At 34.7% G+C, this 72089-nt stretch overlaps 4 protein-coding genes across 6 annotated transcripts; 1 reads left to right on the top strand and 3 right to left on the bottom strand.

Moving 5' to 3' along the window:
• Positions 1–1594: 1594 nt before the first annotated feature.
• Positions 1595–12759, top strand: LOC114314345 (uncharacterized). Its single transcript, XM_028260825.2, has 8 exons — positions 1595–2175; positions 2998–3366; positions 3462–3721; positions 7558–7699; positions 7917–8288; positions 8425–8556; positions 9978–10106; positions 10219–12759. The coding sequence occupies exons 1-8, from the start codon at positions 2029–2031 to the stop codon at positions 12496–12498; spliced, it is 3831 nt and encodes a 1276-aa protein (XP_028116626.2). The 5' UTR covers positions 1595–2028; the 3' UTR covers positions 12499–12759.
• Positions 12760–18412: 5653 nt separating this feature from the next.
• LOC114314344 (Cation efflux family protein) lies at positions 18413–22845 on the bottom strand. 2 transcript variants are annotated; one of them, XM_028260822.2, is made up of 7 exons: positions 22416–22845; positions 21170–21342; positions 20548–20746; positions 20111–20289; positions 19819–19969; positions 19557–19690; positions 18413–18882 (listed from the first exon to the last, which is right to left on the bottom strand). In XM_028260822.2, exons 1-7 carry the CDS (start codon positions 22615–22617, stop codon positions 18703–18705), a joined length of 1218 nt encoding a protein of 405 aa, XP_028116623.1. In that variant the 5' UTR covers positions 22618–22845; the 3' UTR covers positions 18413–18702. The 2 variants fall into 2 exon arrangements, with proteins under 2 accessions (XP_028116623.1, XP_028116624.1); XM_028260823.2 differs by having other exon boundaries at positions 20111–20184; positions 22416–22771.
• A 13321-nt stretch (positions 22846–36166) lies between these two features.
• Positions 36167–45274, bottom strand: LOC114306398 (DEAD-box ATP-dependent RNA helicase 37). 2 transcript variants are annotated; one of them, XM_028251630.2, is made up of 7 exons: positions 45096–45274; positions 43745–44661; positions 43574–43657; positions 42618–42860; positions 38467–38634; positions 38063–38176; positions 36167–37114 (listed from the first exon to the last, which is right to left on the bottom strand). In XM_028251630.2, exons 2-7 carry the CDS (start codon positions 44495–44497, stop codon positions 36644–36646), a joined length of 1833 nt encoding a protein of 610 aa, XP_028107431.2. In that variant the 5' UTR covers positions 44498–44661; positions 45096–45274; the 3' UTR covers positions 36167–36643. The 2 variants fall into 2 exon arrangements, with proteins under 2 accessions (XP_028107431.2, XP_028107432.2); XM_028251631.2 differs by having other exon boundaries at positions 44954–45106.
• Positions 45275–53858: 8584 nt separating this feature from the next.
• On the bottom strand, positions 53859–60557 carry SPP1 (Phosphatidic acid phosphatase (PAP2) family protein). The gene is made up of 8 exons (XM_028251633.2): positions 59993–60557; positions 59738–59833; positions 59507–59581; positions 59280–59410; positions 58468–58571; positions 58242–58370; positions 56795–56910; positions 53859–54464 (listed from the first exon to the last, which is right to left on the bottom strand). The coding sequence occupies exons 1-8, from the start codon at positions 60152–60154 to the stop codon at positions 54057–54059; spliced, it is 1221 nt and encodes a 406-aa protein (XP_028107434.2). The 5' UTR covers positions 60155–60557; the 3' UTR covers positions 53859–54056.
• Between the last annotated feature and the right edge of the window lie 11532 nt (positions 60558–72089).

Raw genomic sequence — 72089 nt, 5'->3', positions numbered from 1 at the left:
TAAAATAGAGAGTTTGATGGAATATGTATATAAAAAAGAGACTAGCTAAAATACAAAAGTGAATTTTGGATTATAATTTAACTCAAAATTTGCTAAGACTGATGTGGATGCTCTTATACAGTGTAACAAATAAGATCATGTCATAGCGGTTTGATTGAAAGAATACACAAGTTAATCATCATCTTCATCGTTGCACCAATATTGCAATCACCACCACCACAATCAACATTTATATTACACCTCCACCACTATCTTACCATCACCACTGCGGCTACGTTACAATCACGGCTACCAATCATATATAATCATTAATACGATTATTTTTAGGATTACAATAGAGGTGACCCAAATCTTTTGACATGTAAAAGTATTTTTTTTTTAAATAATTAGTGATTAATTTTTCAAATAGTAATTTTTTTTAATTTAAATTTAGCTTTTTTCCTTTCTTTTTAAAATATAAAATGACTAATTAATATTTTACAATGAATTTTTTCTACTATTTTTTTTTTCAATTGATAATATTTTTAATTACTTACTAATTAAGTTTTTATAATCATTTTGAGAGATTAAAAAAAATATGTTAAGAGACTACTTCTAGCACATATATGACAATTTTGGGGTCCAAACCAAAAAAAAAAAAAAATCTAGAACATTCTAACACATTATTTATAATATTTTATCATTTTATATAAAACATTATTATGAAAAAAAATTACTGTCACTTTTTTTATTTCTAATTACAATTTGAGACTGTAAACCCTCGTAAACACCATTTTTAAACCCAGAGAAATAAATAATTTCTTTTAAACTTTGCCTATTTCAGAATGCCTCTGTTTAGTAGGACAATATATTCATTAAGAAAACTTTGGAGGCCTTCTCAAATGTGAGGCATTAAACAGTGCCCTAGTGGGCGTTTGATGCTTGTTGGTTTTTTTTTTGATTTTTGATTTTTTATAATTAATGTATTTGAGAAGTTACTAAAAAAAATTATTTTTTATAAATAAAGAAATTGTTATGGCATTTATTTATTTTAATTGATAAGAAGGAGCATAATATTTTTTTGACTTTTATAAACCCCAAAACCAACTTTTTTTCCTGTGTCCCAAACGACCCCTTGCAACTAGTCATGGAAAAAACATTTTTTTTTTTTATCAAAAAAAAGTTTTGCATAAAAAAAATTTCACTAAACCTTTTTTTTTTATTCTATAAAATGTAATTTCAGTCAATAGAAAGAAAATGAGAGTAAAGTATGGTATGAACATTTTATTTATTTATTTCTATAAATTAAAATATGACTCAAAATAATAAAAAATTAAAATACATACATAAATATTCTAATCTGTTGAAAATTTATGAAAAAATATAATTAATTTTAACATAAGTATATTGACTTATCTTTTAATAAGATCAAAATAAAAAATATTTTAATATAAAAAAGATAACATTATTATTATTTTTAATTCATATTCATATGAATGATAAATTATTAATAAAAAATTAAACTTTTACTATATTTTCTACAAATCTTATTTACCATATAAATAAATAAATATAGACATAATAACATATATATGTCTAAATGGTAATGTAACAGTAGCTCTCCTGGTTTTAACCGTGTGTGCCAGGGGTGTCTGCTCTCAAAGCCTCAAAATTCTCTTTTCTCTCCTTCTCTCTCTCTCTACATATACCAAAATCTCTGATTCATTTCTCTTTCTCTCTCTCTCTTCCGTCTCTGTATTCTCTTCTCTCTCTTTCTCTAAATTCTGGATTTTTCTTCGATTGTTGGAAAAATCCAATTCATCGCAAGGTCTCAGTAGATAAAAAATCGGTCATGGGAATATATCAATCTGAATCGATCCGAGAAAGCCCACTTTTTCGATCTATAGAGCGTTGAATCGATTGATGTATATTGGATATATATGAAATCTGTATAACTGATCGGTTTTTGATCTGTGTATCGAACGGTGGAATTCATAGGCGGGAGGGTTAATGGAATAATTGATGAATGAATCGATGTGAGTTTTGAAGATGCCGGGATTAGCGCAGAGAAATGATAATCAATTCAGTAATGGTATGTCGTCGTTGTACTCGTTATCTTGTTCGAATGGATCGGTTTCTACCCATGGATTCTGGTCAAAGCATCGCGGCGATGTTAGCTACAATCAGCTCCAGAAGGTACTGGATTTATCTGTATGCATGTATGTGGTTGGGTCTGTCCATGTTTATTACTGTTAATTGCTTGTGCAGATTGGAATTGCAGTAGATCATTCTGTTGTATTGGTTTTTTGGTGAATTTTCATTGAATTGGTTTTGAGTTCAATTTGGATCTTATAGTATATATAATCCAGTTAGATGTTCCTTTTTCAGGATTTTAGTTTGTGATGTGGTCTGATTGTTAGCTGGTATCGTTGTTCTGATTGGATTTTGAGTGTGTCATTAATCAGATCCAGTTTTGCATTTTTGTATCGGCATTTTTTCTCCTTTGTAGTATATGCAAATGTGAGGCTTACCATATGGGGATGACTTACAATCTTAAATACAAAATCTTAACTGGATTTGAACAGTTAATTAGGGATGGCTGACCACGTTGCATTTCGCTATGATTTTCTGAAGCAAAAAGATGTGTTTTATAACACTTGTGCTGCGAAGAAAACGCCATCTTAACTTAAATGTGGAATTGCAACATGTGAGGTTTTATGTGAGAGTGAACTTTGCTTGTGTTTTTGCAGCTATTGTGCCGCATTAAAGACTATAAACGGAAAGGGTTACATGTTTTTAATTGTGTAGTCACTTTTTCTCTATTAATAATCCAATGAAATCTACTTTTCTCTCTGTAATTTAAGGCACCCAATAACGATAAAACAGCAAAAGCATTCAGTTATTGCCGTCATTTTGTATGTGGGTTGGGAGTGAATGCGTTGTGTTTTTCGTAGTCTCTTAATTTAGCCTGTAACGTGGTGCTATTCATTGACAATGTGCTATCGACTTGTCATGTAGTTCTGGAGTGACCTGTCAATACAAGCACGGCAGGAGCTCCTGAGGATTGACAAACAAACCCTCTTTGAGCAAGCTCGTAAGAATATGTACTGCTCTAGATGCAATGGGTTACTGCTAGAAGGTTTTTTGCAGATTGTCATGTATGGAAAGTCTTTGCAGCAGGAGGGATCAGGTGGGCACCTTCTTTTTAGCAGGCAAGGAGCCTTGAAAAATCAAAATGATGGTGATTTAGGTATGACTACGGTGTGTCAAGATGAAGTTCAAGATCCATCAGTTCACCCATGGGGAGGTTTGATCACAACTAGAGATGGGATACTGACCCTTTTGGACTGCTATCTGTATTCAAAGTCTCTAAAGGGACTCCAAGATGTACGTTGCACCCCTCACATTGCAGTTTCATGATTAGTTTTTATTTATTTTTTTAATTATTTATTTTGTCAAAGCTCACTATCCATTTGAATCAGGTCTTTGATAGTGCGCGTGCAAGGGAACGGGAGCGAGAATTGCTTTATCCTGATGCTTGTGGTGGAGGAGGTCGAGGTTGGATCAGTCAAGGAATGGTGGGTTATGGCAGGGGACATGGAACAAGGGAAACATGTGCTCTGCACACTGCCAGACTTTCTGTTGATACATTGGTGGATTTTTGGTCAGCACTTGGAGAAGAAACTCGGCAATCTCTTCTAAGGATGAAGGAAGAGGATTTTATAGAAAGGCTGATGTACAGGTGTGTGTTTGGCTATCTTCTTATTCTTCCTGTTTATTCCTGTCTATTTAACATTTACTTTCAAGTTAGTGAAGTTAGTGGGAGAAGTAAAAATACGTATATGGTTATGGGAGGTGCCAGGCCTTAGAGCATTAACGAACAAGATAACATATGCTTAATTCAGAACATTGATGCTTTAAATAATCCTCCATTTTTTTGTTATTCGAAGAACAACATGCAAATCAATTGAGAAGGATACTATTGATGGAAATTGGAACACCTTAAAACAAAAAGCATAGTTAAAAAAATAGCTTGGAAGTGGATGATGGTGTGTTGGATTGGACTAAGAGAATGGTGCTGTTCAGCCTGTTCCGATTAACTTTAGTCAAATGGTATGACTATATTCAGTAGAAAGAAGGAAAAAGGTTGTTTGCAGCACCTTTGTTGTCAAGATCTACCAATTTTCATAAGAACTGATGGATTTTTACTTGGGAATTTTTTGAGATAAACCAACGTATAGTACTTATGTCTTGGGGGATATCCTACGGGCTATTTGTGTGGGCAATTTATCTTCAAAATTCATATCTACAAAGATTGCATCCAGCTAGAGTTTTGCTAATATGTTGGTGCAGTTGCTACGAAGCACTGAAATGTTCACATTGCTCTTGGAATGTTCAGGTCCAATGACAAGCTATTATAACCTTTGCTTTACAAAGTTAGAAGTTTCTACAGTTTAACTGTGACGAAGCAGATACAATTGAGCTTATGGAGTTACTGCTCATGACACCTCTCAAGGGATAGTTTCACTTGAGGATGGTCACATATCAAAGTTGAAATGAAGTGTTACGCCATGGAGACTTCTTGGCTCCTGAGAAAGACAGAGTACTCCCCATTTTTGTCTATGATTGACTGTTTCTCCATCTGAATGTTTTGCGTGGAGTGCCAGAGTGGAATTGGTGCTGTAAAACATGGAAATACATTGTACTGTTGTATGTGATTCCTGAGTAGTCAGTTCAACCACTGGGGTTAAAGAAGCTTGGTCCTGCAAAAGTTCCTTTTCAGCTGCACATTTGAAAGTTAGAAATAGCCGATGATTTGAATCAATCTGTTGATGGTATTGTATAGACAATGTATAGACAAGAGTGAAGAAGGTCTATAGAGATGACTATTCATTTGCAAAAAAAAAAACTGGCTGATCCTTCTTACGCTGTCAAGACTGTTAAAAGAAAAATGAGTATTATCCCTTGGTCATTTTTGTAGTGTTGGCAATTTCATTCCTTTGAATTTGTACTTTTTATTTTTAGCTTTGTGCAGTCCATGAGCATCATCAGTAGTAGAAAATTCAGCATGAGGACCCTAAGCAAAATACCTCTAACCTACATAACAATATTTCTAAAATCAAATAAGACCTATACCTAAATCCAATTACATTAACTTGAACCATGGATGCTCCCTACAGCCTATGCTCGGAAATTTTGCAAATTACCAAAATACCTCTAGTCTACAAAACAGTAGAAATGTGTAGGAAACATACCAGATTATATCTAACCTAAATGATCATAACATAAGACTCTACTAACACTAGAAACATGAATGTGCATAGTTTCTATAGATCCTGCCTTGACATCATGCCAATGTCCAAACATTAACATTATCCACACAGAATCAGTAGAGAGCTATGAACTTCTTTTGTACAATATAGTGTGAATCCTTAGGGTGCTGTTAGAATTTTAATCTACAAACTTTATAACAAACTATAGAACTTTACGCACACAAAATAATTAGAGAGCTATGAACTTCTTTTGTACTATACAAGGTGAATTCTTAGGGTCCTATAAAATTTTAATTCTAGATTAACATAATCTTTTTGTAGGTACATCTGTCATCTCCAAGTCATCTCTGTATAGGTTAGTTATTAGCCTTGTGATACCTCTTGAGGCAACACGTGGGCCAATGGTGAATCTCCAAACCGTCCTTGTTTATCTCTAAATAGGACAAATTCATAAGTCGATCTCCTGTCACCAATCTCCCATCACCAATTCTCCCCTCTTCTGCCTCTGATGGTCTCTAGCCAACTGTGCCTACCATCTTCCGGTATTACAACTACCTCTCCACTCCATCCACATTATTTTCTTAGAATAATTTAAGGAAAGCTCCACTCCATCCACATTATTTTCTTAGAATAATTCATTTAAGGAAAGCTGATGTAAACAACTTCTTAGCAAATCCCTCTTTCATTTAGCCCGACTCAAGATTTTTTTTGGGTTCCATTTCTCATTGTTGGTTCTGTAAATTTGGGGTACTGGGGTGCAGACCTAATCTCTGGCTTTATGTGCTGATATTAATTTAAGAAAAAGTTATTATATTTGGCTGTAATGGTCAATTACTGTGTAGTCTGCTATGAGATTATTTTTATACTCATATGTATGAATGAATCTCATTTTCAAAATAAACCCAATTTGTCTGCAATTAGACTGCTCAGCTTTCTACTCCAAGTCCTCTTCTTTTAATCTGTTTCGAAATTCCACTTACTCATGAAAGGCCAAACAGCTTCATAGTTAGTTAAAAAGAAAAGAAAAAGCTGTTAGGGAATATTAGAAAATAACTTTGAGACTAATGTTAGGGAATATTGGAAAATGGAGGTCAGAGATGAATGCATTGAGAAAAAAATTATATTAGCATCCAAAAGGAAGGCTGATAATTTGACAGAGAGTGAAACGCTTGCTAGGACCCTGGATATGATATTGTTGAGGCAAAGTAACTGTAAAGGAGTAGAGCTCTTTAAAATGGAAAGATGAAAGCTCAAAAGGACACAAACACATAGGATGTGGTGTAGTTCCAGAGTAGTGGATGCCATTCTAATTATACATTCAATAACGTGCACCGATGCTACAATTGAACCTTCAATATTCATGTGGCTTCCCTTCTTTTAAAATAAGAAAAGAGAAAGAAAGGGAAAAAAAAAAGTATTACTTATTATGGACGTCCTAGTTACACTGCTCTGTTTGTTCTCCAAGAATGTGGCAGTCATCAAAGTAACGCTGATTTCTGCCATGATTTATATAGATGCAAGATACTTAAGTTTGATAAGGAATTTGTGAATTGTCCTCTTCATCATTGTCATTGATCTACAACTCAGGAGTTTTGGATCTTTCCTTTTTCTATGTTGAGAATCTCATCAGTCATGCCGATCAACATTGACTTGCTGTCAAAGTAATAGCTTAAGAATGGTAGAAGTAGTTCCAAAATTACATAAAAAGTAACTTGAATATACCTGCTTTAGAGTGCGAAAAGCATATTTTTTCGAAATGAATGGATATCCATTATTCATTTTAAAGCTCAATGATGTTGTGCTGCATTTTTTCTTTGGTCCTCTTTATGTTCTGAACAGTTAGGCTTTCCCTTCTTAGACTTTTTGGTCAATTGTAGCTTCACTAGTGACTTAAACTGCCAATATAGCCTCCTTATTTACTGACCTTTTTACTTTGATAATCCTGGACAAAATTAATTTGGTCAGAAATAGACTGTTGATGGTTTGTGGCTGTTATGCTGGAAAATGGAAACCAGTTGAGCTTTCAAGTTCTTAATGTACTTACACTCAAAGGAGTATTTAATTAGGATACAATAACCCTATGCATTGTAGTTTCCCTTTACAAAGTTGTTCCTATGTTTTTACATTTGGGAGTGGCCACTGGGGCAGTTACCTACCTACCTTGGGTTTGTTTCATATGCCCTTGAACATTCCTGTATCTTTTCCATGTTCTTTTGGTGCTTATGATTGGAAAATTTCCTTTCAGTTTGACAAGGATCTCATAATGGATTGTTCTCTCCTGAAAAATTTAATGCTTATGTTGCAGGTTTGATAGCAAGAGGTTTTGCCGAGATTGCAGAAGAAATGTTATCCGGGAATTCAAGGAACTAAAGGAGCTAAAGCGCATGCGGAGGGAACCTTGCTGCACCAATTGGTTTTGTGTAGCAGATACAGCCTTCCAATATGAGGTGTGTTTCAACTATTTCTGATAAAAATATTTAAGCAATGTACATACCAAGAATATATGTTGATTTAAACGTCCTTCTTATGCTCTGTGTAATAGAGTAAACCACAACTATTAACACTGGTAGCTTTGATGAGTCAGTCAAATGTCAAGGACCTTTGTCTCATAAGTCTTTTAAGATGTCACGATTTGATGCAATATTAGTTTTTTTAATTTCTCAGGTGTCTCATGACACAGTCCAAGCTGACTGGCATCAAACCTTCATGGATAATTTTGGAACATACCATCACTTTGAATGGGCTTTTGGAACTGGAGAAGGAAAATCTGACATTCTGGAGTTTGAAAATGTTGGCTTGAGTGGAACAGTTCGAGTGGATGGTCTAGATCTTGGTGGCTTGAATTCGTGCTACATTACCGTAAGAGCTTGGAAATTGGATGGCCGCTGTACTGAACTTTCTGTGAAAGCTCATGCATTGAAGGGTCAACAATGTGTACATTGCAGGCTTGTAGTTGGTGATGGTTTTGTTACGATTACCACAGGGGAAAGTATCAGAAGGTTCTTTGAACATGCTGAAGAGGCCGAGGAAGAAGAGGTAATTAAGTTCTGCAAGGCTTACTGTCTTTTTCTTGTGCGTTAAAAAGTCATTGATAAGATCAAGTATGTGGGTGATAGTTTGTCTTAATCCTTTTTTTCCTCCTTTTTTTTCACTATGCCGTATTAACTTTCAGGATGATGATTCCATGGACAAGGACGGAAATGAGCTTGATGGAGAATGCTCCCGACCCCAAAAACATGCGAAGAGTCCTGAACTTGCTCGAGAATTTCTTCTAGATGCTGCGACTGTTATTTTCAAGGAACAGGCATGTTCAATCTCTTAACAATTGTGATATTTTTTTTCCCTACTATGCAACAAGAGGCAGAGGGAGGGAGAGAGAGATGCAACAAAGCATAGTTGGAGATGAAATGAGTTTGTTTTTTGACTAGTTAGTTTTCCTAAATTATAGCAATATTTGAATGTCCATTTCCCTAGTCTTTTTCTCTTAGTCTATTTTAATATTATATATTTGAACCACCTAAAATTAGTATTTAGGTAACAGACATAAAATTCACAATAAGATGGCCTTAGGATTGAAGATCCTACCTATGAGTGATTTTTTACATGATTCAGATCAATTTTGGCTAAATGGATCGTAAGATCCGGATTAGGATTTTGATAATTATGCAGTGGTGGTAAGGGTGATAGGGGTCTGGTGGTGGTGGTGGAAGATGGTGATGCCAGTAGGGTAGTGGTGGTGACTAGCGGTGATAGTAGGGTGGTGGCGGCAACAATGGTGGTGGTGGTGATAGTGGCCAACAAAAGGGAGGCCAATAGACACTGGGTGATTGCATCTAGAATGGAATGCCTGTTTCTTAGCTTGAAAGAAGAAATAGATATTCCCTCTTTATTGGAATAATCATTTCATTGGAGATTACATAAGTCGTACCAAACAAAAGAAAGGGAATACAAAGTGGGAGTGGTATTCCATTCCAACCCATTTTAGTGTACCAAATGAAGGTGTAAACATTTGTTGGGATTTGACTGTGCTGCATGCATACTTGAATAATGATGTTATGCTTCGGTATGCTATACTTAATAGCCAGAATTGCCTTGGTAAGTTTTTGTAAGGTGACAGCACTTCTCATGTGTTTAAAAATAGACGACTGGAGACGTTGGATCCATGTAACATACCCCAAATACTAAGGCATTGAGGCTTTGTTGTGTTGAGATGAGTTGAGTTGACTGTTCTGATCAGATTTTCGAACCAATTATTATTGTTAACCTTTTCCGTATGCTATAATTAACATGCAGAATTACTTCAAGGCTTTTGCCATGTATTGAAGGAAATCATAAGTAAACTTGGAAGAGTGCCAGTTAATTTGAATATTTTATTCATGGATATATTGTCGAACAACTATCACGACGGTAAGCTAAGGTTGGAGCCAGCAGCCTTTATGAACTGCATATAAGAAAAGTAAAGGAGAAAAAATTCCAGACTAAAGAATCATGCGTATCAATTAGGGTCATGTAACTTTTCTTTGCGGTCCCTTCTTTTAATCTTATAAGTTATAACAAATCGAATGTTGGTCAATTAAATGTTTTAATGATTTGGTTATGATACAAAGCCTCGTTAAAGAAGAGAACCTGCTTCCCTGTTGTAGTTTTTTTCGTTTGTGTGGCATTTGTGCATGCCCACATTTATGTAACTTAGGAGATAACTAATGTGGGGTGAATTCTTTCCAGGTTGAAAAGGCTTTCAGAGAAGGAACTGCACGACAAAATGCTCACAGCATTTTTGTTTGTCTTGCACTAAAACTGCTGGAAGAACGTGTTCATGTCGCATGCAAAGAAATTATTACATTAGAAAAGCAGGTAATAATTGTTGCCAAATTTTAGGATAACATTTCAATTCCAGCATGAGGAAGGAGAGATGCAATTTTTTGAGGGACAAATCTGACTCGTAATTCGGTTTTTATTTCTGCAGATGAAACTTCTTGAAGAAGAAGAAAAGGAAAAACGTGAAGAAGAAGAACGCAAGGAGCGAAGAAGAATGAAAGAAAGAGAGAAGAAGCTCCGAAGGAAGGAGAGATTGAGGGGCAAGGAGAAGGACAGGGAGAAGAAATCTTCTGAATCAAACCGAAGTCTTGATGTTTCTGATCTTCCAAGGGAGGAAGTGTCAGAGAGTCTTGATGAGCAACCAAATGTCTTCAACGAGGAATTGATCTGTGAAACAGGCGATATTCCATCCAGACCTCAATCCCCGGATGCTCAAGATGAGAAGCTACTGAATGGGTCTTTCATTTCAAACATGGAAAACCACTTTGATGATGGTCCTGATGGGGAACTTTCCAGTGTGAAAGATGGGAATAGTTCATTTGCAACTGATCACTCAAAAGTATCTCATCAAAAACTGAAATTTAGGAAAGAATTTCAACTGGATCCAACAGTGAAATGGTCTGACAGACGACAATTTGCAGTTGTTTCAGAAAGCGGGGGTGTGGCTAGTAAACCTGACCTTAGACATCATGGTGATAAACAGTTAAGAAGTAATTCCATTAAGTTGAACATTAGAAATGGTGGCCCCAAGTTTGGTGAGAGGTTTCATTGTGCCAGCAGCCGGATGAGCAATAGATATGACTTCCATTCTTGCAGCTGTAACCAGCACAATGATTATAGAGCAAAGGTGGAGACACATGCTTCTATGACTAGGGTAGGTCGGGAGACCAAATCTGCGAGTAAGTCAGAATCTGTGTCAGATATATCCAAGCCATATTATCGTGGTAACAAGTATAATCAAATGGACTATATCCGCGAAAATTGTGGGAGACCCAAAAGCAAGATTATCACAGGGAACAATCATTTTACTAGAGATTCCCATAATGCAAAGCAGGTTTGGGAGCCCATGGATTCTCAGAGGAACTATCCCCGGAGCAACTCAGACACTGATGTTACATTCCAGTCATCTACTTTCAAAGTCGAAGGTAGTGAATCTGACAATATCAAGTCATCTGGTGCCATTTGTTCTGATAAAGTTACTGAAAAATTGGATGAGAGCAATCATAAGGGGAATAATTTAAAGGAACCAACAAACTCTAGCTCTGGAATGGACAGAAACTGCCAGAACGGATTTGATGTGGAAGCAAAGGCTCATCACTATTCAAAGGAAGCATTGGATGAGGACATCGAACCGTGTCCTGTTACAACCTCTCCCTTAAGTGGAACCAGTGATCCATCTATGAGCTGCACTTCCAATTCTGACAACCGTTCATCATGCCTTAGTGAGGGAGACTGCAATACGACCTCTTCAAACTCCCCAAATCCGGAATCCTTGTCCTCATCAGATTCAGAAGATGCCAGCCAACATTCTGAAGGAAGGACAACTTCAGTACGCATTCAAAACAACTTTGTTGAATGTCATGAGACTGGAGTCGAGAAAAAACAGATTGCAGAGGAAGGGGAAGCTTTTAGAAGCAGGGCATCATCTGGGTATTCACCAGACAACGCAAAAAGTAACTTTTCCGTAAATTTACCAACGAAAGCAACTCATAATTTTGAGAATGGAAGAACGAATGCCAGTGTCGGTTCTCAACATGAAAGCATGCCTCCACCAATGAATAGTCAGAGCATACCATTTCCAATGTTTCAAGCTCCTTCAACAATGGGTTACTACCATCAGAGTCCAGTTTCCTGGCCAGCAGCTCCTGCTAATGGATTGATGCCTTTCCCTCATCCCAACCACTATGTGTTTGCTAGCCCTTTTGGATATGGTTTAAACGGAAATTCGCGCTTCATGCAGTATGGTGCTGTACAGCATATTTCTCCTCCCTTGCTTAACCCAGGTCAGGTGCCCATTTACCAGCCTGTTGTCAAGACCAATGGCATGAACTCAAAAGATCAAACCAAGATTTCTAACCCAGGTATGGTGCAAGAATCATTTAATGAACCTAAAATGCTGAGGGCTGTTTCAGCAGGACAGCGTACAATGGAAGAACCTCCAAGTGGAGATGGAAGGCCAAATGGGAACTCCGACAAACCACACAACGGAAATTCAGTCTTTTCCCTCTTCCATTATGGTGGTCCTGTGGCTCCTTCGAATGGATATGAACTGAATTCTGTGCCTCCTAAAGATGACGTCATTGGGGATCTTTCTTCAGATATATCAGCAGACCATGTTGGGGATGATCATGCTTGCAATGAGAAAGATACCATCGAAGAATACAACTTGTTTGCAGCAAGTAACGGTATAAGATTTTCCATCTTCTGATATGGTAATCGACAAGGTGTGTGGTTTCTGTTTGAGATTTCAGTCCCTATCCTATTTCTTATTATGGGAAGTTTGAGTAATTCGGAACACAATAATCTTCCTCTGGGGGAATTTTCAGCATATTTTATGTCCTAGTGATTGTTTTTTTTTTTTTTTTTTTTTTTTAAATTCAATTTCTCTCATTGTTTTTCCTAATGTAGAGAAAGAAAAAGGTTGAGAGAGTGTCATAAAGTTTAAATTTTAAAGGTTTTTTTTTCCATATGAGATCAGTCTTTTATTTTATTTTATTTTATTTAATGGAGCATTTGTTAGCATGATATATCTGCGTCTCACTAGCACCCTGCAGCAGAAAGCATTTTTAGAGTTTCATCCAATCTAAATCAAATTGCTCAATCTTATCCTGAATGATTTCATTTATTTGCAGACACATTGGAACAATTTTAAACCATGGTATATTTGTTAATGTTCAATATTAGATTGTTGTGTTTATCATCATTCACTTGAAATGGTTTACTTTTGCACTTGTTTCATGCATATTATATTGGAGAGTGATATCTGAAAGTTGCCCTTATTTGAACTTGGAGGCCCTTCGTCTTTAAATTTTATTCCAAAGAACTGTTTTTGCAATTTTGGCCAAAGAATGTTTTTCCAGTTTCACAACTATGTTCGCTTGAAATCTCGAGGAAAACAGGTGGAGGATGCCATGAGAAATCCACTTCGGAAGTTATGTTGGAGACTACAATTTGGGGGAATGAAATAAGACTTGAACTATTGATCTTTTAGCGAGATGTGTGAGTTTAGGCCAACCGAACTAATCTATTTGGTAATATTTATCTGTACGGGTATGTATGTATCATCTTTGCTTCAATTTCAATCTTGAACTTTTTGGGAGTTTAGGAAAAATTTTAAATTGACATTCTTTATACACATTAATACACACAAAAAAAAAAAAAAAAAAAAAAAGTTTGCAACTAAATGGGTATATATCTATAAAAAAATATAATTATTTGCTAGTATTTGCATATTATTTGTTTGTATATGTAGTTACTTAAATTATAATATTAAAAGTTTCTTACATAAATTAAGAAAAGAAATTATTACGAAAACTTGAAAAAATAAAATTTATAGTTTAGCAAAATTTAATTTACAACAAGAAAAAATCACCAAACAAAATCTATAAAAAGGTAAATTACGAAAAATTATTCAATACTTCTGAAACATCATGTGTTCGTATTCTTTTACTAATCATTATAAATTATGTCCTTTTATATTCCTTAATCGCCTGATACAAAATCATAGGCCCTACTTTCTCTATTAATTACAACATCTTGGAACATCATGTAGTCATGTTCCATGAACACCCAATAACCACTTGTAAATTACACTAACCTTTTGAGATTTGGAAAATTGGCAAAATCACATTGAGTTCCCTTATGTTGTGTTTGGTTGAGGGATTTGGAGAGGGATTTGGAAAGAGAAAGAGAAAAGGTGTGTGAAACTAGGTGAAATCCCCCAAAAATCCCCCATTAAGGTTTAAAGTTGTCATATATTTTATAATGAAATGTATATTTTACTTTCTTTGTATAGTTTGCATAATTTGCATTGGTTTTGACTATTTTAGACTAAAAAGTCAGGGTAATTATGCCATACTTATGAGGTTTATTATAATTTTTTGAACTCTCAAGAAATGTAATATATTCAATTTAAAAATAAAATAAAATTGAATAAGCTACAAGAAGGTATCACTTAAATATTTTTATTTATTTTATTATTATTAATTTTACATTTTTTATTTCAAAATTTCTAATTAAGCATGCGTAATGATGCCTTTCAACCTTATCATTTTTAATGACCAACACAACTAATCCATTCAATCTTAATTTTTGTCAAAATGTCAATAAATATATCTTTGCATACGCCATCACAACATAATTAGAGAAATTATTTTTAACATATAATTTATTTCATTATCTATCTTCTATACTTATTACTATTATTAAGTGTAAAGTCTAAATTGATTTAGTAAGACCTTTTTTTTCTCATGTCACGTGGCAACTTTATATATGTTAAAATAAAAAAAAATTATTATACACAATGTAAGTAAATTTTGAACTTAAAATTTTAGATTTTATCAAAAACATACTTATCACTTAAGTAACATAAAGGGAGTTTTTTTTTTTTTTTTTTCTTCCATAAATCCCTCTTTAATTACTTATGTTCCATCTAATCCATATTCTTTTTGACTATTCCATTAGGTCATATTTGAGATAAGAAGACCAAAATACCCTTTTTATTTACTTATATTCTATTTAGTTCATATTATTTTCTTATGTTTCAATAAGTCTTATAGGTGACATAATTACCAAAATATCCTTAATGTGAATGTTCACACCGTCAATGTGAATGTTCATATCGTCAATGTGTAGGGGCCCGGCCCATGTACAATATAAATATTCACATTGACATGTTAACATTCACATTGACATGTTAACATTCACATTGATAGGAGTGTAAAATTAACCTGCAGCCTGTGGGCGGCCCGGGGCGAGCCCGTGACAATGTGAATATTCACATGGACATATTAACATTCACATTGATAGGACTGTAAAATTGACCCACGGCCTGTGGACGGCCCGAAGCCCGCCCGTTGCAAGGGCGGGCCCGGCCCGTTGATAATATGAATATTCACATTGACATGCTAACATTTACATTGATAAGAGTGTAAAATTGATTCGCGTCCCATGGGTAGCCCGAAGCCCGTGGGCGGCCCGGGGCGAGCCCGTGGGCGGCCCGGGGCGAGCCCGGCCCGGCCCGTGACAATGTGAATATTCACATTGACATATTAACATTCACATTGATAGGAGTGTAAAATTGACCCGTGGCCCGTGGGCTGCCCGAAGCCCGCCCGCTGCCCTGGGCAGGCCCGGCCCGGCCCGTGACAATGTGAATATTCACATTGACATATTAACATTCACTATAGGAGTGTAAAATTGACCCACAGCCTAAAAACGACAGCCTCGGGCCGGGCTGGTGGGCCTAGGCGAGCTTGGGCAGGCCTGACCATTTTTTTTAATTTTTTTAAATTTTTTCTACCAAAATTTTATTATTTTCCACAAAAAAAGACATTGTGCCTCAAGCGGGCTGGGTCTCGGACCGAGCCTTGAATGGGCCTTAAGCGGGCCGATGGGCCGGGCCGGGTTTCAAAGTGATGGCCTAGGCCCTAGCCTAGGGTCTCGGGCATGCTCGGGCCCGGACCCAAATGAGCCTGCCCTGGGCCATGGGCGGGCTTCGAGCAGTCCACGGACGGCGGGCCAATTCTACATTCCTATCAATGTGTATGTTAACATGTCAATGTGAATATTCACATTGTCAACGAGCCGGGCCTACCTCGGGCCGCGGGCAAGCTTCAGGCAGCGGGCAAATTTTACACTCCTATCAATGTTAATGTTAACATGTCAATGTGAATATTCACATTGTCACGGGTCGGGCCAAGCCCGCCTCGGGCTGCAGTCAGGTTTCGGGCCGCCCACGGGCTACGGGCCAATTTTACACTCTTATCAATGTGAATGTTAACATGTCAATGTGAATATTCACATTGTCAATGGGCCGGATCGGGCCCGCCCTGGGCTGCGGGCGGGCTTTTGGCTACCCATGGGCCGCGGGCCAATTTTATACTCTTATCAATGTGAATGTTAACATGTCAATGTGAATATTCACATTATCAACAGGCCGGGCCGGGCCTGTCCCAGGCTGCCCACTGGCTGTGGGCGGGTTTCGGGCAGCCACGGGACACGGGCCAATTTTATACTCTTATCAATATGAATGTTAATATGTCAATGTGAATATTCACATTGTCAACAGGCCGGGCCTGGTCCGCCCCGGGCTGCCTACGGGCCGTGGGCGGGTTTTAGGCAGCCACGGGGTGCGGGCCAATTTCATACTCTTATTAATGTGAATATTAACATGTCAATGTGAATATTCACATTGTCAATGGGCCGGGCCCACCCCGAGCCGTGGGCGGGTTTCGGGTAGCCACGGGGCGCGGGCTAATTTTACACTCCTATCAATGTGAATGTTAACATGTCAATGTGAATATTCACGTTGTCAACGGGCCGGGCCCGTCCCGGGCCGCGAGCGGGCTTTTGGCCGCCCACGGAACGCTGGCCAATTTTATACTCTTATCAATGTGAATGTTAACATATCAATGTGAATATTCACATTGTCAACGGGGCGGACCCTTATCAATGTGAATGTTAATATGTCAACGTGAATATTCACATTGTCAACGGCCCGAACCGGGCCCGCCCCAGGCCGCCCATGGGCCGCGGGCGGGTTTCGCGCTACTACGTGACGCGGGCCAATTTTACACTCCTATTAATGTGAATGTTAACATGTCAATGTGAATATTCAAATTGTCAAAGGGCCGGGCCCGCCCCGGCTCACAGATGGGTTTCGGGCCGCCCACGGGCCAATTTTACATTCCTACCAAAGTGAATTTTAAAATACGAATGCTCACATTATAAAATTGCTAATCGTTCAAAAAATATTTATAAGGGTATCAAAATTAAATATAAAGACATAAGTGTCTAAGAAAATAGTATAAATCAAGAAAAATGACTTTATGAAATAAAACGATACATACATGGGACTAAATAGGTTAAAAAATTCTTTCATAGAGTTCTTGGGTTAAAACACTTTTAAATAGGATTTATCAATAATATTTCCTATAAAATTATGATATTAATTTTTTTATTGTTAATTATCTAAATTGCACCACCAGCTAATTTTAATTAAAAGTTTCACATAGTAGAGTAGAGATTTGGATTCCAATTTTAGATACACATGATGTGACTAATATATTTAGCGTCAATATTGTTTTCAGGTTTCAAATATGCCCTTTAAATTTGTATACCTCCTCTTTTCTTTTTTCTCTTTTTCCTTTTTAATGAACTCCATGTAATTTGTCATTGTAAATATTAAGTATTATAAAAAATTAGAGTGATGTTATATATAACAAAGATGTTAGAGATCTCAAAAATTTTATTAAATATTTGACCAAATATCTTATATGGGTATGAGTCTCTCATTCTTGTAGAATTCTGTGAGACCCACACCTATGAGACATTTAGTTAAATATTTAATAGAATTTTTAGTTTTCGTAGCATAACTCTATACATAATCTTATTTTTTACTTCATTTTCTTATTTCGAGGTACAAAGCAATGAGGCCCACATCAATAAATACTTATGAAACTCGTTCACTTATATCTAAAAATAAGAAAACAAGATAAGAAATATGATTATTATATGTAACATTTTTCTTTTTTTATATTCTCACTCATTTCTTTCTCTTCTCCTTTTTGTCTCTTTTTGTGTGCGTATATATCTTTACGTAATTTCATATTCATCTTTTATAAAAACATGTAATCACATTTTAAATTAGAATAATTTTATATATATTAACATTCTTACTAAAAGTATAACACTAAATTTGATTAATTGTCAAAAAAATAATGATATTTAAACACCCAATAATGTTTGAACATGTATATGTTTAGTAAGATTTTAAATAAATATAGCATTATTCTTTAAATTATGATGATCATCCCATTTAGAAAATAAAATAAAAGATTAAATTAATAAAACCAAAAAATGAACAAATAAATAAAAACGATCAATTAACTTGACCGTATCTCTAACCGTATAATTTTGACTTCAAAATAATCCTTAATTATTCTACCACTAAATAAAAATTGGATCCGATTAGATTGTGATAAATCTAGCCTAAGGTTTTAACTCAATGTTATCTCCTTGAATCAAACTTCAAATTTTGATTTTGTCGCTAAATGTATTGATATAGAACATCAAACATCAGACCCGTTAAATTAATAAAAATATTAGTAACACAACGAAAATAGAATCGAAATTCTAGTTTTTTTTTTTTTTTTTTTTTACTCATGCATTTTGAAATCAAAATGGGGGCACAATTTCCCTAACTGAGCCTGAGGATTACATAGATCCTTGTGTTGCATGCATACATCTCACAATCTCTCAGTCTAACCAAACTACCAAGAATTGGATAATATCCATCCCAACCCAATCCAACCCAAACATGATGATGATAAAGAAGATCAAAGTTTACAATTTAGAAAATTGAGGCTTTAATAATAGATAGTAATAAAGAGGAGAGAGCTTAAAAAGTCTTTTAAGGTTGGGTATTGGGGAGTCTGCTAAGAACAGAGTGCTCTGGTTTGTGGTCACACTCAAAATCAAGGTGAACGAATGCCCTTTCGACTTCAGGGAGGTCTTCGATTCTAATCTGCAGAGACTCTCCAATGGCATGTGCTTCTTTCAATGGCAAATCTTCAGGCAATTCTATGTCTACCTGTTTTTCATAATCAAAACTAGTTACTAATTCGAAAAGTAATACTACAAACACAAAAAAATAGATATCTCGGTCAACTTTAAAACTGTATATTTAGACCCCTTCAACTATTAAAATTGCTTTACTTTTACCCTTTCAAAAATGGGGTCTTTGTACGAATTTTGATAGTTGAGGTTCTAAATGAACAGTCTTTTTATGTGATAGCTGAAGGGATAAAGTGTAATTAACTCAAAATATAAAATTGAGCTTGAAATTATATAGAGTAAATTATATTTATTACCTTTGAGGCTTATGAAAAATACAATAAGATCCACAAGCTTGGCATAATTAATTCATCGATTCCCTATTAGTAAGTCTAAAGCGATCAAAACTAATGTAGATGGTGCATTGACACATGGATAAAAAATAAAAAATATATATTTAGTGTTAAAAGATATGAATTTTTTAATTTTATTTTTTCTGTATTTGGCTATGGAATTGTTGACGAAGAAGGAGTAAAATGCCATATGAATTAAAATTTTAAGTGACTCTAATGTAAATTATATCAAATTTGAAGAGTAAAGTGTCTTTTTTTGCTAGGTTAGTACAATTTATCCAATTATATATTATGGCATGTGAATGGTTAAATCCAAAGCATTTGTATGATGCATGTGTATGAGTGAGCTGTGTCTAACCTCAACAAAATAGAGAACACCAAAAGTGTAGGCTCGGACAGTGTCAACCCGTTTGATTTGAGAATGGTGCCTTAGGACCAAGTATGTCAGTTTCTGCAGAACATCTGGAGGAGCTGATTGTCCAACCAGAGACACTATATGTATATATATGCATACATATATCAATGACCAACTAGTCAATATAACCACTTTATAAAGAGAAAAGAAACACTAAATATGTGGTTTGATTGTTTAATAAAAGTGAGAGGGAGAGAGGGGTGACCTGCATTTTCTAGGACAGTTCCAGACCAATTTATGATAGTATAGAGAGCAAGGACAATGGCACCAACAGGATCAATCCACCAATAGAATTTATCACCAAGAACAGCAGCTATCAAACCAACTACATTTGTTACCACATCAAAATAATGATCCTGTTTTCAATCAATGTTTTCAATTTAGTATACTTTCAAGTAGGTAAGAGCCAATGCGGAGAAATGAGATGAGATCAGCTAATTTCATATATATTTGTGTTCATGTCATGTCACGTGAATGAAATACTAGTACATACAAACCTTTGCATACTCTCGGACGATCTTGTTTCCAGAGCTTCTGCAGTAAATCCAAAGAACAAGTTTGACTGCAGTTGCTGTCAGCATAATGGCATACAACCAAATCAATTGATCCGAACTCATCTTTTCAGTAGGTTCATTTTTAATCAGTTGTTCTACAGCCTGGATCAGCACTTGAAACCCTTCACAGATACAAAGTGATTATTATTATTATTCAGCACTTCCAAAGACAATTCTCCATCTCTAATGGGTTTTTCATTTTATTTTTTCTTCTTTTTTTTAATAACAATTGATCCTAGGCAAAGACTCTTTGAACCCATTGTAGGAAAGTAGACTCAGGATACGTCTGACTACCTAATAGTCTCATATATCAGGTGAAATAGGATATCAAGACTTGAATCTGAGACTTTCTGAACAGAACCTGAGAGAAATGACATTACCTAGAGTAGCCATGACAGCAGCAAAGATGATGATACCAACTGGTTGGACTCTCAGTTTGCCAATGGGGTATTGGTAGATGTTGATGTTTTTCATGGACAGGTGTGTGAACCAAAGAATGCCACCAGCCATAAGATCAAGTAGAGAGTCTAATGTTGATGCAGCAATGGCCAATGATCCACTTTTTATCACAGCATATATCTGCACTTCGCAATAAACTAGCAGTGAGGCATGTAATTTAGCAATGAAGAATAGAAACCGCTTCTGAATTTCGGGAAAGAAAATAATAATAGAAGAAGTGTCTACACCAAGTCCAACATTTCTTCTCTCTCATTTAAAAGCTTGAGAGATTAAGAAATAGACCCAACAATATATATATACATAAAATACTAGTACTTTCTCTCTCACAGGCGACCATGCCTTATATTAGATATATGTAAACAAAGTTAGTACACAATAACCAGAATAAAGCGTAATAACGAGAGACTTGACTCAAAACTCATGAAACCAATATTCAAATATTATGTTAGACAACTAACTTATATTAAAAATAAAAAATTTGAAATAATTGATAATCTAACAATGAGAAAGTCAACAATTATAGAGAAAGCAAACATAGATTACCTTGAATGCAAGTAAAAAAATATTAGCCCAATTAGAAATGTTCATGGCTCTTTCATGCTGGGCTTGTTCTTGAAGATCTTGTTCATTATCAATGACACGGGATGTATCCAGAGAGTCAACTTCTTCAAAAGCCTTCAATGTCGCAAATTGTCTTTCATAGTATTCTTTCTCCCCTAAAACACAAACAACAAAACTTATGAATTTAGCTTGTTTTTAAGTTTTCAATTTATATATAAAAAAAAAAAAAAAATTGTGAAGAAAAACAAAAATAAAATAAAATAAAAGTGAATCAAATATAAACTAATTTCCTTACACTACTCGCTTTCTATTTCTTTTTGCTTCGCAAATCATTTTAAAAAATAGAAATTCAAAAACAACCTTAAGAAAAGGAAAAGTAATCTCTCTCAAAAATGTTAGGAAACATGTGCTAATATTTAGGCAGTGGAGACTTGTTAGACTCATTTTATTAACTTCCGATGACATTACAACAAATGATGAGTCATTATTTTGGACTCTAGTCTTGACAATATTAATTATTTTTCATTTTATACATATATCGAGACTAAGATCATAAAAAAAGCAGTACACATTTTAATGTGATGTTGATCTTGACCTTAAAAGGTGAGGGAAAATACAAAGTACTCATGTACATTTCCTCTCTTTTGTGCTCTTGAAACCTTGATTTCCTTGTGCCTCTAGTTAAAGACGCCAATAAAAAATTTTCACAAAAGTAAAATGAAAAATAGAAAATGAAAAAAAAAGGGGAGAAAAACGAAAACACAACCAAATTCCAGCTGTGTTTGGTTGAGAGATTTGAGGATGGATTTAAAAAAAGAAATAAAAAAGGTATGTGAAATGTGAAAAAAATATACTTATATTTCACATAGTTTCACACACCCTTTTCCTTTCTCTTTCCAAATTCTCCAACCAAACACGGCGTAAATCAATCATGTCTGAGTTTGGGATTTGCTGAAATAAGAAAAATTATTATATTACATGAACAAAAGAGAACGCGAAAAAAAGAAGAAGCACAAGGATGGCATATTTGTTTGGTAGTGTATAAATTTTATTGTTTTCGGAAACAAAGACATTGAAAAGTTCTAAAACACTCATCGTTTTTAAAATATTTTTTTAATGTTTTCTTAAAAATAGGCTGCTTTCACAAACAGATAAACAAACAAGTTTCCAGTGTTTTTGGAAAAACAAAAACAGAAAACAAAATATAGAGATTGGAAGGTAGACTTACCTTCAATTAAGCCAGTGGCTTTAGAAAGATCAATTTCAAAAAGGGTTTGATCAGGATCATCAAGCCCAGACTTAACCTTGTCTGGCAATTTGGAGAAGAAATCACGTTTGAGAGAAGCAACTGAATGGCGTTTGATCAGCCGGTAGGTCGTGTCTGGACCTTCAACATTTATCAACAATGGAGTTTCTATCCCCATTTCCATTTCCACAACACACCCAAACCTAAATCAAAATTAAAATCCCAAAAAAACAAAAAAAAAAAAAACACTTTTCTCACTACCTAAAACAAACACCTAACCAAATCAATCCCAAAAGGAGAGAGAAGAAGATAATGTAATTCTAAAATGCATTATTGAGGCAGCGTCTGGATTCCCATGTGTGGTATTATGTGTTGTCGAGTCTGTCTAGACCCTTTTTATCTTACTCGAAGTGGGTAAGAATTTTTATGATCACATTCAATGAGAATTGCTAAGCACTGGTGGCCTCTTTATCCTCTTTTCATCAAGCAGAAACAAAATTATAAAATTTACATATATAAAGAAGAAACATATTTTTGGAAAAACAAATCATCAACCAAAATTATAACCTTAAAAAAAAAAAAAAAAAAAAAATCAAATATGGGATTTTAAGAGATTGCTTTAGATTTAACTTTAAAAAAAAAAAAAGTCACTTTCATGAATATATTTTGAAGTTTATTCAGATTTTTGGTTGTGCATGGACATGTGAAACTTTAACCTGTTGTTTTGGTGTTTTGTGAGTTATTTATTTCTCAAAGTTTGGTTTTGTTTTGTTTGTTTTCTCAAAATGTTTTTTTAAATTATATTTTTCTTGGTTGAAGATTGAAGACGGGGGTGGAGGTGAGTGTGACACACAGGCCTTGTAAGTTGTTTTTCGGACAGGATTAGGAAGCACCCGGTTTTTCGGTGCCATGGCATGTGGTCTTCAAGTTTTTGACTATTTCTGCATGGTTAATGATAATGACAGTGTCACTTTTCTATTCGTGGTGATGTCAAGGAAAAACAAATTTAACCGAACACAAATTAAAACACATACAGGTACACCAAAAAAATTGTATAGTTGGAATTTAAGCATGGTTAGCCATGCATTTTCTTTGTATTTTTTGGTGTTTTAATTCTAACAAACATTGTTTTTATAATTATATAGAAACATAACCATTTACAAAAAATAAAAATAAAAAACTATCATTGGAGAGACAACTTCACTTATGTTGTTTAAGTTGTGTATTTTTTGTTATTAATTATGCGTTTATAGAATCAATAATGCTAGGAATACAAAAATCATTCACAGAATAGGACACAAGAGATTTGTGTTTTATTCTATGAATTGTTTCTGTGTATATAGATTATTCTTAAAGAACAATATGTTAAGAATACAGAAACAATTCACAGAATAAAACACAGACCTCTCACAGGGGGTCTACCATAGAGAGAGGTCTTTGTCCCATTTTATGAAGGGTTTCATGCTCATAGATTTATTCTTATAGAACAATAATGCTAAGAACACATAAATTATTCACAGACGTCTCACAAGAGGTGGTTTCCACATATGGGTCCTACACATGTGAACTCTATCCCTTATGAGAGGGTTGTGTCTCATTTTATGAATGATTTTTGTGCACATAAATTTATTCTTATAGAACAGTAATATTAAGGCCTCGTTTGGGAACAGGCTAATTTAGTAACTTTTTGGTTATTTGGCTAAAAAGGTAGGTAAAAAAAACTTGTATGTTTGGAATGACTTTTTGGCTAATTACGAAAAGATGTGCAAAAAGTAAAAAGAAAAGAGAATCTTTAACTTTTTGATATGAGTTGTTGACTGTTTGACTAATTTAATAACTTTTTGACTAATTAGCTAAAATAGTCTCATGCGAAACGAGACCTAAGAATACAAAAATTATTCACATAATAAAACACTGACATCTCACAAGAGGTCGGCCCCAATATACTACTTGTGAGATATCAGTGTCCCATTGTCCCATTCTGTGAATCATGATGATGATGTATATATAAATTATAGGGAATGACTACCACACACCAATGCAACCCCTTTTCTAACCCTTAGATCTAAAAATTTAGATCTTGGCCATTAAATATTTTTTACTAGGAAAAACCTGTAACCTACTAAACTGGTCACCGCATGCAAGGAATATATATATATATATATAAACTTAAAAACGTGCACAAAAATCAAAATTTAAATGTGACTCTCTCACTATATCAAATTTAAATATGAAATGTAAGGGATATTTTGTTCCCTAAGCTTTCTATCCTTGTTTTAAAACACACATACTACTTGCTTATAAAACTGCCTATAACTTTGTTTTATTTTGAAAATTGTGTCCGTCTGTTTAGTTTAATTTTTATTTATAACTACGAAATAGAAATAGTTTAAATAAATTAATAATCTAAAAATTAGATGGGTGATACTTTGAATTTCTCATATTGATTATCAACTTTTAACTTTAAAAATGTTGCACCAAATATGTCCATAATTATTAAAGATAATTAGATTTTAAGGTATAATGCAAGAGTAGAAGTATTTTAAAAAAAGAGGGTAAAGGAATTTAAGGAAAAGAGAGTTTTAGGGGCAATGAGAACCACACGAGTCATTTCGATCCTTCTTTAAATTGTATGTGATGTTCAACAAATGAGGTGAGACAGTACGTGAGTTGGTTGGAAAGAGTAAATCAATTATTATGAACGTCGTGACAAAAGTATCGACCAGAGTTCACATACGCGTTCACATGCAACAATTTTAGGAGAAATTACAAATATAGCCAAAGTCGCAAAATAATTACATTATAAATATATATATATATATTTGGTGTTCTGACAAATAGAAAGAATGGTACTAAATACAAAAGTAAATTTTACATCATGCACATAAAAAAAAAAAGTTACTCCATCATAAAAATATAATTTTTTTTATCATTGTTCCACTGAAAATATAATTTTTTAATATAGACTTATACCAAATATCATGTCAACATCATGTCACATTTTATATATATATATATATATATATATATATACACTACAAGAAATGTCACTTTTGGCTACCAAAATATTGGTCGCCAAAAGTCACTTATTTAGTCGCCGAAGGTGTTTAGCGACCAAAATTTTTTGTCGCTAAGTTCGTCGCCTTTACCCTGTCGGCGATAGTATTGGCGACTAAAATTTGTTTGGTCGCCGAAAGTGTACACATTTGGCTACTAATCTTAGTTTAGTCGCCAAAAGGTATGTTTCCGCCACTAAAGTATTAGTCGCCGAATGAGGCTTTTTGGCTACTAACTTGTTGTGGTCGGGAAAGGTATCACTTTTAGCTACTAAATAATTGGTCGCCAAAAGTACACATTTGGCTACTAATCTTAGTTTAGTCGGCAAAAGTTATGTTTCCGCCACTAAAGTATTAGTCGCCAATTGTTTTTTTCTCTCATTCTCAAATCTTTTAGCTACTAATTATTTGGTGGCAAAAACGTTTTGGGTTATGTTTTTGCTACTAAATTATTAGTAGCCAAAACTTTTGATTACCTATTTGGCTACCAAAACATTTGGTGGCCAATAGTTTCTTTCTCTCATTCTCAAATCTTTTAGCTACTAATTATTTGGTGGCAAAAACATTTTGGGTTATGTTTTTGCTACTAAATTATTAGTAGCCAAAACTTTTGATTACCTATTTGTCTACCAAAACATTTGGTGGCCAAATAATTTTTTGTTTTTTTTTTGAAAAAAAAAAAAAATTTGTAAACAACCTGTATTCATTTATATTACAACCTGTACCCTGTATAAAACAATATAATCTATCAACACCAAAATATGTTATCAACCATTAAAGCATTCAACAACGTGCACACATTTCTGTTCCAAGCATCCAAAAAAGTAATCTTCAACGTCCAATTCTATATATATTACAAATTCCATACAGTCCAAATCTAATCCAACGTCAATAATTTAAATCCATACATAATTTAAAATCTTCAAGCAAACACTTGAAGTGACTCAAAACATCCATATGGTAACCTAAAGAATTCTACCACAAAGCACAACCACAACCAGACTTCAAACAATGGCTAAAGAATAACTAAAATGGTCTCTTCTCCGCGATACATTCACCTCTCATACACAAATCCTTCGATAGCGTTGAAATTTTTTTTTAGAACTCATATTAACTAAAGGAGCACGAAAAATGATAGCAAAAAGCTAAAGTCATGAGCATTAGTCAAATGCATCATCATCATCATCAGGAAGGGGCTGGCTAGCCGCTGCAGCAAGCTTAGCTTCGTGCCTGTAAAGAATACCAAAGGGATAAGAAACACCACAAATTGATCATTAACAGCAACTCATAAATTTTCATTCCTGGACTCTAATGTTCCCCACAAGTTAAAAATTTAAGAACTGTGAACCACCACCACCACCAAAAAATAAAATTTGAAATTTGTTTACGAAATTTTGTTTTTTGTATTTTTTAATCTTTGGTGGATTTTTTTTTCATATTTTAATCAAATTTTTCTTATATGTTTAAATGCACCTAATCTAGATGCAACTAATGATATTATCACACTATTTAAATGAACCTGTAATGCCTAAATTGCAGTGGAGCAGTAACCTTACTGCTTCACCAAGGCCACCCTTAATTCCCCTTACTTTGATGAAAGCACAATTGAAAGAGTTGCCTTTTGTTTCAAGTTGGAGCTCTCATACTGGTGCTTTTTTTCATTCTCTGGGAGGCTATCTTAAAATTTTCCTTTTATCTCTTCCTCTTCCCCCCCCCCCCCCTCCGTCTCTTCTCTCTCACTTAGAATGTTTTGCTCTCTCTCTCTCTCTCTCTCTCACACACACACACACACACATTCTTTTCATTTGTGTGAGGTGCAAACAAAAAAATTATTTGATGCGGTGCTCTTATTCTCTGCGTTGATTATGTACAACAGTCATTCTTGGTTTGTTTTGAGTTGTTGCTGTTGCTGATATCTAGTCAATGAAATTGGAAGAGAATATTGTGAAGCTATTATGTGGAACATGTTTCCTCTCAAAGTTTGTAATATTATTTTTAGGTGACCTTGGTTTTGCTAGAACTTGGAAATGAAAACAGATTATGATATAAAGACCAGAGAGTGCAAAAGAGAGGAGGGTGAGCAAATCCAAGTGAAGTTCGTTACATCTCACATATGCAGCAAATATTTGTGTACCCCAAAACTTAGTTCGATTTAGGATTAAGGTGCCTTTGTTATATTTTGTTCTTTTTCATTGACAAAATTTTGTTGTAGTTCCCAAACATCCTTTGTCATTTGTACAAGTAATAAAATATCAATAAAAAGAAAAATTGTAACCTTCAAAATAAGAATATATATTAAGAGATATATCACAGAATATTGACATCAATTTAGATAAATTAGAAATTATTCAAATATCATGAATAATATTCATGTATTGTGGTCTTGAAAGTATGTATATATGGATGAACATATTGTGGATATTTTATTTCATCTTTTCATGGCATGATTAATCGCAATGCTAATATTGAACACCTCCTCTTTATCTCATGTAAATTTACACAATTGGTTACTGATAAAAAAAATAAAAGAAGTAAATTTAACCAATTGGTTCTTGGACAATTGGTGCATCATGACACTGCTATTGGATATAACTAGTTTTGAGGGAAAATAATTCTTTTGTTAGACTGATTTTAGAAAGATGTGGCAGTGTGGTTGAACAATGATTGACCATAGTTTGGTCTTTCATGACCAACTACAGTACAAAACACAATGTCCTAATGTACTTAATGACTTCAGTTATATGGCTGCTTCATATGTTTGTTAAGGCTATGGATTCAATCTATTGCCCTGTGCTAGAAGGATCTTAGCTGCTCAATGTGGGGCTGGGGGAGCAAGGGCACATGGAAGAGTCTAAGGTCGGGGATGCATCTAGGGGAGTATTTACGTATTTTATATATAAATTTATTGTAAAACTTTAAATTCTTAGTATTTTGTAGCCTAATTAGTAGACAAAGTAATTTCTGAATATGTTAAATCAATTAATTAATTGAACAAAAGGCTTATAATAAAAAAATATTGACTTATCATTATTGACTTATCAACCCGAAGTAAATTGCGAAGATCTATCTGAGATAGATTATCAGAGCTAACTAGAAATAAGGGGCACTCCTACAATACCTGATTTTTGGGTCAATATCCCCTAGATTAAACACTTCCAAGAATATAAGAAGAAATTGAAGCTTTGATAGTTCATGCAATTTATCAAACAGTTAACGGGCGAGATAGTGAAATCATATGTTCAAGTTGATAGCAGAAAGGGAAGTAGCTACATAGATTAAAAACCAACAATGGCTACATAGACAAAGTGATTCAATTTCACCAACATTCCCCCCAAAAAACACAAAACACCATGACCAATGTTTTGAGCCAAACAAAATGTTAGGTCATTATCATTTTTAATATGAATCAAACAAAAACTGTTTTACAACTTCAAAGTGGTCCTTCAAAAAAATTGATGGAACCCATTAATGGAAATCATACCTTCTGACTATTTGAAGAACCCATGTGTGTGCGTGTATGTGAAGCTCTATGGGTTTTTGTGAGTGAATGGTGAAAGAATGAGTGACAGAAAAACAGAGCCGAGAGGGAGAGAGAGGATCTCAGGCGACGTTGACCAACAAGGGGGTGAATCGGTGCTCCAGTTGCCGGCCAACGTGAGGAGGAGCGGCGGTGAGAGTGGAGGGGAGAGGAGCAGCGGAGAGGGAGAGGGAGAGGGAGAGGGAGAAGGATGCTGAAGAGAGAGAGAGAGAGAGAGAGAGAGAGAGAGAGAGAAAGGCGCTGGTTTTGTTGGGTTTGGTTTGGTGAGAGCGTGAGATATTTTATAAATGGTTATTGGCGACTAAAATTTTTTGTCGCTAAAGGTATTTTGTAAATCCCTCTAAATATTTGAAATGTCTCCCTCCAAAACATTTTAGTTCTTTGGCGACTAAAATTCAATTTTGTCGCTGAAAACAAACTTTTGGCTACCAAAATTTTGGTCGCCAAAGGTAAAAAATAATTTTTTTTATTTTTCGTTTTCATTCAACAAAACGAATCGAAAAATTATAATTTTTTTCTAAAATTTCAAAAAAAATTCAATAAAGATAAAAATAAACAAAAAAATAGTAAATATTTGTTGCTTATTTTGAATTTTGAAATTTTTAAAAATTTTAAAGAAGTAATAAAGTTTCCCTCCGAAGTTTCCCTCATATATGAAGCACAATTTTTAAATTTTGTAATTATAATCGCTGACTAATATTTAGTCGGTAAAAGTAAAATAACAACAGTCTAAAAAATTAAAATAAAAGTAACAAATATATTAAAATTATATTTAAATAAAAATATAAGTAATAAAATTATAAATTAAAAAAAAGGCAAAAATTAAATTATCTTAAATATTTGTCCTAATATTTTATGTACTGAAAAATATAATAATATATTTTAAAATTTTATATCCTTATATTTTATTATATTCTTATATATATAATAAGAAAGAAAATTAAAAAAAAAAGAAGGAATTTTTTTTTTAAAAAAAATTATGAGCCAACTCAACCCGTGTTTTTTTTTTAATTTGGGACTCCTGCATGACTAAACCTAGTTATAACTAGGCACTAATCAATTTTTTAGAATTTTAGAACATGCAATATGTATATTTTCTCATAGATAAAGACAGATGAAGAAATCATGTGTCAAGTGGATTTAATTAATTTATTATTCAGTTGTAAGTAGCAGTCAAAATAATTTTCTCAAGCATATCTTAGCAGTCAAAATCATTAACGTACAACTAAAAAATATATACGCACAGCCCCAGCTTACGCCTTTAGTTCAATTAGTATTAAATCGCCAATTACTTTTATAAATCCCTCAAATTTAAAAAAAATATATCTAAATTAAGTGAATCTAAAAAATAATTAAGTGAATCTAAAAAATAAACAAATTTGCTTTAAATATTTAAAAAAGTTGAAAAAATTAATTATTAGAAAATTAAGAAAAATTTTAAAATCTGAAATAATATCAATAAGTCTTACAAATATGTATTATTTACTCATAAGTCATGATGAGTGAATTTTTTTTACACACTTAGCCCTCGCAAAAAGTGTGAATTTTTTTTACACACTTAGCCCTCATGAAAGAGATTACTGGTGAAGTTGTGGTAGTGGTAGTGTAAATGGAGTGGCAGGGGTGAAAGAGAGGTAATGGTAGTAGTAGTGGTAGTGGTGGTAGTGGAGTGGTGGTGATGATAGTAGTAATAGTAGTCGTAGAGGTGAAGTGGCGATAGTGGAAGTAGTGGTGGGGGTGGAATGACATTTGTAGTAGTGGTGAAGGTGGTACTAGAGATGGATGGTGAGAGAGAGAAATGAGTGAGAGACAGATAGAGGAGAGAGAGAGAGAGAGTGATGAGCGAGAGAGAGACAAAGTGGTCGCTAAAAGTGCATTTTCTTGTAGTGGATCGATAAATCAAGAGGGAGCTCAGTAAATAGAAAGGATGAGAGTGAGAGAGTGAGCAACTCAAACACAGTGGGAGAGAGAGAGAGAGAAAGAAAGAGATAGAGAGTGAGAGTGAGAGACAGAAAAGAGACATAGAGAGAAGAGAGATGGACGGGAGAGACAGAGAGATAGAGAGAAGAGAGATGAGCGAGAGAGACATAAAGAGAAGAGAGATGAACGAGAGAGACAGAAAGAAAGATAGAGAGAAGAGAGTTGAACGAGAGAGACAGAGAAAGATGAGAGATGCGCGAGAGAGATAAAGAGAAGAGAGATGAGCGAAAGAGACAAAGAGAGAAAAGAGATGAGAGAAGAGATAGATGAGTGAGAGAGAGAGACAGATAGACAGACAGGCAGAAAGAGAAGGGTGATGAGTGAGAGAGAAAAGAGAAGAGAGAAAGAAAGATGAAAAAATGAATGAAAAGATATAGACAAAGAAAGAGAGAGAGAGCGAAAAGAGATAGACGAGAGAGAGACAGAGAGAGATGAGCGAGAGACAAAAAGAGATGAGCGAGAGAGATAAAGAGAAGACAGACAGAGAGAGAAGAGAGATGAGAGATGAGAGAGATAAAGAGCAGAAAGATGGACGAGAGACACACAGAGAGAGAGAGAAAGACAGAGACAGACAGACAGAGAAGAGTGATGAGTGAGAGAGAGAAAGAGAAGAGAGACAAAGACATAGAGAGAAAGAAAGAGACAGACAGACAAAGACATAGAGAGAAAGAAAGAGACAGACAGACAAAGAAGAGTGATGAGTGAGAGACACAGAGATGGGGGAGAGAGTGAGCAATGTGAACACAATGGGAGAGAGAGATAAACAGATAAATAGACACATAGAAAGAAAGAGAGAGAGAGAGAGAGAGAGAAGAGTGAGAGACAGACAAACAGACACAGAGAGAGAAAGAAAGAGAGGAGTGATAAGTGAGAGAGAGATAAAGAGATAAAGAGATATAGAGAAAGAGAGAGACAGAGAGAGAAAGAGATAGGGAGAGACATATAGAAAAATAGAGAGAAACAAGAGATGAGAGAGATATATAGAAAGAGAGCGAAAAGAGATGAACGAGAGAGAGAATAGAAAAATAGAGAGATAGAGAGATAGAGAGAATAGAGATGAATGAGAGAGACAGAGAGAGAAAAGAGATGAGCGAGATAGAGAGAAGAGAGATGAGCGAGAGAGGCATAGAAAGAAGACAAATGAGAGAGATAGAGAGAAGAAAGATGAACGAAAGACACACAGACAGATAGACAAACAGACAGAGAAAGAAGAGTGATGAGTAAAAGAGAGAAAGAGAAGAGTGGTGGTAGTTGAATGGCATTTGCAGTAGTGGTAAATGTGGTAGATAAGATGGGTAGTGAGAGAGAGAGATGAGTGAGAGACGAATAGAGAAAAGAGATAGAGAGACAGAGAAAGAGACAGAGTAATAAGCGACAAAGTGTGCCGTCGCAAAAATTTATTAAAATGCTAAATAATTGGGATATTTTGTCTTTTATTTGTGAATTTTGATTTATTCTTAATTTATTAGTGTTATTGAAAAATGATGATGTAAAAAGTATAAATAGTTTAATTGTACTTTTTAAAAATAATAAATTTATTATTAAAAATTAAATTCATCAGACTGACCTGTAACTATGCCTTTAAATTTTTGCAATGTAAAACTATCGACAAACAGTCAATAACAAGTTGCCCATTTTAGCATACCTTTCGCGTGAGGGCCCAATTATTAAAAGATGTGTTCAACCCATCAAATGAAAGCCAACAACTTCTTCCATCTAAAAATAATAGTCTATTTTCAGAATTTAATTTCTTTTTATAATACAATTATTACATTTTAAAAATATTAATTTTTCAAAATTACCTTTTGATAGTATATTTTTGTAGAAATATCAATTGTCATAATTGTACTTTTTGTATTATTAATGGATTTAAAAAAGGACAAAATAAGAAATTCATATTATTTTAATAATTAATTTTTTTTTAAAATTAATATTCTGAGATAATAAAAAATAAAATAAGATATTAATAATTTTGGATGGTGGGTGCACAACCTAAAAATAAAAATAAAAATAACTATTTTGTTTAGTCAAATTTTCAAGTGGAGACTAATGGTATTGTTATTAATAAAATAAAATAATTATTTTGTTAATTTTTTTATTTTCATTCGGCTACCAAAAAATGTAGTAGCTAAAGGTAGGTCTTTGGCGACTACAAGGAATTTTGTCGCCGAAAGTTAACATTTGGCGACCAAAATTTTGGTCGGCAAAAGATTAAAAATTAATTTTTTTATTTTCATTCGGCTACCAAATAATTTAGTAGCTAAAGGTAGGTCTTTGGCGACTAAAAGGAAATTTGTCGCCGAAAATTAACATTTGGCGACCAAGACTTTGGTCGGCAAAGATTAAAAATTAATTTTTTTATTTTCATTCGGCTACCAAATAATTTAGTAGCTAAAGGTAGGTCTTTGGCGACTAAAAGAAATTTTGTAGCCGAAAGTTAACATTTGGCGACCAAGATTTTGGTCGGCAAAGATTAAAAATTAATTTTTTTATTTTCATTCGGCTACCAAATAATTTAGTAGCTAAAGGTACCTCTACGGCTACTAAATTTTCTTTTAGTCGCCAATTGTGATATGTTTAGCTACTAAAAATTTTTTTAGTCGCCAATTGTAATATTTTTAGCTACTAAATTTTTTTTAGTCGCCAATAATCAACATTCCCCTACTAAAAAAAATTAGTAGCTAAAAAGTTGACTTTTACCGACTAATATTATTTTTGGTAGCCAATTCAGTGACTTTTGGCGACTAAATTGTTTTTGGTAGCCAAAAATGGTCGGCAAAAATGCATTTTCTTGTAGTGATATTAGGGTTAGGATAAGAAGTAATTATTTGATTACCTTTCGACAAAGATAGAATCAAAAATTCAATATAAAGGGACACCTATTAATTGTCATCTCAATTTTTTTTTTTCAATTAATAACAATAACATAATAATAGTTTTTCGAGCTAATATTAAACACAAAAAATTAATATTAGCACAAATTATTATTTTTAATTTTAACACAAATCAAATCCCTAATTTTAACACAAACAACAAACAAACCCAAAGTCCTAATTTTAACATAAAACACCACCAATCAAAAATCATAATTTTAGCATTTCAAAATCTCTTATTTTAACATAAATAATAACAAATAGTATTTTTTAAAAACTTAACAAATAACTATAAATTAATATTCATAATTTTTATTTAAAAGTAAAAAATAATAAATAAAATTACTCGTAAACAATGAAGAGAAAACACCAATATTGTAGTGTGGTTCCAAATTTGTGTTATGTGATTCTAATTTGGTAAATCGCGAGTCAGTAAATTGTAAAACAACAAAGGGAAGCAAAGAAAATAAAGAAATACGGAGACACTTAACAAGTACTGTGAATAAATAAAAAAATAAAAAACTTCATATACTTTTAGTGTTAAAAATCTTGCCAACTGTCGCTGAAAGCCTTGCCCAGCAAGTGTTTTTTTTTTTTTTTTTTAGATTAACCCTTGCCCAGCAAGTTAAGAATTAAAAAAAAAATGTCAAGAGTTTGAAAATTGGGAGGAGAGGGGATATATTAGTGTTTATCAGTGTTTGTGTGTGTCAGTGTTTAGCTAGGAGTCTAGGATCCAAAAAAAAAAAAAAAAATTGGAAGTCAAGATGTGAGGTGTCAGTGTTTGGTTTGGGGCTGTGTGTTAATGTTTTTTTTTAAAAAAAAAATTTGAAATATCAGGGGAGACACGTGACCCCCCTAGACCTTTAGTGCTCTGCCCCTAATCTTAAAGTATTGTTTTATATCCTTAATCATTCGACAGTTGTCAAGTTATTCTCCCAAAACACAATAAAAAAGTACTGTTCTACTATTTTAACTAATAAATATCAATGTGTCACTATTTTAACCAATGAATATCAAGTTAAAACATCACGTGCCATTACACCGAGAGTAAAAATTAATTTATCTACGGTCAGGGTTGGCATCTGCTCATATTTAAATAAGAGAGAACCCAATGCATATATAGTTCCGATTTAGAGCAGCAAATCAACAGCTCTAAAAGCATCATTAATGAGCTAGCAAGTGCAAGGAAAAAAAAAAAAAAAAAAAAGGGCCAAACTATCTTATCAATAATGAGATTCACATGATGTCATGTCGTTAGTGGTGCATTAATGGTGTTAAATTAGTAATATGAAGCATTCTTCATGCATATATGTATTGTTTTACATTAATTATGGTTTATTCTGATGGTTGGCTGTGTCAATCGAAATTAAAGGGCATTATAGCAATGCCACAGAACTTTCGTACTTAAAATTTTGGTCATATCGTTGGCTAGTAACCTAGTCATACGAGGAGCTTCTATTTTCATACAATATAAACTTTTTGCGTACATCCTTATTAAATGGGAGCTTCTATTTACACATACAATATACACTTTCTACACATCTCCCCTCACTACACTTTTTACACACTCCCTTCATTAAGTGTGTGTATAAAAGGGGTTTAGTGTGTGTAAATAGAAGCTCCCTTATTCAATACATACACAACTCATAATGACATAAATGCCCCCACATTTTTCAAGCTTTCACCTTAACCCTAGCCCCCCTTACCCGCCCTCATCTCCACCTCTGGCCATTGCCGCCGCAGCCACAAACCACAGGAACCCCGACACCACTGGGAGTTCGAAAACCACCTTTACCACAAACTCCCATCCACTGCAACCCCTTGAAACCCTTACCACCTCGAACTCTCCACCAACACAAATCATCTCCACTGCGAACCTCCCTTTCTCCCTCTCCATTATTTTCTTATTTCACTATTTTTCTCTCTATCTCAGTTGATTGCAACGTAGGTGGTAACTGAGGCTAGAAAAGGGTTGAGGAAAAGTTGTTGTCCAAGGGCGAGCGAGGGCAAGAGTGGGTTGTCAAAATTGACAATGAAGAGGAAGGTGCCTACCAAAAGGGGTGACGGTAGTGAAAGAGAGCAGGAAAGGGTTAGGGTGGGCATACATACTCAAACCAATCAACTTGAGCTCCCCTTAGGTAAGTGAAAATGAAGGGAGAAAAAATTTGTTAAGAGGTTAATTATTGAATGCAAACTAATAGTTCTAAAATGACCGATAACAAAATAAATAAATAAATAAACAAAAAATAGAAAAGATGAATTAATATTTTTAAACAAAGAAAATCATTCACAGAAAAATTTCAAAAAATCATATTCATCAAGTTAATTAACTCCATTAAACTAATACTCTCAAATTCGTTTTTTAAATCTAGATTTAAAATAATACATTGACACCTTTTATATTGGATCGGATGCTTTAGATTGCGCCTCCCACCCTCTCTGTAGATTTTTTACTCTACAACAAAGAAATTATTGCCCACTTTGAACTTGAGCTAGGCTAGAGCAAATTCAGCTACACTTCAAGTCAAGTTTGGACAAAAACCTCAACCTGGCCAAGTTGCAACGTTCACACACATCTCCCAGCATCTCTGGAAGAAGAATCACTCAAAAAATGCATTATCTACACTAGAACTAAAGGGATCGGAACTCAAACTAAACTTTGGAAAAATAAGGAAAAACAGAAACCCTTTAAATTCTAACGGAAATATATATATATATATATATATATATACTATGAGAACAAATTGAATATATTGTGGAACCCTAATCCCAAGCACTGGTCGCTCCAGAACCATATCCACCACCATAACTACCAGAAACCCCATAACCACCACTACTTCCACCTCCACCCCTACTAAAAGAGCCTTCTCTTCGGAAGTCACGGCCACCAAAACGTCCTCCACCAGACCGCCTATTTTTCCCCCCTCCATAAGAAACCCGACTTGCATACCGGGTGAGCCAAGTGGGTACCTCTTGATTAGATTCTTGCATCAGATCAGCTAGTGGCTTTGCCAATGATAAATTGTTCTCATTAAAGAAAGCAGTTGCCAATCCTGTCTTGCCAGCTCGCCCTGTCCGTCCTATCCGGTGTACATAATCATCAATGTCGTTGGGGAGGTCAAAGTTGACCACATGAGCAACATGAGGAATATCGAGTCCGCGTGCTGCAACATCTGTAGCAACTAAAATCGGTGTATTTCCACTCTTAAATGATCTCAATGCTTGTTCTCTTTCCTGCGTACAAAACCATAAAAATGATGTAAATATATAGAGTGACCTTCCAACGAACTCTGATAAATTGTTCTCTTAAAAAAAGAGAGCATTATCTGACAAAGGAACTAACAGAAAGTGTCCGTGTCGTATCTGCGTAGTGTCGCGTGTCCGTATCCATGCTTCTTAGATACTAAGAAACTCAAGTTTAGACTGCGTAGTTGTTTAACAACACCACATTGCACACCGTTCAATTTTTTTTTATAATAATAATAAAAATAAAAAACACGCTAACAAAGCTGTAATTTTAGGTTCTTAAAGCTGAACAACAAGCCATTGTATTTTATGTAAGATTTAAGTTAAAGATAATTGTCAGATCCACAGTTGTAACTTCCAAATCCGTAATAGTGGAAAATCAGCCCAAGAGAGCCGACAGTTTCCCTTCTGAATGATAGAAATTCTCACAAGGTAACAACAAACTTGATAAGATCACAAATCCTCTCCCATTCCGAATGATTGAAATTCTCACAAGGTGACAAGCAACTTGATGAGATCACAAATCCTCGCACATTTCCTTGTTCACAAAGAGGGATAAGTTATGGAACATTTTCCTCGAGGAATCCACAAAAATCCTCTCCCATTCCAAATTATTGAAATTCTCACATGGTGACAAAAACTTGATGAGGTCACAACTCCTCCACAAAAAGAGATTAGTTCCTCCACCAGAGTTCAACATTTTCATTATCCTTTGGTTATGCCTTTCACATCTCCAGTTTTAACTTGTAACCAACCAATTGTCACTAAATTAGTTCCTATGAACAAAATTGAGGGAAGACAAGAAGATAAACTATCACATAGTAGCACACAGCTGCAACGGCATATTTAGGCAGCATGATGATTATGTTAACAAGCATGCTGAAAATTAAAAAATTAAACAAGATAATAATATACACAAAATTCTTTCCAACTCACCTGCTGTGTCCTATCTCCATGAATAGTAGTGGCATGAAACCCACTAGTATACAACCAATGTTCCAATGCGTCAGCTCCCTTCTTTGTTTCCACAAATACCAAAGTCAGAGATTGCTGCAAAATTTAAAGACATTCAAAATTCAATCAAGCAATGCAAGCCAACTGGAACCAAACATATAATGTATCTGACTAGAAAATTAACTGTAAGCATTAATAGTCAGGAGGAGACTGTGCATCAATAAGTTTTTTTTCTATTAAAAAACAAAAAATAAAAATCCTTTTCCTCCTTGATTAGTTCACTCGTATTATAATACATAATAACACTCCTTGTACAGATCAAAACATGGACTCCATTCCACAGGTAAATCCAAATTGAATGATACATAAAGCACTTTGCATATTACCTTGCCATGAATGCCGTTAGTCATTTGTGCATGAAGAAGGTCCATGAGGTGGCTTCTCTTGTCAGAGTCATGAACAAATTCAACTCTTTGAACAATCAAATCAGTACTTGAACCAACTCTTCCAACAGCTAAGAATATGTAGTTTGAAAGGAAATCAGATGCTAGTCTCTGCATACAAACCATAGCCGCTTCAGCAATGAAGTATTTTGGTGTAAGCTCTAGCAGTGCTAACATAGCAGAGTACAACAAAAACACTCACTCCAACAGTTGAGTATAGGTTGTGCTAAGATGGCACTGTGTCATAGCACAATATCATTCTATACTACACCATTTATTAGTTACCTTTTTTTGATAAAATTACATCTATATTTATAATTGGAGTTTAATTAATCACTAATTACAAGTATGTCATGTTAACATAAATTGACTGGGTGAGAGCAAGGTTTTAAAAAGCGGTGTTACGTAACGGTTGCTGCAGTAGGCGCTATCCGTTACACCCGCTTTTGCGGTGTGATTGAAATTCACACGTGTAATGGTCGTTGTGGTGTTATGTAACAGACATAACGATACCGTAACGTCCGTAACGGTCTGTTACACACCATTACACATTCTGCACATTCTTTTCCCAAAAAAAAAAAAAAAAATCAAAAGCTTACACAATATTGTAAGCCAACCACACGAGAGATCTTTCCATACATTTAAATGCAAGAGGGTAAACTGCTCTAGGCCAAAACCACAAGGGCAAAAAGAAGATTTTTCCCTAATTTGTATGATGCTAGGAAGTACAGACACTCCAAAATAGGTGTCATGTTCGTATCCAACACATGTCAAACACCACCATGGTGCAGACATGTGCTACAAGTCGGAGATTCCATGTGGACTATCAATTTTTTAATTGTTATTTATTTTTATTTTTTTCCTAAAACAGGTTGAGGATGCTAAATTTATAGAAAGTTAATTTTGTGTCAAAGCAAAACATATGAAAACAAATAGAGGGTAAAGTGAAAAGTTAATAATAATACAACTACATATACATCAATGTCTCTCATATCTCAATGTTCTAAATTTATATTCGAATACATGGCAAATAAAAATATTTAAAAAAATATATTTTTTTACTATATCCTTGTTGTGCCCATATCCTGTATATATATATATTTTAAAGTACTGCATCAGTGTTTGTATCAATGTCTTTGTCAACACTTCTTAGGTCTGATGCCTTAGTAGAGAAAATAATACATGCAAAAGACTATGGCCTTGTTTGGTTTGACTCTCAAAACACAATTTTTGAAAAAAAATTCCAAAATTTTGTTTGATTGGAAATTTTTTGGAAAAAAATTCAAAAATCACTCTCTCTCTCTCTCTCTCTCTCTCGTACACATCAATCAATCACTTTTTCCCTCTCCTCTCTCCTTCTCAATCACTTTTTTTCTCACACACATCTACTCAACTATAACAAAATATCAAATCATCCAACTTCCATACTCCAAAACTATAACACTTTTTTTCTCACACACATCTACTCAACTATAACAAAATATCAAATCATCCAACTTCCATACTCCAAAACTATTTCCAAAATATACAACCAAACAAACCAAAAAAAATTCTAAACTCTTTCCTCAAGATTTTTTTTAAAAATTTATCTTCCAAAACCAAACCAAACACACCCAAGAGCATCTCCAACAGTTTGGCCCTGTTTGGTTTGTTTTTGAGAAAATTTTCTAAAATTTTGTTTGGTTTAGTGATTTTGGAAAAAAGTTTCCAAAATCACTTTCTATCTCTTACATATCAATCAATCACTTTTTCTCTCTCCTCTCTCATTCTTAATCACTTTTTCTCTTACACACATCTACTCAACTACAATAAAATATCAAATCATCCCAAGCTCTCATACTCCAAAACTATTTTCAAAATATACAACTAAACAAACCAAAAAAATTTCTAAACTCTTTCCCAAAATTTTTTTTTTGAAAATTTATCTCCCAAAACCAAACCAAACACACCCCCTATAACATTTGGCATTAAATGACACAAACATAAACAATGAACTAACAAGGAATTCTATATAAATAAACCTACCTAGATGGTTGGGCTATACAGGACACCTTTCCTTTTTCTTTTATGCTTTTTATTTATTTTTTTAGGTGAGTATTCTGAGAAAAACAAAATCAAGCTTGAAAGGATGTCTTTCATTAGGGATCCCTGAAATGTCCGTTAGCACCAGCCCTGGCAGCCCCTGCGGAGGATGCCCCAAGTTTAGAATTTCCTACTATATGCTTTTTCCATAATGGTGAGGTAATCTAACAAAGTTATCCTGAAGACATGCACCAAGAAGCCAATACACCTGCTTCTCAAGAACTTGAAGTCCTCGTGAACCGCTGTATGTGTATTCTTCAGACGTTCTGGCCCAAGTATGAGGCCTACAGTTTGAGACCCAAGTATGATGCTCCAATGGGGTACCCTTCACCTACCTATGAAAACCTCAACCCTGCAAGGTAGAATTGATCCAATGTCTTTGGTAACATTACATAGAGATTTTATTAATATATTAATGGTTTAAAAGTTCAAATTGTATAGAATAATAGAAGTTTTTTTTTTAATCCAAGCCCCAAGTCCCATCAAATGCGGTTGGCTAAATGAATTCTTTTTTTCCACTCGACTTTATCAACGGCCATTTGGTTAGTCAAATTAAGGAGATTTATATCTCAATTTAGGTCTGCCCACGTCAATTTAGGTCTGCTCCTTCCCCTAACACTTCCATCTACCGTCACTGTATCACATCTCTTTACTACTAACTCTGTTGGCCTCCGTTATATATGACCATACCATCTTAATATATTTTCTCTCAACTTATCTTCTATCGGTACTACTCCTACTCATTCACGAATATACTCATTCCTAATTCTTGTCTTTTCTAGTTTTGCCACATATCCACCTTAGCATCCTCATCTCAGCAACATTCATCTTACCTACATGTTGTTTCTTAGTTGCTCAACATTCCATCCCATAACATCGTTGGTCTAATAACCGTTCTATAGGACTTGTCTTTTAGTCTAATAGCTACTTTCCTTTTAGTCTAGTGGCTACTCGTTTATCACACAGTACCTCAGGTGCATTCCTCCACTTAAGCCACCCTGCCTTAATTCTATGGGCCACATCCGCTCCAATCTCCCTAACCGTTATGATAATCGATCCTAAGTAAAGAAAATGTTCACTTTTAGATAATTCCTAGTTCTTAATTTTCACTTCTCCTCTGCTTCCATTGTTACTGTTATTAAAATTACACTTTATGTACTCTGTCTTAGTTCTACTTATCCTAAATCTTTTAAATTCAAGTGTTTCTCTCCACGTCTCCAACTTAGTGTTAACTCCTCTCTACTTATCTTCTATTAGTGCTACTCCTACTCATTTACGAATATATTCATCCCTAATTCTGTCTTTTCTAGTCTTGCTACACATCCACCTTAGTATCATTATCTCAGCAACACTCATCTTTATCTACTTGTTGTTTCTTAGTTGCCCAGCTTTCCATCTCATAACATCGCTAGTCTAATAGCTATTCTATAGAACTTTCTTTTTAGTTTAGTGGCTACTCGTTTATCACACAGTACCCGAGGCACACTTCTCCACTTAAGCCACCCTACATTAATTCTATGGATCAAATCTGCTCCAATCTCCCCAACCATTGTGATAATCGATCCTAAATAACGAAAATGTTCACTCTTAGATAGTTCTTGGTTCTCAATCTTCACTTCTCCTCTGCTTCCATTATTACTGTTACTAAAATTACACTCTATGTACTTTGTCTTAGTTCTATTTATCCTAAATACTTTAGATTCAAGTGTTTTTCTCCACGTCTCCAACTTAGTGTTAACTTCTTCTCTAATCTCATCCACTAACACGATAAGAACTTACTGCAAAAAAACAAGGACTTCTCCATAACTAAAGCAAAAAGATAAGGACTTATTGCAATACATTGTGATGACAAAATACTATGAACTCCACGTAGGAAGATGTATGAGACTAATGTTTTATGATACTATGGTAACCCTAATAACATGCAACAAAGATAAAATTGATAACATAAGTCTTAGATGAACATATACAGAAAAAAATTGCCAAGAAATTTATATAGACAATTAACAAACCTGGATCTCTTTCGGAAAGGTTGCACTAAATAGCAGTGTCTGTCGTAACCCTGGTGCAGGCATATCCATTTGTTCCACAATCTTTCTGATTTGTGGCTCAAATCCCATATCCAACATTCGATCTGCTTCATCAAGAGCCAAATATCTAATCATCTCCAATGACACTCTTGCTCTCTCAAGCAAATCAACTAACCGCCCAGGAGTTGCCACAAGAATATCAACTCCTCTCTCAAGCTCTCGCAACTGACCATAGAGAACAAGACATCAATAATAAGAACCTGAATACTCAAACTGCCATCAAAGTCAACAAAGCTACTCAAAGTAAGAAATACAAAATGATAAACTGTTTTTCAAATGAGAAACAAGAAACCAACTATATTCCAAGCAGTAGAACTGTCCAGAAATAAGTGACATGATTGTCAACTTTAATATAAATGATTTTGAGTTACACCAAACCTACAAAATATTTCACTCTTACCAATATATATATATATATATATATGTGTGTGTGTGATAATACATGGACTCGGGTACGGACATTGGGTGTAGATATGTGTCTAGGAATTGTACCTTCCTAAACCCTAAATCAATATCGATATGTGGCCATGTATTGAACATTTAAAATTTATTGTATAGTATCATAAAATTATGTATACCATATTGTAGGTACTCAAAAATTAAATGGGATTGAGTTGAAGGGAAAAGGAAAATTTTGTCTCCCATTCACTAGGAAGCATGGACACTTCTCCCAAACCTAAGTATTAGTGGCGTTCACGTCTAGGACCTGGACACGCTTGGGCACATAAAAAAGTATCCAAAATTATTTTTGATTAATGGAAATGTAGGGACACACTAAAGACATGTTAGGGACACGTTTTGGACATCCTAAGGAACACACTCACTTTCTTAACACATTTAAAAAAAAAAAAATTAAAAATAATAGTAATAATAATAACCTGTTGGTTGATTGGTGCTCCTCCATAAGCAACTACCACCTTCACCCCAGTTTGATAAGAGAACTTTCGAGCTTCCTCATGTATCTGCAAATCAAAATGATTGGAGAAATTGAAGTCATACCTATTAAAGTTACATGCACCAAAATGTATAATTTTAAGTCCCAAACCTACCTGCATGGAGAGCTCCCTTGTAGGAGACAGAATGAGCGCAAGAGGGTACACAGTCCGGTATCCTCGTGGCCTCTCAAACTGACCCCTTATAATTCCACTAATAATTGGGAAGCAAAAAGCAGCTGTCTTGCCTGAACCAGTCTGAGCACAAGCCATCAAATCTCTACCCGCAAGGGAAATGGGAATTGCATGACGCTGCACAGGAGTTGGTTTCACATATTTGCACCTCCGAATATTTAGGTTCAGGGCCTCCCCCAAATCTATCTCTGCAAATGTATTCACAGGAGGGGCCACATTTTCCCCACTTGTCTCCACTGGAATATCCTCATAAGCATCAAAGTTGATACCAGTACTTTCCTGCTCATCAAATGCACGCTCTGCCTCCTCATTAACATCATCATTACCAAAAGGGTTTACCTCGCGCTCCCTCCCACGATCCCATCCCCCACCTCTGCTGTTCCAACCACCACCTCCTTGACCACCACTACCATATCCTTGGCGCCCATAATCAGGCCTAGAACCTCCTGGTCTTGACCCACTTGTGGATCCACCATAGCCAATCCTGTCATTATCTGATGGTGGGGCACTATGTGATGAAAATGGTGGCTCTGACGTGGGCGGTCTGTTTCGAAGATGTGGTGGTACATAAGTAGACCTGACCGGACGGGAAGCAACTCCTGTCCCATTAATATTCGAGGAACCAGAAGCTGCATTATTATCAGCAGCAACAGAATCAGCCCATGATGTGCTCATGATTGAAAGTTTAAACCCTTTACTTTTCCACAGCACCCAATTCAAATTCCAAATCCACAATCCACAATCACAGCCAAAGCCCCAGCCTCCAAAAACAATAATAATAAACGTGAAATCCAAATTTCTCTTAACACCACTTGAATTAAAAGATACAGATCAAAACCCTGATCAATTAAACACAAAATAATAATAATCAACAAAAAGCACAATAGGAATTAAAAAACAATGTGACTAACCAGAAGAATCTACCAGAACAAGTGATATGATTTTGCGCAACAATTTCTTACAACAATACAAGTGAATAATAATTAAATACACAAAAGACAAATATAACATAAGAACAACGTAATCATCATCACATATTTAACGACAAAACAAGTTATATTAACCAAAAATAATGATGATCGTGTATTCAAAACAGTAACGAAGAAATATAAAATGGGCACGAAGCGTTACAGAGAGAAGCGTTTCAGAGAAAGATACGAAACAGATGATGAGACAAAAAGTCCAGAGAGAGAACACTTTCATAGGTATGTATGTATGTATGTATGTATGTATGTATGTGTATGGAGAGAGAGAGAGAGAGAGAGAGACGAACCTCTGTCTGGCAATGGAAGGAGAGAACTCCAGAAACCCTAATAAGCCCCCCTTTTTTGCACGGATGAGAATAAAAAATAAATCGGACAAGAAGCGAAAATAACGGTTAGAAATATATAGATCAGGCTTTGCTGTTGTTTTTGTTGGATTTACTAGTTGATCTTTGCCTAAACTATGAATAGATATTAATTGTGTTTTGTAGTTATAAAAATTAAAATTTTATTTTTCTTAAATTTTAATTGTATAATATATTGTCTCTATTTATTAATCAGTCATTAAACTAATTAAAAATATTTAATAATTATCATTAATATATTTCAGTTAATAATTTTGTTAATTTTATTGTTTTATATAAGATATAAGAATAGTTAACTTTGTATTTTAGTCGAATTTTAGATACAGTATTTATAATTTACACTGAGGCCAAGTTTGGGGTATGTAAAAAAAGTCAAAAAACAAAAAAGTTATTCAAAAAATTAAAGGGCAAATTACATATACACCCCTCCAGGTTTGGTTAAATTACAGATACCCCCTGAGGTTTCGGAAATTACATCCCGCCCCCTGAGGTTTGTATTTTCATAACAATTTACCCCCTGAGGTTTATATTTCATAACAAATTACCCCCTAATTTCTTATGCAAATATAGCATTCAGGGGGGAATTCGTAATTTCTCAAACCTCAGGGGGGTATCTGTAATTTTGTCAAACCTGGAGGGGTGTATATGTAATTTGCCCAAAATTAAAAAGTTAACACTATTTACCAAAAGTCAACAATTACGGCTGCACAACTCCCAATTCTAATTTTCCTCTACAAACTAATTTTTACAATTTTTTATTACATATTTTTTCATGAAAAGTCAAAAATTTAACCCAAACATCCATATTTTTTTTCTTAACTTTTTAGTCCAAAAAGATAAAAAGTACATTTATTTAGGATACTCCAAACAACTCCTCAAAAAGATAATGATGCCTCACGTCCCTGAAACAACTTGGCGCGCGTTTTTAATTATTTTGTGGACCAAAATACCCTCGCCAAAATCAACACAGAACCAAACTCATTCCGACGTCTCAGTTACATTCCAAACATCCAGCATCTTCACGAACAGGAGAACAACAGAATTAGGGTTTCAACATCATCTGCACCATCGACATTACAGCTTCGTTATCTTCTCCAAAAATCATTCTCATTCCTTCCTCACAAATTTCTTTGACCTAGGTTAAAGCTTCGTTTTTACGGCTCATCATCATCTCAGTCCATCTTCGTCTCGTCACGTCGCATCTTCATCGCGGGCCATATCAGCTCATCATTCAAGTTTCATCCTAACTCTGGTAAGTTTTTCTACAATACAACTAGATTTTCTCTGGAAACACAGTTAATAGCATTTTATAATAACCTTTCATAAATTAGGGTTTCAATTTCGTAATAAAAAGCTACCTGAATTTGAAAAAATTTATTTCTGTGTATTTTGAAATTATTCTTCAACATATTTGTGTGATTTTATCTGTAAATTTATCTGGCATTTGAATTTCTCTGATTTTTTATTAATGTAATTTTCTTCTTTCAATTTTCTCTTGCATGTTTATTTTCACAACAATTTTTTGTGTTTTTATCTTATTCTTGAACATGTTTCTATAATTCTGTCTATAAATTTTCCTGCTCCGTAAATTTCTCTGTAATATGTATTTTTAATTGCAATGTCTATCTTAATCTAGAATGTCTATTGCTTTCTTGCCTCTGTCTTAAGTTTCTCTGGTATTTATAATTTTCTCTGACCACATCACATCACTTTCCTCCCTTGTGTCTTTGTCATTTTAAATTTTCTCTGGAATTTTAATATTGTGGACTGGAATGAATGTTTCCTCTTGGAATTTTCTCTGCCATATGTACTTTGAGAAAAAGTTATTTTTCTGAATTTTGATCTTATTCTTGAATATGTTTCTGTCATTTTGTCTCTGAATTTCTCTGCTTTGTAAATTTCTCTGGAATATGTATCCTTCTCTGCAATGTCAATTACACTCTTGCCTCTGTCTTAAGTTTCTCTGGTATTTATAATTTTCTCTGACCACATCACATCACTTTCCTCCCTTGTGTCTTTGTCATTTTAAATTTTCTCTGGAATTTTAATATTGTGGACTGGAATGAATGTTTCCTCTTGGAATTTTCTCTGCCATATGTACTTTGAGAAAAAGTTATTTTTCTGAATTTTGATCTTATTCTTGAATATGTTTCTGTCATTTTGTCTCTGAATTTCTCTGCTTTGTAAATTTCTCTGGAATATGTATCCTTCTCTGCAATGTCAATTACACTCTTGCCTCTGTCTTAAGTTTCTCTGGTATTTATAATTTTCTCTGACCACATCACATCACTTTCCTCCCTTGTGTCTTTGTCATTTTAAATTTTCTCTGGAATTTTAATATTGTGGACTGGAATGAATGTTTCTTCTTGGAATTTTCTCTGCCATATGTACTTTGAGAAAAAGTTATTTCTCTGAATTTTGATCTTATTCTTGAATATGTTTCTGTCATTTTGTCTCTGAATTTCTCTGCTTTGTAAATTTCTCTGGAATATGTATCCTTCTCTGCAATGTCAATTACACTCTTGCCTCTGTCTTAAGTTTCTCTGGTATTTATAATTTTCTCTGACCACATCACATCACTTTCCTCCCTTGTGTCTTTGTCATTTTAAATTTTCTCTGAAATTTTAATATTGTGGACTGGAATGAATGTTTCTTCTTGAAATTTTCTCTGCCATATGTACTTTGAGAAAAAGTTATTTCTCTGAATTTTAATCTTATTCTTGAATATGTTTCTGTCATTTTGTCTCTGAATTTCTCTGCTTTGTAAATTTCTCTGGAATATGTATCCTTCTCTGCAATGTCAATTACACTCTTGCCCCTGTCTAAGTTTCTCTGGTATTTATAATTTTCTCTGACCACATCGCACCACTTTCCTCCATTGAGTGTCTCTATCATGGTTAATTTTCTCTGCTTGTGTATGTAAATTTTTCTTGCATTTTAATATTATGAATTGAAATTTTCTCTGGAATGAAAATTTCCTCAATAATGTGTAATTTTCTCCAGAATGTGCATTTTTCTCTGGTATGTTTATTTTGTTCAATTCTTGATTTCAATATGGTGTACTTCTCAGTGCCATGTTTACATTACTTTGTTTATTTTATCTTTGCTAATTGTGGAATGCAAATTTTCTTTCACTTGCCATGTTTACTTTTTTCTATCATTCATTTTCTCTGGTATGTTTACTTCTATCTGTAATTTAAACAATTATTGAAAATTTCTCTCCCATGTTTATGATGCTGTGTTGATTTTCTCTGTCATGTCAAATTTTCTGTAATTTTCCCTTATCTGTAATTTTCTCTGGCATATCCAATTTTCTCCCTTATCTGTAATTTTCTCTGACATTTCCATTTTTCTCTGGGATTTAATGTTGACATCTCTATGCTTTAATCATTGTCTAGAAATGGCAAAACGTAAAGGCAGCGAAACACCGGAAACACCAAGCAAAAAACAGAAACTGTCTCAGTCTTCTTATGGACTAGGATAAAAAACCAGCAGCAAAACACTAGAAACACCAAGGAAGCAAGAACAACTCTCTCAGTCCTCTTATCATCTAAGATCAAAAACCAGCACTAAAACACCACAAACTCCTTCCCAAAACACACAAGTCCAAGCTGATGAAGCAACTAGCATCCAGATGAGTACCCCAACTTCAAAAGACTCAAGCTCAAGGGGGAAAAAACCTGTTAAACTCCACAGAAAGAGAGCTCACTACAGCATTCAATTCCGATCCAACCTCTCATCTGTCGTCTCCTTCTTTCAAACACTTAAATTCAGTTCAAAACATCTTCTAGAGCTTCAAAAGACCCCATTCTGGTATTTGATCCAAGCTCTAACCACTGGAAGGATGGATCCAAAGAAATCTAGGAAATCCGATGATGATGTAGTTGCCATAATCCAATGTTACAATGAAAAAACAAAAGCATTCACAGTTGGGAAGAAGAACCTGACCTTTACAACAAATGACATGACCTTGATTTTTGGTTTGGAAGGAGGTAAAGGAGCCATGTCATTAAGATACTCTAAAAAGCCAAAATCTGCATTCCTCAGGAGAAGATTCCAAAAGGACACAAGGCTTACTGGTCCTGTTCTTAAAAATGCCTTGGTCAAAGCAATGAAAGGCAAGCAACCAACTGACTTCAAAGATGTAGCAATCATTGTTACATTGTACTTGTGTCTCACCCTATTTTTTGCAACAAGTGGGAATTCAATAGGTTGGGTTTTTATAAAGTATGTGGAACCTCTTGAATCAATGAAACAGTATGATTGGCCGGAAGCAATCACATCAACATTGATTGATTCTATCATGGCATTGCATAGAACTCCAGAAAAAGTTACGGGGTGTGTCATTGCATTGCTTGTAAGTATAATATCCATTCAAATTTGCAGTTATCATACTTACAAATTTGTGCGTTTACAAAATTTTATTTACTTTCATTTTCATCACAGTATTGGCTATGTGAACATGCAACTATCATTGACTCAGAAGACAGTAACACAACAGACTTCCCAAGATGTGCCAAGTGGAACCTTCAAACCTTGACGAAACAGCTGCAGAAGACACCAGTCAACTCTCTTGCACCTCGACAGGTTAGATTCCTATTGCTACCGAAATCTCAGTGAAATTTCAAAATTTCTCTGACCACTGCTTTGTTTCCCTCCTTGTGCATTGATTGATTAAGATTAATTTTCTCTGAAATATCAATTTCTGTTTTCTTCTTTGTTAACCACTGGTCTATTTCTGCCATTGTAATCAATTTTCTCTGCCATCCAAATTTCTCTGACCACAATTGTAACACATTAACTTATATGCCCTGATTCATTTTCTCTAATATCTGAATTATGTTCTTTGTTACATAATTTTCTCTGGCCCATCAAATTTTATCTCCTTGTGTGTAATTTTCTCTGCCCATAACTTGTGTGCCTTGCATCTTTGATAAACACTGTTTATTTCTACCTTTCTAATGAATTTTCACTGGAATTCAAATTTCTCTGACACAAATATAGTAAAACATTAACTTATAAACACTGCTTATTTCACTGTTTCATAACTTTCTCTGCCCCATAAAATTAACTCCATGCCTCTAATTTTCTCCAACAAAATCTACACGATCGTAGCAATCTTTCTCGTCAACTCCACTGAAATCTCCGACGAAATCTCCACCATAAAATCTCCACTGAAATCTCCGACGAAAACTCCGACAAAATCTCCCCTTCAAATTCGGTTTCCAAAATGTATCAGTTAAGTCAACCATATAATATTCAAACAAATTTATGTTATAAAGGAAGGGTAATTTAGGTACTTTATAACCTAAAATAAATTTGAGGGACCTTAGTCATCAAAACATATTATAAAGGACCTCTCCTCATATCAAAAGTAGAGGAGGGACCTTAGGCCAATTTTCCCGTAAAAAAAGTCAAAAAGCAAAAAAGTTATTCAAAAAATTAAAAAGTTAACACTATTTACCAAAAGTCAACAATTACGGCTGCACAACTCCCAATTCTAATTTTCCTCTACAAACTAATTTTTACAATTTTTTATTACATATTTTTTCATGAAAAGTCAAAAAATTAACCCAAACATCCATATTTTTTTTCTTAACTTTTTATCCAAAAAGATAAAAAGTACATTTATTTAGGATACTCCAAACAACTCCTCAATGTTCACTATGAAGGCACAACAAAATTCAGATAGCTCATACCTGTTTTTCCTATTTGAACCCCCACAAATATTTAGAAAATAAAAATAGGATTCGTTTTTTGACAAGTCCCTTGTAATAATAATTTTGAGAAATTTATAAAAATAATCACAAAAGTTTAACCTTTATAACAAATTAAATTTTAAATTTTCAAATAATTTTTTGAGTATTCAAAATTGAACACAATTTAAATCATTCATCCATTCATAATAGGAGTGAGCAACGGATATACCAATCCGCCAAAATTGACCGAACCGAACCGATCCGCCGCATTTTGGACGGATGCGTGATGACGAGCGGACGGTTGCGGATTGATTTTCTCCAATCCGCCAATCTGGCGGACGGATGGCGGATTTGAGATTCCTTTGGCCGCAACCGAACCGCCAAACCGCGAGCACCCCTAGTAATTTATAAAACTTTGTGTTTTCAGTTTGTTTAAATATTTTATTTGTGTTTTCAATTAAAAAAAAGTTTTCAACTTGAATATCTTTTTTGAATTGAAAAAAATAAACGTATTATTTATCTATATTTTTTTGGTTTTTAAATCTATCTCTAAAAATAATAAATAGAAAATATGATATATACTGATTGGTTTTTATTTTCAAAAACAAATATAGATGTAACAATACAGAGACATACAATCTCTACTACTGCTTTGTTCATAGTTTTGGTGGTTTGAATTGTTTTTATATTTTAAGAATCACAGATTGTAATACTTTATGTGGATGAAGTATGTTGCGATTGTAGTATGTGGATAATGCATGCAGTGATTGTGATATTCTAAAATTTCAAACTTTCTTGCTTTGAATGAAGCATGCAGTGATGGTAATATTTTTTTAAGTCGTTGATTATATTAATTTTTTTTTTTTTTTTTTGAGGAAGTGCACAAGTTGAATTATGTTGAAAATTTATAAATTTAAAACCGCCAAACCGATTCGCATCCATCCGCCAAACTGCCAATCCGCTCAGTCCACATCCGCTGGATTGGCGGACGGATGTGGATTGATTTTCTCTAATCCACCAATCTGACGGACGGATGATAGATTGAAAGTTCCATGGCCGCAACCGATCCGCGCCCACCCGTAATTCATAACTTATCTAACATTTTTTTTGGTTTCGCATAGTACTGCCTCATAACTATTTTGACTTAATTTTAATTGTAATTTAAAATTGACCACACTAAATCACCATCACCTTTTTTATCAATTAACTTTAGATAAATTACAAACACACCCCCTGATGTTTATTCAAATTACAAATTACCTCTTGTGGTTCTAGAAATTATATTATGCCATTTAAGGTTTCTAATTTCATAACAAATGAATCATTTTATTAATAAATCATCAAGTTAATTAACGGTATTTAATAATGTTAAAATTTTATTTCAAATAATAATTCAGATAATTTTATTATTGTATAGGTGAATAGTTAAAAATTTCATTTTTTCAATTAATTCTGTTAAATAAAAAATTCTGACAGAGAGGTATTTGTAATTTTTCAAACCACATGAAGCAATTTACATTTTAAGCAAACTCCATGAGATGTATTTGTAATTTACTCATTAACTTCTAATCATAACCATATATCATCTATAAATATGAACTTAACTAGATCGCAAGCACCCCAAATCTCAATCGACATCATTTTCCTTGTTAGATCACAAATCCCTAACCCCCATCCACCTCAACTAGCCACCTCTTCTTTTTCTTCCTCTCGATCTCAGTTATCTTCCCTCATATGGAGATCGTAATTGTCTTAATTGCAATTTGGGTCTTGAAACTGTCACATTCATTTGCAATTTGAACTTTGTGATCAGATGGAGACGGAGATGGTCATGGATACAGTTAGTGATCGTGTTCGGAGGTGAAAGGGGAGCTGGGGTGCCTGTTGTGCACCTAGCACAGCAAGCACTGCTTTTGTGGCCTTATGGGCTTATTTCGGAGTCCATTTCGATAATCTGAAGCATTCACATTTTAGAATATATCGAATAGAATATATCTATAAAAAATTAAGTTAATCGGAGATCGTTAACCCCTTCATCCAATTACATTTGTATCTTCAAAAATAAAAGACATTGTGATTTAATGTTTTAAAATGAATACAAATGTGAATAAATGAAAGGGTTAACGATATCTGATTAACTTAACTTTTTTACAGGCATGTTCTACTCGCTGTACTCTAAAATATGAACGGTTCGAATTATCAAAACGGACCCCGAAATAAGCCCATAAGGTTGCACAGTAGTGCCTGTTGTGCTGGGTGCACAGTGGGCACCACATCTCCGGTGGGAGGAGACGAATGATGGATGGGTAGGGTCATACCATTGTGGTGGTGGTAGGTCTTTGTGGGATGGGACAATGGCGATGGCTCTGTGGGTTTCGACAATAATGGTGCAATATCAATTTGCAGTATATTGTTAGTGCTCTCAAGTTGTATTTGATTTATAAATTTTTGAAAGAATTTAGAAAGAAAAATATAAGTAAATTATGAGTAAAATATAATTACATTTCACCTAAGTTTTATATATTTTTTATTTTTTTTTTAAATCACTCTCGAAATCCATGAACTAAACACAATCCAAATGAATTTGGTTTTCATGTCCTTCGGGCACCTTTGTGTTATTTTCTTTTGCCAGTGTCAAGAAGCTAACACTATTTTTCAGTTGATTATGCCAAAAAAAATGCTGGATAATTTTTGGATCATTTGATCAATCAAACTGGATCTTTATGCTATGTCTGGCTTTTGGATTTGTTAAAAAGAAAGGAAAATCAAAGAGAAAAATAAATGAAATGGAAAGAGAATTTTTTTTTTTTTTTGGGACAAGAGAAAATGAGAAGAAAATGGATAGGGTTTTCTAAAAAATTTGATTTCTTGTTCAGTTACCATAGAAAAATAAATAAATATGAGCATCCAGCATTAGTTGTTTCATTTAGCATACTGGGGGAAATTGCATGAAAAATATCCAAAGCCAAGCTTAAAAAATTAGGTTCACTAATAGTAAAAAATAGGCTCAATTTCACTCATAATCAATTTACACAAAATTATATACTAGATGTTTCTTTACCCAACAATATATCCTACGAAATCAAAATAACAATATATTTCTCTTGATATCTGCTAAGGGCGAAAAAAATCCACAATAAGTGAAAATGAGAGAGAGAGAGAGAGAGAGAGAGAGAGCTACCAAACACTACAAGTTCAGGTGAGAGAAAAGAGACGGAACAAGATCAACCACAGACCATGCAAGACCAGCATATTGGAGAAGTCTAATGCCAGTATCAACATCAAATGAGTCCTGGCAGGAGAAGAACAACAGCTTTTGGACATAACTTGATTGCCTAGTTTCATCCGACTTCTTACTGGTATTTGAAGCACATAGAGCTGGGATGTAGCCGGATGATTTTATTGGGATTCCCAAGGTGTTGGCTACCATAGGAAGACTCCATTTCGCGAGGGCCTTGCTGCAGAACTTCACGAGGAGTATCGTTGGAATTCCCACTAGTATTCTTCCCACAAAGGCGGGAATTGTGAGTTGAGGGGTAAAGATCAGTGGAGCATCATGGTGAAACTGATGATAAGTTTGCTGGATCCCAGTTACCTGTATAACATTCATTTTGCATAAAATAAAAATGTGTACCCTGAATGAAACATAAAAAATAAAAAATAAAAAATAAAAAAGAAAAAGAAAAAACAATCAAAGCATTTAGGACTAAGCAATACAAAAAAAGTGATGTTTTCTAGGCCGGTAAGGAATTTGCACACATACAACAATAGCTTACCTTTTATTATATTGTTTTTTTCAAAACATGAATAGTGCATCTTGATCCCCAACTTTAGGTTGTTTGTGGATGGGCTAATAACACAGATCTCTCCTCAGATTTCTAAAATTACAGTGTCCTCTTTTACTTTTGCTGACAAAATACACATACCTCCCTTCGTTATCTAGCCATCAGTGATGGAAATGGTCCTAACAAAATGTTAGCAAATTTTGATCTCTACTTACTAAAATTATTTGTGTTCCCAAACACCCCCACCCCAATGTTACCTTCACAACCAATTCTCTATTCTCACTTCTCTCTTCTCTCTTCTCCCTCACTCCTCCATGCAGCATCACCACCACCACCACCACCACAACCACGAAAGCCACCCACCCACCCCCACATCACCAAACCACCACCCACCACCACCATTCCCACCACAATCATCATTGTGGCAAATTTATTAAAGCAATACGCAGTAGTCCCATTCTCAAACTCCAATCTCTATATCTTTGTGCATCATCTTCAAGCAGAGTAATTGGAACAGATTAAGGCCATCATCTTCAACCAGGCTCAATATGTTAACATATATATTACATATGTACAGAGAACAAAGATATAAATCAAAGGCAAATGAACTCAATTATTCCAACATCTCCGAACATATATAAATGTGCATATATAGAATTGTTATAATAGCAGTCACCAGTAGAGACACCGAAAGACCCACTGCCGCCACCACCACCACCACCACCACCATTTAAAACCCACCGCTACCAGTTCCTTCCAACCGACACACACATACATAGATATATATGTAGTTATTTTCCTATTGATAATGAAGGATGCTGGTGGCTGCTAAAGCTGTCTGACATTACCTTAACATGTTCATTTGTTTTAATTTTGTTGTATTTCGAATATTGGATGTCCTGGACTATGTCTCATTTTGTTGGTTCTTTAGTAGGGTTTGAATCGTGTAGTGGACTCACTGTTAGCTGGTTGCTTTTTGGGTCTATGTATCTTGTGTTATTGGGAGCATGTTTGATGTACGCTTTAGTCTTTTAATGTACTTCTGTTTTCTTGCCCAAAAACCTTTAAATGTATACAAATACACACACACACACAAAAATGGAGGGCTACAGTGGCCAGGTACCAATGCCCAACTTAGTTTCCCCCCTACTCAGTATAGATAACGAGAGAGAGAGAGAGAGAGAGAGAGAGAGAGAAGCATTTACAGTGGTGAAGATCTGCATAAACAAGAAAACAATATTATGTTTATATATATGCTTGTGGCAGTGGTGGTGTGCCTGGGGGTTTGGGAGAGAAGGTCTTGGGTGGCAGCTTCACAAAGATGGCTCTGAGTGCAGCAATTGGTGAAGATGGTGGGCAGTGGTGAATATGATGGGTGGCTGTTGGTGGTGGGGGTCAAAGGAAGAGAGAGAGAGAGAGAGAGAGAGAGAGAGAGAGAACAGTAGGTCTAAAAGGGTAGTGGCCAAGCCCACTAAGGACATGTTGACAAATTGTCCAAAAACAGGCCAATCTGGAATTTAAATTCCAATCTAAGCCTATTTGAGGTGGGCTAGGTTGACCAAAGCCAATTTGTCTTGATTGCAAACTATAACTCTAGGACCCAGCACATGTTGAACTCACTTCAATACAAAGACAATTCAAACAAAACAAGAGTTTCCTTGTTCTGTAGGCTTGAGAAAGTTTTCTTGAACACACAACTAAGGTTACCAGGTCAAAATCCATATATTTCATTTTCTTTACCAAGATTTCGTTGGGGCAAGTCAAAATGCTTATGCTATGAGTTTTACTGCCTTCGAGAGTTTCACGTCAAATAACAGCCATAAAATCTTATCTAAGAAAGTTTCCAATTGTCCCTGATCAACCGCTAATAACTTGAAATAAAACCAAATGATATTCTGATTGAAACTAGGCAATAATGTTAAGAATAATGCTATGTATACCAATTAATGTACTAATTAGTATACTAACAGATGATGTGGCATAATTTTAGAGGTTTTAGATATTTGTAATTTGTATAATAGGTAGAGTCAGTAATAATGATATAACACTAGTTGGTACACTAATGTGTACATTAATTGGTGCATGTAGCACCACCGTAATGTTAATATTAAACAATGAAGAGAATCAAGTTTGTGCTTACAATTCCCAATGCAACACCACTGAAGGCTGTGTGATACTCAAAGCTTGGAGTTGGAAACTCCGGTGTTGGGTAAGCAAACAACGACACGAAGCTAAGGGCAGCCCAAAATGATGTGACTGCAATAGAAACAAAGTGTGCATAATTAGAATAATGAACACCAGGCCACATTACCAAGTTCTCAGCTCAGCGTCTTGTTTAAATTTTGAGACATTCAAATTTCAAATGTTTGGTATTTCTAATTTTAACCAAATTCTACCTTATTCCACGTATAGTGTTCCAAGTATTTCAACAAGGTGCTAAAGTTTTACAAATTTTGGCATTTTGTCAAGCAATTACAAAATCATTTCATGGTTTCTGTCCCCTTTGGTGCTTCTTAATGGAATTTATTCTACTAAAAAAAAATGATTCACTGAATATTTGGGACCTCAAACAATTGTTTCATTTTGATCAACACACAGTTCAGGTGATTCTTCCCTCTATCAAATTAAAGATAGGAGCATCATTTTTCATTCACAAAATCTGGAGAGGCTACCTTTATCTTTAATACTTAAACAAAGAAAAGTAAGTAACCGCTATCCATTAGTGACATCACCTCTTGGATTTAATAAATCATGAAATGAGGGTACTTCTACAATTTTCTGTCAGTCACATCCAAAAGAAGAGAGAAATACAAGACATCATGAAAATCCTGCCTGTAAGCTTACAAACTCAAAACCTCATTGTTTTCTATTTTTTTTTATTTTCTATAGAAAGCTACTCTTCTGTTTATGCAGGTTTTTGTAGTCCACTTAAATTATGAGAGACAACATTTAAAAAATAAATCTTTCTTACTAGCCTCCATTCCAGCAAGAGCTGGTCCTCGACTATTCTTTGAAAATCTTGTCCATGTATGCAAGGTTCTCATTGTTTATTTTTTAAGAACCCCACTTTTATACCTAGTAAACCATATTGCCCCTTAGACTGTTCATCACTCCAAAAAAGAAACCTATCTCCAATCCAATTTAAGAAGAAACTAAAACTGTTACATTGAGCACACTCACATGTTGCTATATGAAACTTGTCCTTCCAGGATGCCAAAGTCTACGACTAACCCATATTTATGATTGTCATGGCAGGTTCCCCAATATGTCACTTTAAAATTTCTTATCAGTCTTTGGCATTCACCTATAGGGCTATATGGCCATAGTCAACCCATAAAGTTGGATCTGAAAGCCACGGTTGGGGAAGTTGGCTTGTTTTAGGTTCCAAGTACACCATTAAAGCATCTTTTGCAGCCATTTGACTGTTAATTACCTCAATCAATATTTTCAGAAGCCTAGCTACTTGGTTTTCACAAGATCAGTTTACTGGCCTTCAATATATTTCAGCTGTTGAACAATGACTAACAATATCCTCACTTCTAACACAAAATCTGATATTTTGAAGTAGTAAGTAGAAATATACATACCATTTTGCCCAGAAACTATGAAATCGTCAATGTATTCATGAACACTAATCCAAAATGCAAGAATTGCCAATCCAAAAGCAAGACCGCCTATGATATCAACCAAACTGTGCATCCCAAGGTAAATTCTTCCTAACAAGACAACCAAAATTTCAGTTTGAAATTGCAGAAAGAAAAAAGAGAAAAGGTTAGAAAATCAGATATAAACTGGGGAAAAATCAAAACTTACCGACGCCAATAAGGCCAACAAAAAGGCAAACCATGGCGAATCCAACAAACTGGATGGAGGCATCTCCACTCTGGGTGTAGGATATGACATAGTACAAAAGGTAACTGGATTATGCCCAAGAGAAATTTGGTTAGTAAGTTTTACATTATAATAGGATGCTAAAGCATGAGGTGAAACATCTGCTAGCAAAAGTACAAGATGTACAGATCGGTCATAACTAAATAAAAACATATTATACATAGGTGTATCATATAATACAGATTAACACACTATTAAAATTGAAGTTGTTGTCTGTCAATCGTTAATTACTTGCAACCAAAAATAAAAAAAAATAAATAAGCTGTTCATGCATACCATATTAAATTAAGCCTTGGGAATTCATTCCAAAAACCGTGGTTACCCTAACAGATATAACTTTTCTGCCAATTTTTTATTTTTTGGAAAATTGGGAGCTTGGGTAATGGTCACACTCGAATCTGCAGTGTCAATGCCCTTTTCTACATTATGTAACTTAAATACAATCTAAGAAGCACGGACAATGGTATGGGTGTCCGATATGTGTCAAACTCCGATACAGACTAGGCATCCATTTTGAAGTGTTTGTGCTTCCTATTATATGCTCATGAAAAACATCAGATACCATTGCAGTATCTTTTTTGTAAACCCTTAGCTAGAAGAAAAAAATCCACAAAGCTTCGGCCCAAAAATGTTCCTAAACAAAACCACCAATCATCACAATCTAGCTAATGCCATCCAAACCCCACCTGAAAAAAAAGCATATAGAATGAGTAAATAGGAAGGAATTTCAATACCCAGATAAGCAAACTGTGTTAAGAATGTGGGAAGAAGGCAATCCATATTCCATCGCATTCTCTTTCTCGTCTTTGGTAGCAGTCACTCTCCTCACAGGTGGACATCTGGGTCTAGGAGCTGAAACCACATCCTATTAACACATAAAGCATGCCAATTAGAAATAGCTTAACCACAATCTCAAGACTACCAACAAACAAATGATTCCAAACATATAGAAATAGAGTACCTTTATACAGTTCCCTGAATAGTCACAAAAGGCCATCAATAGGGTCATCTGCCTGGCCAATTTTCCATGCCCACTCTACAATAAATTGGCAACAAAAAAAATAAAATAAAATAAAAAAATCAATTGAATTTCTAAAATGCTGGTACATAAATTTCCAACCCACAAGCCATATGAACAACTATCATAAAAATTAAAAGTAACCCATCAAACAGAAGAAGAGAGAAGGCATACCCAGAAGAGCAAGGGAAGAAAGGCAGTGTAGAAAGGCACAGAAACAACACAAGACAACCCAGAGAAGAAAGCATCCAACCATCCATTATTGTATTTCTGCAAAACCCATTTACACAAAACCCCCAACAGTTCAGGTAAAACAAAAAAAACCAAAAAAAAAAAATTCAAAAACAAAATTCAATGAGAATGATGATATGTGTCATGTATATATATGTGTGTTGGTATATAAAAAATAAATTAAATTGATATTCAGACCTGGATCTGCAGGATGAAAGGAGTGCCAGAGATGACCTGCCGAGAAACCCAAGATTGGGTTAAGGATCTAAGCTTCCGAGTAACATTGAGCATTGAAGAGATGGCAATCCATGAAACAATTCCACACAAAAACCCAACTTGCCATCCAGGTATGCTCCCCATTCTCTCTCTCTCTCTCTCTCTCTCTCTCTCTCTCTTCAAAAAAGATGGATCAAAGAGAATGAACAATTCACAAACCCAGAACCCAGAAAAGTAAACGAATTGAAAGATTTCGGTTGGACTTGGTCGGAGAGAGAGAGAGAGAGAGAGAAGGGGAGAGAGAAAAGTAGTGGAAGATTCTCTCTATTTATTTTATTTTATTTTTTTCCCTATTTTGGTCAAAAATCATCCAATTTATTAAAAAAAAAAAAAGTCAAAAATCTCTTTTAATTAACCCTCCATGGTGCACGAGATTTTCGAATTAAAAAAATTAATTAAAAGATTTTGTATGGGGTGATAAATAAGACTTTTCTTCGATAGTTCAGATGATTTAGAGTGGATTTGTTAATTTCAACAAAGATTTCTCAGTAGATAGATTCTGTAATTTTAATTTTTTTTTTAATTTTTTTATATAAAAAAAATAGTATACATAAACCTGCGACCGAGGCGCAAAGATTAAGTTTGGGAAGACTAAAAAAGTGCACTTTTTGTCTTTTTGGACTAAAAAATTGAGGTTGAAAATATGGATGTTTGGGTTAACTTTTTAACTTTTTATTGAAAAATGTGTAATAAAAAATTGTAAAAATTGATTTGTAGGGAAAAATTTGAATTGGGAGTTGTGCAGCCGTAATTGTTGACTTTTGGTGAATAGTGTTAACTTTTTAACTTTTTGAGTAACTTTTTGACTTTTTGACTTTTTTTGAAGTCCCCAAACATGACCTTAACCTAAGATTATTTTACTTTAATTTTTTGCTGAAACAAGATGAAATATACTGCCATACACATAATTTTTATCTATTAGTTGGGAAAGCAGACGGTTTGCCCAATGTTTTAGATGATCAATGGTGCTGTATTTTTCCTCTTATCAAAATAAATAAATAAAAAATGGTGAAGTATTTTTAGTTTTAGAGTAATGCTATATTTTATCATTTTTATTTTGAGATGATTAATGTGGATCGCGTAAACTAAGTGTAAAATCAGGAAAACAATTAAAATGTACTGGACCTTTATGAAGACCAGTTTCCATCATACCCATTAAACTATCATTGTAATTAAGAAAGCGAGCATCTCTTAAACATAATAAAACAGAAGTGTTTTTTCCTACCATTGTCAATGGATTGATACCTACTTGGATTAAGCCAATATGCATAAAATTATAACCATTATCTAAATGTCTCTTGATTAATTTTTTATCAAATAATTGACAAGTTTCCCTGGGTTTTTTGGAAACTGGTTTTCATAAAGGTCCAGTATATTTTAATTGTTTTCCTGATTTTACACTTAGTTTACGTGATCCACATATTCTCAAAGCATTAACATTAAACATTCAATTACATGGGTCATTCACTGAAATGTTAGAAAAAGTTCATAATATTGCTTTAATTTATCGTGTTCATTATAAATGTATGCAAACCAATTTAAATGTTCATGCCTTACACAAAAGCCCCAAAGATAAAATAAAAATGATAAAATATAGCTCTTTTTTATTTTGTCGCATATAATTATGAATAAATTATATCAATAATCATTATACTTTATTTTTTGTGTCAATTTGATATTTAGTGGTGTTTTGAAAAGATGGTAAAAATTTTATTTTTTGACTTTTTTTTGATTTTTTTAGATAAAAAAATAGAGGGATGATGTGACCCAAAAAAGTCAAAAAACTAAAAAAAAGCTAATCTTCCCAAATTGCCTCTTAAAGATTCGGGATAAACTCCTCTCCACGCGTCATCTTTTCATATTCATTCTTATTCCTCTTGTAGGTTTCAATTCAGACTTACTTTGATGATCCAAACCATCTATTTCATAGGCTTCATAGTGTAGGTTATTCATACAAAAAATTAGATTTATCGGATAACTATAAATACATAAATAAATCACGTTTTGTTTTACAAAATGAATAGTTTAAATATGCAATCCTATTTAAAACAAAATGTAATTTGTTTTTATGTTTATAGATATCCGATGAAATTGAATTTTTTACACAGATGACCTTTAAGTAGACGGTTCGGATCATCGATGTGAATTCAAATTTGGGCCCACAAAAAGAGTATGGATGAGTATGAAAAAATACAAATATGGAATGGAGTTTATCCCTAAAGATTCATTGGATTCAATTTTGATTCTAATTTTTTAATATTATATTATTTTGATCTAATCAATCATGGCAAGTGTCATGTTTTTAAACAAAATTATAAACTCACTCAACAAATCACTCCATCTTTGTATCTATTTTGTTTTATAATATAAAGCACACAAGTCAGTTGATGAAACTATGCCATGTACATTTCATGCCCAAATTACCCATTTATAATCGTTCAAATTTTTTTATTTCAAATATTGATTTTTTTTCTTCCATCTACATTCAATTTTTTTTTTATCAGTTGATAGCAATTACAACCATCCTTCATTTCTACACATGCATTACGGGTGTGCATAGTCGTCTAACATATATTAACCTCTATACATATAAAGAAAGAAAAAGAAATGAGAAGCCAGGTGGTAGAGGTTGGGGGAAGAGGAGGAGGAGGAGGAGGAGGAGGAAGAAGAAGAGGAGGGAGAGGACAATAGTTATGGGGTTGCAGGAGGAAGGGATGTGACAAGTAGGGGCTAGAGAGGGGTAAGGATGCGACATGGGGAGAGGATGGGGTTGATAAGGCTAGAAATGAAGAGGGTTGAGCTAGGACGGGGGAGAAGAAAAAAGGTAATTCACAATTAGCGAATGATAAGGGACAATTAATAAAAGATGAGGACGACAATCACTACAACAAAAAGCACGTTTTGCGACCATTTTTAGCGGCCAAATTGGTTTTAGGCGCCAATTACAGCCATTTGGTGACCAAATTACAACTTGTCGCCAAAGGATGAAGAATTGGCGACCAATTGTAATATTTGGTTGCGGAAGCATTTTGGCGCGGGGCAAAAGTAAGCGCGGGAAGAGGAAAAATTTATGGTGACTATTTTTTATCTTTGGCGACCAATATATTTGTCGCTATAAATTTATCTTTGGCAACAAGCCAAAATTGGTTGCCAAATCTTTTTCTTACCTCAAAACGCTACCCTTTTTTAGGCTAAAGAAATTTGTTTGTTTGTTTGTTTATTTTTTTTTTGAATAGAAGCTAAAGAAATTCACCAATCCTTTTCATTTGACTGTGAGAAAATCAGACCTAAAGGCCCCATTTCTCCCCTTTTCTCTCAGCTCTATCGCTCATCGTCACTCATCTGTATCGCACGTCGTCGCTTGCCATCGCTCTATCGCACGCTAGTCCAGCCTCCGGCAACCATCCACACCAACACCAGTTTGTCTTTTCTCTTCTCTCACTCGTTGTCTCACTCTTTTATTGTTTTTCGTCTCTCTCTCTCTCTCTCTCTCTCTCTCTCGTTCTCTCTCTCTCTCTATTGGTGGAGCGTAAGAGCTCTTCTATAGCGATCCAGGTTTTACCCTGACCTTTAATGTATCCTGGACTTGGGTTCCATGGTTGTATGTTGTTGTCTTTGTCTTGTTTCCTCAATTTAATTCTTTGAAATTGAGTTGTAGGTTGCATTGAGTGAGTTTGGAAGAGGTTGGTAGGGAGTTGGTACAAATGGTTGTTGCCCAGGTTTTGGCTTCTTCGCTCGAGTGAGGCTTTTTGCGCTCGAGCGAGCCTTGGGTATTTGCTTTTTGCGCTCGAGCGAAGATTGAAAGTCCTCAGGTTTCTTTCTTAGACGCAACTTTCGCTCGATCGAGAACTTTTGCGCTCGAGCGAGACACGTGTTATTTGTTCCTTCACTCGAGCGAGAACTCTTGTGCTCGAGCGTGCGTCTGCATTGGTGGTAGACTTGAAGCTTTGCATTGTGCGCTCAAGCGACACTTCTTGCGCTCGAGCGAGGCCACTTGGTATGTCTGGTCGCTCGAGCGACAACTCCTTCGCTCGAGCGAGCCTCGCATATATCAGTTTGTAGTAGCATGATTTTATATCACTTTTTGGTCCCTTCTTCACTCAAAACCCTAGATCGGCTGCCTCTCTCTCTAAAACACTCTCTCTCTCTACAAATACTTCTTAATCTAGAGTCCTTCTATCCTACTTCCTTTGTAAAAAGGGTGAAGTATCGCGTGGGCTTCATTTTGATCCGAAAAAGTTCACGTTTGGAGCATCTTCAAGTTTCTCCTTCTTCCTCTTTGAGCTTCTCCATTTGAGGTAGGGATAATCTACTCTTTAATATGAGTTTTGACCTAGACATTTGTCATTTTTGCATAAATAGTGAAGTTGGGGAGTTGTGTGAGGTTATGGTTGGATTTTGGTTTGTGAAAGAGGGGTTTTCTATTTTGGACTCCATATGTGTATGTGAGGTCTTGAAAATGGGGTTATTTGTGTATAATGGGTAAAATCTAGCCTTGGGTGTAATATTTGAGAAAGAGGGAAAAAAGCCCTAGTTTGGATTAAATAAACTATTTTGTATAAATAGTGAAATCAACGTAGAGATATGAAATTGGTTTGAGAATTATGAAATTAGGGGAAAATGTGATTAAATGGTGTAGTTGGATTGGTAAATTACTCACCTATGGAAAATTTGATAAATTATCTGTTGATAGATTTATTTATCTATTTAGAAATATCTATTTTGGCTATTGGTGGATGATAGCTATGATTGTTGTAGAAAATGCATGAGGATTAGGAAAATTGAAACTAATCAATTGTATTATGTCATTGAATATGACGGTTTGAGTAAATCATTGAATATGTGAATTGATAAGTCATTGTATATGACAACATGTTTAAATACATTATATATGTATCTTTGAATGAGAGGAGATAGGAGATATACTTCATTGTTTGGGAGGAGATAGCGGATGGACTCCATTGAGAATTAAGTTGGCCAGAGTGTCCAGGGTGAAAGTCCCGAAATCCTATTTATTTATGGGTGCCGGTTCCCTCGAACGTAGTTTCGTAAAATGACAAGAAATAAAATTGTTAGATTGATGAATGCATTGAATTGTGAACCATTAAGTTGAAATCTCATTTTGGTTGTTTTGATGATTACAAATTTGGTAAATAGATTTACCCAAAATGGATGATTGGGAATGAATTGAGATATGGTTATGTAAATTAAATGGTCATGGAAATAATATGTGTCGGTTGAGAAATATCCTACATTTATCTGATGTTTATGCCTTAGTTAATTCTCATATATTGTGTAGCATATTTCTACTGGGCTTTCGCTCACCCTACTTGGGACACCATTTTCAGGTACCAGTGACATGTCGCCTCCAAGGACATAGCTTGAGAGGTTTAGGGGCTGAAGGCTCCATTTTTGCTATTTCATTTTGTGTTGGATGTTTTTTTTTTAAGTCGATGGTTTTACTTGTATAGAGACTAGACTCTTCTTTTGATGTAACCAAGTGATAATTTGGAAAGATGTAAGCCCGTAGGACATTTATTTTGTTGTTATCAATTAGAGATACATGCTATAGTTTCAGAAAGAATATTTGTGAAAGTGTAACGCATGTAATGTCTTTTGTAATACAGACTCTGATGAATGAAATATAACATTTCTATTATGTTTATGATTATTATGAATGGTTGATTTATATAATATTTTGAGGGCGTTACATCTTCCCTCTCTCTCCTCTCACTAAATCTCTGCTTTTTCCCATTATTAAACCTTAATAACCATATTTTATTTGTATGATTTCTTTAGATTCAACCTCTGTTCCATATTCAAAATCTGTTTGCTATCATATTAGGGAAAACTTTAGATTGGTATTTTGGTTGAAGAATGTTGGTTGTTTTATGGACATCAAACTTTGTATAATTTTTTTTGAATGAATAGCATTTTTTGTATGTCTGAACTACTACAATGTTTGTGTCTCAGGGTTTGGGTTTATTTGATGCCTGGGCTCGGGGTATCTTATGGTTGATGAATGACCTTCACTTGGTTGACAAATGCCAATGAGAATAATTTCTGGATTTGTATCTATTCATGTAGTGATTTATGTTTCTGCAATAAAAATAGTGTGTTTTACCTTGTTATCTAGTGAAGGACTTTGCTTGTGCTGATTTTACTTTTTATCCTATGAAGGACTTAGCTTGTGCTGATTATACTGTGTGTCAGTCATGTGGCAGGTGAAGATAAGTACTATATCTTCCATAGAGGGGCATACAAAGTAGGTCGAAAAGGTATGCTTGGTTGGGTGCAAGTCCTTGTGCTGAACTCACTTATCTACAGCATATTTATTTGATGTCAAAACCTGGAGAGAATATTTGAATCTGATTTTTTTCTAGTTCAAATCAGTAAACAATGAGCTCAGTCAAATGAACATCACTTAAAGAAAAGATAAAGAGTGACCAATAAAAGAAGTGAGGAGATTCAAGAAATTAGTTTCCACAAAACCCCAGGGAACCTCTTCAAATGTTAAAACGCGGCAAAAGTTGTTTTTTGTTAAAGAAACTTAATTGCAATATCTACTTGGAACAATTTAGAATGCCAAGCTCAAGCAAGCATATTTGTAAATATTGCCTTTTGACTAAAAGACTTAAAACACAAAGTCTATGTGTATGACAGGCCCTCATGCCCTTTGATTTATTTGTGTTGATTGAGAGCTCTTTGGATGTTTCTTTCCTTTTTTCTTCACCACCTTGTTCTACTTTTTGGGTAATACTTTGTGTAGTTCAAAATTTTATTATTTCTTTCAAATTGCCCAAATATTATGTCGATGTGAGTTTTCTTACTCTTACACCACTACACATATGAACCTTCATTGCATAGGCTGAGCTTATATCAAATCTGAACGTAATGAAAGCATATGCTGGGAGAAAACAAAGCACAGCCGCATGTGTTCCAAAATTGTAATCATCATTATACAAATAAACTGATGAATTTGATTGATTTTGAATGCAGACTAAACTCTTGTCAGATGCAGGTGGAGGGAAAGGGGAACCTTTGAATAAAATAAGGAGGTATTGTAGGCTTTAAGAATATGTAACATGCCCGGGGGGTACCCGCGCGCGTTAAACAGTTCAGACCCCCGAGATCTCTTTGATCTATTCTCACGAGTGTAATGTGAAACGTAGACGAGAGTCCAGATTTGAAAACTTTTATTGAAAATCCATTTTATTGCAATTTTGTCAAAAATGGACTGCGTCATCAGATGTCAGAGTCGCCACCTAATATTTTGGGAAATTAGGAAACCCATGACTCGGTGCCAAGGCCACTGTTCGTCGTAACCAAGGATGCTTGGCTCGGAACCTTAGGTATGAGAGGGGAAGGTCAATAATGAGCACCCCCGCTCACCCGATCAAAAGATCGGCCTCTACTAAACCATGATATGACTTTTTATTTTTTTTTATATGTTCATGTTCTGATTACTGAATAAATCCTAAAATTTACTATGTGAAGCATACAAGTATAGACTAGTTTGCTCAAATTAGAACAATTCAGTTTTATGTTCGTTTTTCGAAAAGGGTTTGAATTTGCCACTTGACAAAGTGGGCTTAAAGTTTGTGAATTTGCCACTACAAAGTGGGCTTAAAACGTACATTTATTGAATTATTCCAATTCAAACAACAAGCCTTCATCCACAGGCATTCATACAGTTTATCACTTAAGCAAATAGCCACATGGTAGGATGCTAAACATAATAAGAAAATCACACACAAATGAGATGCTAAAGCATAAAAACTCACAAATCGACCGGCGTCCCTCGAACAACTACAAAACAAAGTTAGTAAAATATGCATGATCTTATATACAGAATCCTAATGCAATTCACTCATGTGATGCACTAAAGATTCGGCTTCTAAAATATGGCATGTGAATCATCTCAATAACATGAGGTAGCGCATAGAATCACAGAAGAATTGATTAAATCCACACATGTAAATGTAGCCGAATCTTAATGCATGAGACATAAATGTAAAGTATGGATATGCATGGCATGTCAGATATATACATATGTACAGTTAGGGAAAGCGAGTAAAGAATGGGATAGAAAGAAGCGGGGTGGGGGAATTATTACAATCCTTTAAATATTACAAATCCAAATGAGAGAGAGGAGGGAATAATAAAATAAAATGAAACCTCACAAACACTCAAAAGAAAAAGAAGATAAAGAACTTCATCATTGGCACAGTCCACAGTCCACTACTTTTGTCCACTCCTCTTCTTTGGTCCATGCTCCTTTGTTTGTATGTTCTTTTCTCACATCAAGGAGATCTGCCCATGGCACTTAGAAGACAGAGAGAATCAGCCCATGTCTCAATGTGTGCTCTGTGGTCTGTGTGTATGGACTGTGATAGCCGAGAGAGAGAGAGGTTGATGTTGAGAGAGAGAACAATTGGAAGTGTGTGTTGAGTCCGTATCAGTGTGTATCTCTTTCCATTTTCAACACTCAAAAACAGCCGAGAGAGAGAGGAGGGTGAAGTCCCTCCTGTGTGTTTTGCTCAATCACCATCCAATCCCCTGCTGCCCAAAAATCTGTGTGTCTGTGTGAGAGAGTTCAAGTCGGCGGGGTTCTGCCGAGAGAGAGAGAGATAGCTAAAAAATGGTGAGGGACCGCATGTGTATGGATCTTCCCCTCTCAAAACCGTGTGTCTGTGTGTCTATCCTGTGTGCCGTGTGATCTCTACGGGTGTGTGTAGTGTGATAGCAGCCCCCAAAGAGAGAGGTGAGCTTGTGTGTGTGTGTGTATGTCAGTGTGCTATGTGTGATGCGTGTGCCGTGTGTTAATCCTTTTTCAATTGGTGTCCCCCGTGATGTCCATGAGTGTGTATGGATCTTGAGAGAGAAGAGTGTGAATGGTGTCTATGTGTGGCTGGTCTGTGTTGGGTGTGCTGGGTGTGTTCTGCCATGTGTTGGGTGTCTGACGGGTGTGTCTCGTGAGAGACCCAGCTAGAGAGAGGTGAGAGAGAGCCGTGTGGGTATGTGCTGTGTGTGAAAGGTGTGTGTGTGCATGGGTAGTGTGTGGGTGATGAGTGTGTGTGGTTGTGTGCCATTGTTCCACCCGAGAGAGAGAGAAAAGAGGCCATGCAGCCTCTCAGAGAGAGAGGTGCCGAGAGGGAGAGAGATCAACCTCTTTGTGCATGTGTCACCTGGGTGTCTGTGTGTATGTGGTCTCTCTCTGCTGTGTAGTGTCTCCCCTCCCCCTTTTGCTTCAAACAAGTTGGAAAATATAAAGATTGAGATTTTTTAATTGTTTATCATTCACCATGCCAACAATCATAAAAAATCTACACCCTTGGTGCCCACAAACCTCAATTATTCTGAAGAGACAGAGATAGTGTGTTTGTTAGGTGTCTCCTCTCCACCTACTCTCATCTGCCCTCCTCTTTTTTCAATTTCCTCCGCCACTTTTCAAACCTACTTCACCGAATTATTTTTCACCCAAAACTTATCATCACAATGTCCACTCTGTTCCCCTTTGAATCCAGCAAAAACAAAATCCTTTCCCATCCAAAAAACCCATTATCCTCATCTGACCCTCTCTTTTTCTTTTCTTTATTTTCTTTTTCATTTTTTATTTTTTTGTTTGTCTTTTCATTATTTTATATAAAAAAAAAAACCTAAAAATGTGTACACACACATAAAATTAGATAAAAATGATAAAATACTACAAATTGATAAAATATTAGTGATATAAAATAATTTGACCAAAATAGGTGAGGTTTGGGATTAAAGCTTCAATTTATTTATTATTATTTTATTTTTTATTTTTGGCTGAGAAATTTATAAAATGACATATTCTAATTTTTATCAGCGGGTGGTCAAAAGAAGGTGCCCAAGTCTTAGGGCCGGTCAAAATGGGGTGTCTACAGAATATCTTTTTTTTTGGAACTAGTGTAGGCTTTAAGAACATATAAATGACTTTTCATGAAGTTCCCAATAAAGTCATGCCATTTTAGCATATGGAAAAGATTTGAGACCGACTAGCTTATGAGTCATTCCTAAATCAAGTAAACTGCAATTTAGTTTGATGTGTAAGATTTGATCATTTGCCAACCACAATTTAGCTTTGATTTGATAAGATGTGCATCTGCTTTATTATTATTTTAAATTCTTAGAAACGTTCCACCACACTTAAAATTCTATGAAATTTAATGGGAATCATAATGTGACTGGGTAGGAAGCGGAAATGCAATTACTTAGAGCAAACAAATTAGGAGTAATATGGTGAGAAAAAACCAAAATCAAATATCCATGTTTTGGGTGATACACATGAAGTATGAGAACCTGGAAAACCTAAATAGGTAGTGGACATGGCAGAAACATGAGACTGATGTGAGGAAGAAGACACAAGCACAGACTTGTACATTATAGATTGTACTGTGTAATATGACACATTGCCAGGTGCTGATGAATTCCAAACCAAATAAAACCAATAAGTTAAACTAATTTGGCCTGAACCAAATAAAACAAGAATAGTCAGGTGTATACACAATTTTTGTCTGCAAAATAAAGATAGAAAAATAGAGTGACAAATATAAATGTATTCATTTAAATTAATGTGGTTACAATCTCTAATGAATTCTCTGATCAAAGAAACAATCCTCCGATTCTTCTCTTGACTCGAGGGCTTGATAGCTCATTTTCCGAATCAAATGGCAAAATCTTCTCCAAATAGTACAAAGAAAATGATAAATTTGTAGGACGTTTGACTTGAGGGCTTGATTGCTTTTTTCTCAAACCAAATTTTAGAATACTCTCCAATCTAGTAAAAGAATATAATAAATTTGACAACTTTGGCTTAACCATCTCACATGCCACTTTTTTTCAACAATTTGGATGAAAGTAAGGAATCGGGCCAAATTGAGAAAAATGAGATAGTTTAAGGACTAAATTGAGCAAAAAGAAAACTTTTACTAGGCAAAGTATAATTTACCCAAAAAAATGTTCACTGAAAACTAAAATAAATGAGTTCTTAATGATGTATATTATTTTTTCTTAACATCAATAAAAAAAGAAATGATAAATATGGGATGTAAACATTATAATAAAACTAATACAAGAGAACCTAAACCACTAGATAAAAATTGGAGAGATCAAATTTATTAGATTATATTTTTTGCCTTCTTTGTTTCCTTTGAAATGGAGGGATCCATCAAGGAGTTTTGAATCCTTAAAAAAAAAAGAAAAACAAGAAAAGAAAAAGAGAAGCAAAAGTAAGATTTTGTACTTGGGGGTTGTTTTATCCTTCATGGGCCCATGGTATATGAATGTTTCAATAACTTCGTATGTAGATCGTGTTTAATTTCCCAAAAATGATATTATCCAAAACGTGCTTCATTTTTGTAAAACAGTGTACCAGCGATTTAGAAATTGCGAAAGGACTGTTCGAGGGTCGAAATTGCGAAATGACCACCGAAACTGCCAAAACTTGGCACGGGCAGCCTGCTTAAGCCTAGATAGACTTTTAAGAACAAATGGGACCTCAATTGGATTTCCGGTTAAAAAATTAGAAGGAAAATTACAAAACAAAAGACTTAAAAGGCTCATTCGATAGGCGAAATTGTGAAATGACCATTGAAACTGCCGAAACTTGGCATGGGTAGCTTGCTCAAGGCTAAATAGACTTGTAGGAACAAACGGGACCTCGATTGGATTTTCAATTAGAAAATTAGAAGCAAAATTGTAGAACACAAGACTTAAATAGCCCGTTTGGAAGGCGAAATTGCAAAATTACCACCGAAACCGGTAAAACTTGGCATGGGTAGCTTGCTCAAGCCTAAATAGACTTGTAGGAACAAACAAGATCTCAATTGGATTTCTGGTTAGAAAATTAGAAGAAAAATTGTAAAACATAAGATTTAAAAGGCCTGTTCGGGGAGCAAAATTGCAAAATGACCACCAAAATCGACGAAACTTAGCACGAGCAGCTTGGTCAAGACTAAATAAACTTGTATGAGCGAACGACACCCCGATTGGA

The sequence above is a fragment of the Camellia sinensis genome, chromosome 10 (genome assembly GCF_055761805.1).
Source record: "Camellia sinensis isolate YWXY chromosome 10, ASM5576180v1, whole genome shotgun sequence".
NCBI lineage: Eukaryota > Viridiplantae > Streptophyta > Magnoliopsida > Ericales > Theaceae > Camellia > Camellia sinensis.
Note: the sequence above shows the minus strand (reverse complement) of the source record. Positions and strands in the feature narration are given on the sequence as shown.

Excerpts from the sequence above, each read along its gene's own strand:
- LOC114314345 (XM_028260825.2), top strand. The coding sequence starts at position 2,029 with ATGCCGGGATTAGCGCAGAGAAATGATAATCAATTCAGTAATGGTATG. Across the intron at positions 3,367-3,461 it reads CTCTAAAGGGACTCCAAGAT|GTCTTTGATAGTGCGCGTGC; the intron begins GTACGTTGCACC and ends CATTTGAATCAG. Across the intron at positions 8,289-8,424 it reads AAGAGGCCGAGGAAGAAGAG|GATGATGATTCCATGGACAA; the intron begins GTAATTAAGTTC and ends ATTAACTTTCAG.
- LOC114314344 (XM_028260822.2), bottom strand. The coding sequence starts at position 22,617 with ATGGAAATGGGGATAGAAACTCCATTGTTGATAAATGTTGAAGGTCCA. Across the intron at positions 21,343-22,415 it reads AGCCACTGGCTTAATTGAAG|GGGAGAAAGAATACTATGAA; the intron begins GTAAGTCTACCT and ends TTTGTGTTTTAG. Across the intron at positions 19,691-19,818 it reads AACTGTCCTAGAAAATGCAG|TGTCTCTGGTTGGACAATCA; the intron begins GTCACCCCTCTC and ends ATATACATATAG.
- LOC114306398 (XM_028251630.2), bottom strand. The coding sequence starts at position 44,497 with ATGAGCACATCATGGGCTGATTCTGTTGCTGCTGATAATAATGCAGCT. Across the intron at positions 42,861-43,573 it reads GAGCACCAATCAACCAACAG|TTGCGAGAGCTTGAGAGAGG; the intron begins GTTATTATTATT and ends CTCTATGGTCAG. Across the intron at positions 37,115-38,062 it reads ATGGAGATAGGACACAGCAG|GAAAGAGAACAAGCATTGAG; the intron begins GTGAGTTGGAAA and ends TTTTGTACGCAG.
- SPP1 (XM_028251633.2), bottom strand. The coding sequence starts at position 60,154 with ATGGGGAGCATACCTGGATGGCAAGTTGGGTTTTTGTGTGGAATTGTT. Across the intron at positions 59,411-59,506 it reads ATTCAGGGAACTGTATAAAG|GATGTGGTTTCAGCTCCTAG; the intron begins GTACTCTATTTC and ends ATGTGTTAATAG. Across the intron at positions 58,371-58,467 it reads TGTTGGCCTTATTGGCGTCG|GAAGAATTTACCTTGGGATG; the intron begins GTAAGTTTTGAT and ends TTGTCTTGTTAG.